The 70654-nt window shown below is 47.2% G+C and overlaps 8 protein-coding genes across 8 annotated transcripts in view; 4 read left to right on the top strand and 4 right to left on the bottom strand.

Moving 5' to 3' along the window:
* Positions 1-1489, bottom strand: part of PtA15_2A95 (uncharacterized protein) — a gene marked incomplete at both ends in the record, with an annotated part of 1729 nt that extends 240 nt beyond the window's left edge. The window contains 5 exons of the mRNA XM_053167029.1: positions 14-55; positions 132-353; positions 443-1081; positions 1162-1332; positions 1405-1489. Of these exons, the coding sequence (XP_053017338.1) occupies positions 14-55; positions 132-353; positions 443-1081; positions 1162-1332; positions 1405-1489 (1159 nt within the window). The remainder of the gene's footprint in view (positions 1-13; positions 56-131; positions 354-442; positions 1082-1161; positions 1333-1404) is intronic.
* Positions 1490-3884: 2395 nt separating this feature from the next.
* PtA15_2A94 (uncharacterized protein) lies at positions 3885-6082 on the top strand (the record flags this gene model as incomplete). The annotated part of the gene is made up of 13 exons (XM_053167023.1): positions 3885-3977; positions 4041-4107; positions 4178-4204; positions 4279-4307; positions 4377-4437; positions 4505-4632; positions 5035-5160; positions 5223-5299; positions 5360-5445; positions 5524-5544; positions 5652-5764; positions 5835-5861; positions 5957-6082. The coding sequence occupies 13 exons, from the start codon at positions 3885-3887 to the stop codon at positions 6080-6082; spliced, it is 981 nt and encodes a 326-aa protein (XP_053017337.1).
* Positions 6083-29073: 22991 nt separating this feature from the next.
* On the bottom strand, positions 29074-30547 carry PtA15_2A93 (uncharacterized protein; the record flags this gene model as incomplete). The annotated part of the gene is made up of 2 exons (XM_053167012.1): positions 29074-29087; positions 30169-30547. 2 exons carry the CDS (start codon positions 30545-30547, stop codon positions 29074-29076), a joined length of 393 nt encoding a protein of 130 aa, XP_053017336.1.
* An 8225-nt stretch (positions 30548-38772) lies between these two features.
* On the top strand, positions 38773-39369 carry PtA15_2A92 (uncharacterized protein; the record flags this gene model as incomplete). The annotated part of the gene is made up of 1 exon (XM_053167001.1): positions 38773-39369. One exon carries the CDS (start codon positions 38773-38775, stop codon positions 39367-39369), a length of 597 nt encoding a protein of 198 aa, XP_053017335.1.
* A 1515-nt stretch (positions 39370-40884) lies between these two features.
* On the bottom strand, positions 40885-41947 carry PtA15_2A91 (uncharacterized protein; the record flags this gene model as incomplete). Its single annotated transcript, XM_053166990.1, has 4 exons — positions 40885-41122; positions 41196-41296; positions 41355-41507; positions 41591-41947. The coding sequence occupies 4 exons, from the start codon at positions 41945-41947 to the stop codon at positions 40885-40887; spliced, it is 849 nt and encodes a 282-aa protein (XP_053017334.1).
* A 4061-nt stretch (positions 41948-46008) lies between these two features.
* On the top strand, positions 46009-48410 carry PtA15_2A90 (uncharacterized protein; the record flags this gene model as incomplete). The annotated part of the gene is made up of 16 exons (XM_053166979.1): positions 46009-46069; positions 46143-46276; positions 46383-46449; positions 46531-46557; positions 46628-46656; positions 46729-46789; positions 46864-46991; positions 47096-47111; positions 47181-47323; positions 47412-47537; positions 47613-47689; positions 47766-47851; positions 47934-47954; positions 48034-48146; positions 48225-48251; positions 48315-48410. 16 exons carry the CDS (start codon positions 46009-46011, stop codon positions 48408-48410), a joined length of 1212 nt encoding a protein of 403 aa, XP_053017333.1.
* Positions 48411-53744: 5334 nt separating this feature from the next.
* On the bottom strand, positions 53745-55820 carry PtA15_2A89 (uncharacterized protein; the record flags this gene model as incomplete). The annotated part of the gene is made up of 4 exons (XM_053166967.1): positions 53745-53752; positions 53907-54168; positions 54231-54281; positions 55539-55820. 4 exons carry the CDS (start codon positions 55818-55820, stop codon positions 53745-53747), a joined length of 603 nt encoding a protein of 200 aa, XP_053017332.1.
* A 6714-nt stretch (positions 55821-62534) lies between these two features.
* On the top strand, positions 62535-63520 carry PtA15_2A88 (uncharacterized protein; the record flags this gene model as incomplete). Its single annotated transcript, XM_053166956.1, has 3 exons — positions 62535-62714; positions 62813-63381; positions 63481-63520. The coding sequence occupies 3 exons, from the start codon at positions 62535-62537 to the stop codon at positions 63518-63520; spliced, it is 789 nt and encodes a 262-aa protein (XP_053017331.1).
* Between the last annotated feature and the right edge of the window lie 7134 nt (positions 63521-70654).

The raw sequence follows: 70654 nt of genomic DNA, 5'->3' as shown, positions 1-70654 counted from the left end.
CTCGAATGAGTACTTAAGGCTTGTTCGAATTTGGTGATGTCACCGACTCGTACAGCTAGAAAACATAAAAATGGTTAACGATTTTCCCCGCAAACACTAACGCCTGATTTTGAAAATAAAGGGGTGCACACCTTGAACGATTTCAAAATACGGTTGCAGACATTTCTTCAACACTGGCCCTCTAAACAAAGCGCGGTCGGGTATATCGCCCATCAAAAGTTCAACAACGACAAACAACTTGTGAGTGGTTTGCCAAAACCCAGGGGCAATCTGTGCCGGTGGAGCTCTGCGGATAGCTTGCTGAAGATGGGTATGGGCCTCGGTGTAGTTCAACTGGATCGTGCGAATGCGACCTGAAAATGAAGATAATGAAAGATGTGATCTATCAGAACGCTGTAATGGTAATGGCACCGAGGAGACATCAAATCAGTAGCATATTTACCTAGATAGTAAAGCCAACGGGCCACTTGTCCAGTAGGTACCATCCCACCAGCACCCACACTTGCTTCGGTCTTTCCAAAGTCGGGGAACTCGGTCTTGCTGACCAATCGATCGGCCTGTTCCCATAGCTCGTGTGCCAATAGATTGCGAACGATGAGGTTCAAGAGCGTAGCCTCACTATCCTCATCACGTCTCAAGCGGGCGGTACGATGGGCGGACATCAAGCTGGATCTAAGGTTCGCCCAAAGACCGGGATGGCTGCCATCCTGCTGGAGTAGCTCAGCAAAACGAGCATGGTAGAACCATATCTTGGCCGCCAATGGGTCGAGTGATCGTCGGTTATGGTGCGGTAAGAAATCAGTCACCAAACGATGGGTCAACTCGAATCCAGATCGATTTGGTGCACCACGCGAGATCAAGAAGATCAGGACCAGTAGGGATAAGTAGGTTTCATGCTCGGCTTGTGAGGAAGGATCGGGAAGAGGTGGAGAATCTTTTGAAGGCTTGGTGGCTCCATTAGCAGCACTTGACGGCTTGGCGTTGGCGTTGGAGGATGGAATAGGATCAATTTGCATCTCACTAGATTCGGCTTGAGTGACAGATTGAAGATGGGGTAACAACAAAGGCTTGATTTTGGAGTCTGATGGAAGATTTAGGCAGCGGCTCAAGGTTAATTCATATTAGAAGCGCTTGATGACGCAGATTGGCGGAATGGCTTACTAGAAGGCAATCCTATGTCGATGATTAGCTTGAGGGTCGCTTCGGCTGCATTAGAATCAGGGGCCTGAAATTTCTTTTTCGTGGCTGTCAAGCACCTGAGGACTCTATACGTGAATCTCGGTTCAGACAACTCGACGGCTTTGGATAACAAGCCAAGATGGGTACGCAGATCTACAACAAAATGAGAAAGTCAGCTGGTATCCGAGCGAGCGATACTGGTCGAATAGGATGGTGTTCACTCACTCGATTCGAATGACTTCGTCAGTCCATTGTTCTGGGGTTCTGTCCGGCTGGACTTGGAGTCTTCTTCCTTGGTGACGAGAGACATCTTTGGTGCGTCAACTGGCTGGGCTGTTCGCTGGTTCGCTGTAGATGGGCTTGCAAGTTTTGGCGGGTAAAGTCTGGTAAAGTCCGTCTGCCATGGCTGGGCCTATATTACGTAATCAGTTTTGTCTGCGATCGCCGATTACGCGGTCATTGTCGTCATCAGCCCTTGCGCTTTTCACAGTGCGGCGCGCAACATCGGCACCAAATTTCCAAAGCTCCGGCCCCGGTCCGTCGGCATGATAAAAGATCAAGTCAGGTGTTCCTCTTGATTTTCGGGCATGTCGTGGGGCCCTGGAGATTACCAGCTTGGAATCCCGTTGGGTGAATTCTTAATTGCTGCAATCCTTCACCTATCAAAGTTCATAGGTGACTCTACTCACTCTAGAGTCTACATATTTATGGACCCCATCGCCAGGAAGTGGAGGCAAGCTGGATTACATCGGGAGCCACGTGGGAATACCTCCTAATGCTATAAGAGGCTCCTGGTGTTGGGCACATGGCGAAAAAGGAGATGATCACGCTCGGTAGTTGCGGGTCGCATGTCCCCATTCTATTGGCCGTCTACTTCCACCGACGCGCTTGAAGTCGCAATCGACGAGCATGAGAAAGATGCGTATGCTTGAACTGTAACAGTCTTGCTTAATCGTCAGTTTTGAATAAAGCCCCGTGCTTCGCCTTCATTTGCTTTAGTCTGTTCGTCGTTTATTCGGTATGGAGGTGATCATCGGGAAACCGCTGACAACTGTGGACCGAGGAGCGCGGCTTGAAATGCCTACTGGGGGCTCGATGAGACTGATATAGCCCCGTCAGTGCTATGAAATTGATAAACTTTTTTGTGTTTATTTATCTCGAAGTTCTCACTCACGCGCCGAAAATCTGAAGCTCGTGGAGCCCTAAACTGGTCAATCCCCAAACTTGAATACATAACATGCCATAGTGACGGTAGTCTCATATAATTGGAACAACTGAAGTCAAGTCCTAAACACAATGGGCAATAAGTTTTATCATTTGTTGTGCGGCCCACAATAGCTTACAACAGGTGGTTCCTTGCTCTTCTTTTGTTCCAAAGACATGACATGTATTGTTGCCATTTACCCTATCAGGACATACCAAAGACTTAGGGCCTGTACCATGGGGCATGAAAATTGAAATTTTCCAAGTTTATTTGCCTCAAAATTTCTTGGGACAAAGACTGAGCCTGGCCAAAATGTAGGCTTGAGCCTAAATGTGAAGAATTTCAACATTTGAACCCTCCGCTAGTTTTCAATTTTTGTGTACAGGGCAAAAAAATTGAAATTTTTCAAAATTGAGGCCCATGGTACAGGCCCTTAGACTTATATCGGGGAGTATTTACCTGGCTGCAGTAAAAATGCTCTCCTGTTGCTGTATCCATGGGAGCAACCACAAACGCATCAGATCATCTTTCGTCTGAGTACCCCATGTGATCGATATTTTGCTCCAGACAAACAGAGCTCCCGGAGAAGGAATGTTCTTGTAGCAAACCAAAGCTGTACACATTCAGTTTTCCATTTGATTGAGATATTGCTGAGTGCCGTCCATTTCTGCCCGACATTTCAATTTTTAACAATACAACGCCGAGCACTGTGATTATCAATTTGTATCACGAGTTAACGATTGACAGCCTACCGTGACTAAGAAGTCATCCTTGTTTTGCTGCTCAATCTCCTATCAACACTACGCATGCTGGGCCTCCACAGCCATGTGCAAAACTAAAATTAATCGGCTGTGGATGATTTCTAACGATGTGTACTCTCCCTATGAATGGAAGGCGAACCTCCAGAACAAATTATTTTTTGAGTTTTGCAAGAGCAAAATCCCGGCGGCTTATTCGCCAAAAAAAGGGTAAATTCAGAAATGATTGCTCAGAGGATCATCACCATGTAAATCTCAGTGTTATACTTTAGCCAAGCGTTGCTTTTGTCATTCACTCATGATCATTCAAACCAGCTTGAAAAAACTTTGAATTCCAGTCTGGTAGGGGGCACTCGCGAGTCGCGATGCTCTTCGCTCCTCTGAAGGTAGCTTGTTGAACATAAAAAGGTCGGGGAGTCACCGAATTGATGCTCATCGATTTATCCTGAGAATCAGTATTTTGAAATAGAGAAATTATCTGGTCTTCAACTTTTAGAAATAACAATTGCTCACAAAAGATGATGCTTCAAAACCTTCCTTCCGCCGCAATTTTTTTTGCCATTTTAATCCTTTCAGTTTTCATCTCACTAGTTTCCTCAAGTGAGTTGAAGCTTTCAGAGCCATGGATCATGAGCGATGTCCTTGCACATATTGATCGATGAATTTTATTTGTATATTTTGCCATCCGAGTAGGGGACATTGGGAATGATCGTCCAACTTTCCTAGCGAAACGACAGAGCCAAATGGGAATTGTATCAGGCAAGGATCAGTATTACAATGCGAGGGCCAAGCCAGTCGGCTCTTTACCGGGACGAACTTCGGGCGATGCACCATGGGTAAGTGACCGCGGGAAGAGCTCTTCCGTAAGATTTCTGACTACCAAGGTAATTTCTGAACAGAGTCAAGGAGAAGCGTCTTATCAGAAAAGCATTGGATGCCCTTTGGGACTAAAAAACAGAGCAAGAGGTCAGTGACTGTATTCTAGATATAATTTGTGAAGTTGATTTGTTTAACGGCACGTCGATGGTTTATCTAGGAATTGTGCTGCTAGTCCCCGGCACAGGTATGGAAAATCACGCTGCTTTGACATCCTTCAAGTATGAATTTGTGTTGGAAAATCTGACAGCTTCATCACAGGTGGCGACGCCAGTGAGGCTTATAAGTCTGTGCGCAAAGCTTGGTAACTTTTCCTAGATATGCGAATCTGAACTGTCTCTCTTGTCTTACGGACGCAGTCGCCATATTACCAAGGTCTGCCGTCACAAGGTTTCGATTTGTGCTGGGTCAATATTCCAAGTACGTCCAAGTTGTTAGGCTGGCTTCCAAAACAGTTTTGTTGAGCGCGGGTTGATCAATCTGTCAGACTATTCTCTTGGTGACATGCAACTGGCTGCCGAGTTTGTTGCCTATGCAATCAAGTTCCTCGCACCCAAGTCAACCGCAAGCGGGGGTAAAATCAACATCGTCAGCTTTAGTCAAGGTGGTCCAAACGTAAGCAATCAGTTGATTATGAGCTTACCCAGCTACGCCATGGTGAATCAGGCATCTTGACTGCTTGGGTAAATGTCTTCGTTAGGTTCAATGGGCATCGAGTGGGTGTTTCGACTCTGCTTTCAACTCGAATAGTTTTGAATGTTGGAGCTTATACAAGTCAAACAATCAGCATTTTGGCCATCTACACGAAAGCTTGTCACAGGACATGTGGCCCTGGCTCCACCTATGAAAGGCACTGCCTCGACCATACTCCTTTGCCCGCTTTCCAATCTTAGTGGTGGATGCCAGCCTTCAATTATACAACAGACCATGGCAAATCTCCCTCATTTACATCATCTTGGGTGTTCGTCTAACTTAACAAATTCCATATCCTCGTTTTTTGATGCTGAATCATTTTAGGGCTCGAATTACATGAAAGCTGCAAACAGTCTCAAGGATAAGCAAAGCCCAGCATACGCGCACATTCCTACTACTATCATCTATACCACTACTGACGAAATAGTCACCCCACAAGTTGGTCCTAATGTCAGTTGCAATCTCGGATGCTTCACATCTAAATTTGGATGGACTGACTATTCCTCCAACAGGCATCCTCACAATTGATCGGAGCATCGCGTATCTCGATCCAGGAAATTTGTGGCATTCTCAACAACCCTGGCCACTTGTAAGTAAATGCTAGCTGTCAGTTCATGATCAACCTAGTGCTCACGCCCGTGTGATGCAGTTTTATTTTGGGAGACGTTGGAGTCTACGGTATTGCACTTGATGCCTTGCTTAAAGGCCACCCTGCCCAAGCGTCAACGGTAGATCGTAAGCCAAACTACCCAAGAATTGCTACTGATTTTTGATTCTGAGATTGATCCCCCTATTTCTGTTACTTCTTTTCAGGCTCCTATTGCACAAAGACGGGTGAGTAATTCAAATCAATTAATCACAATCCATGAGGTCCATTAATTTGACAAAAAAGAAGCTCAAAAACGGAATCTGTGGCTGAAAATTGACAATGAACAATTCAGTCCAAAGTCTGGGATTCCAAATAGGCAATCTCGGAAACGACTTGAAATTCGCTTTCCGCGTTGCTATTGGTGAGGAGAGAGGACAGATGATTGCGAGCCAATTGAGAACTCTGGTAAGCTTTTTCGACGATCTCAACAGATCAACCTCAATGATTGACTCGATATTTTTACCTTGGATTATAGCGGGTCCCGGCAGAGCCTCTGCTTCAGGTATTTGATTTGTCTTGATTCAGTCATATTTGAACGAGAAAAGATGCGCAAGGCTCCCTAGGTTTCAATCCCGCTGATGGTATGTTTCTTTTCAGCAATACGTGTGTGACCGTGGATATACCACTTCAAAATGTACTACCAATGGCTTCAAAGGAAATTCAACTGGATCATTTGTTGAGGTCGAAAAGGCGGCCTTCGGTAATTCATGGGCTGATGAATAAAACAACTACTAATACAAATAAGACTAATATCGTATAAGTCTGCTTTTGGACTCCTTTCTAGCTAAAGGTTGTGGAGTAATTTTTGGCTTCGTGTCAGATCTTTCTTGATATATGTGCTTATTGTTAGCATTCATTCGTTACATATATGTATATGGTGGGTATAAAAAGTCAAACTACTTTGGATCTTTCATGTTTGCAAGTGATCATTAGCGGATGTGGGTGGGGATTGACATGCTAGTATTGATGAGATAGGGTATAGAAGGGCGATTCGATTGCCAGTATGGTGTAATTGTTACGTTTCTAATGGACACGCTGGGGTTTCGGAGGTGTTATCTTCCAGTTGGTTAGCGAGCGTCGTGGCACGTCCGGAAAGAGCTGAATTCCTCCGAAGAGATGCCGGTTTGTCTGATGACGAATTCGAGGAGCTCCGCAATTCCCTCTGGCGAATTATCGGACGCATCTATGAGGTTGAGCATCTGGATTTGAGGTCGGGTGCAGTCGATGGGATCGATTGGAGGGGGATTGACAGAGATCGAAGATTGCTGATCGGATGGTTCAGCAATGTACTTAGCCATTACTTGAGCTATTTGACTTTTTATCACCTCTACGAAGTGTTCTTCCTCCGCTCTTTGGGGTAGGAACATATAAGGTTGAATTTTTAACTTGGGGACTTGGCGAAGGGCTTGATAATATGAGGCAAGCGACAATTGGGACTGATCGAGCGATTGGAGCAGTGAACGGTTGGGCTGAACGATGTAACCCCACGAGCCATTGTCGAGATTGCCAATGCAGATACTTGGTCGAAGCGGCCAGCCTTCTGTGACTGCCATTGAGTTCCTGAAATTGCGTGAAGCCTGAACAGACATGCGCTCAAGGGCCCTAATTGCTGTTTGTCGGGATGAGGTCAAACCAATGAGGTGCAAGTATGCATTGATCCGCTCAGACACGCCACCGGCCATGAAACGAATGCTGTTGAACAGCTGCAAACCATTGCTTGATGGATTCCTGCCAAAAGCAATCATGGAACAAATTGTTGAGGCTATCTGGAGATGCGAAAAAAGTGATCAGCGGTTTCTTCCTGACGCTGCAATTGAAGCGAATGATGTATGGATTGCTTGGATAGTACCTTGCGCTTCCGGATGTTAACTGCAGAGATGCCTTCGAGGAAAAACTCTTCGAAGTGCAAGCCTTTCTCTTCATCGGGGTTCAAAGTGTGGCCGTAGTCTTCTTCCTCTGGCTCGAGAGTCTCATCGGCCGGATGCTCTGACACTAAATCAGTGGCTTGAAGCGTGGCAAGGAGTATGTTGAAAAGAAAAGGCATGTGGTCCTGGCTTATTGACTGCTCGCGAGTCCGGGCTGCATCTTCATCAAGAAACGAGGGTTCGACGGTGAGGCTGCTTTGAAAGGACCCCTGAGGATAATCACCCCTCGGAGGAATTTGGTTCTTCGTAATTTCAATCGCCTGATAGCCATTATCAATATGAACCCATGAGTCTGTGCTGCCGTTTCAAAGCAGAAGTGTTTGAAGAGTTAATAACCTCCTGTTGAATCCACTCCCGCCATCGAGAAGTTCCATCTGGAGTATTGTTGCATTCTATCTTGATTGCTTGAAGGCTCCTCTGGGCAGAAGGCCAGTCCGTAGCGGTGTTCATCGGGATCTCTGCTTCGGTGAGTGGGTGAGCACCGTTTGCTGCATGGATTCCGAGTCCAATCGGCTGTTCGCCCACAACTCGCACCTCCCCAACAACGTCCATTGGCTGTGCTCCTTCCGCTTCGAACTCCATGTTCAGGGCTGTGGTGGGTGGCGCTTGAATAGATGGACCACCTGATGGATTTGCTGTGAAATTGCAATATGTATTGGCTTCTCAGTCATGCATTTTGTGTTCCATGGTTGAGGAAAGGAAATGAAAAACTTCAAAAATTGCTCGGCTCCAAGGAGTCTAACCACGGACGCAAAAGTTTATCCAAGGTTGCTTCGAGAGATTTCCGAAGTGCCCGCTAGCAGGAACGTACAGTTGCGCAAGGCATCCTACACAGCGGGACTACCCCGCGTGAATTGGAACCGTAAGGAGGACGCGACAGTAGCCGTGGCGTTGTACGACGCAATAGGACGCACCTATGACTACAAGCCCCCATGTCGCACCTATTCCACCGACTGGGACGAGCCCAGTCACTAGCCCGGCTTCCCCACGCACCTGTGACCCGGAAAGGACTTGGGCGTCCTGCCCGCGTCACCAGGGGCGTCACAAGAACAGTAGGGCTCCGTCATTAGACGGTTGACCCAGGCTGTACTGTCACCGCCTGTTATGTCAAAATATGGTTTTATTTCTATTTGTATACTTTCTCATGCTGTCACATTCCTACATTAGCATATTTTCTATATTTATAGTTTCTCATGGTTTTACCTTTGCTCATCAACCCAAGTATGTATTTACATTTCACTATATATACCTTCACTCATTCAAAATATTATGTCCCTTGGGGGAGTTTTTCTATCATCCACTCAGACTCTAGGATCCACAGCTCTACAGGTTATGAGCCCGCGCTGTGACCAGCGGGGTTTTTCCTTTCGATCCAATCATATCTTCATCCTTTCGTGAGGATATTCAAGTCATCTAGGTTTCATCCTTCCGTGAAACTTAAATCCCCACACATATCCTTATAAAAACTTTAGTTTTTGACTCCGCCAAATCACCATTCCGTGTTTGCCGGATTTTCAAGTTTATGGTTAACACACGTTCCGATCGTCCAGACCTTGTTACTCCAGACTTCACTGCTCGAGTAACACCCCCCCGACGCCCTCTACCTTCCATCCCCGAAGAGTCATTTGACTCTAATCCCTTCATATCCGCTGACTCCTCACTATCTTCCGATACAATGTCTCAAGAGAACTCCAATATTCCTTTTCCTTCTTCCTCAGTCAACCCCATTCAATCCGATCATCCCCAGACAGGAGAACAGTCCGACAACAAGCAGAAAGCACCTGAATCTCTTGATACGATACTTGCTCGTGAACTTGAGAAGTCTGGACTAGGCGGCATCGATGATAACCTGCTCAAGGTGCTCCTGATCCGGAATCTCACCACCACCAACCAGACCACCGCGACGGCTTCATCTACTCAGGTCGCGAGTCAACTTTGTTGGCATCAACTCGGCAAGTCGGTCGAACCTCAGCTATCACTGGATGGGACCAACTTTCCTCTGTGGTCGGCTGCAATCATCAACACTGTCAAAGGCGTCACTCAGAATGCAAATTTTTTTGAGACAGACACTTCAGCGACAGACCCGGCAACTTCGGACGGTATTCTGACGCTTCTTCAACATTCAATTGATCCGGCGCTGCGCTCTTCCCTCAACGGGTTGACGGCGTATGGGGCCTACAAGTCTTTGAAAGGGCGATTCGCTGGCACCTCCTGGTCTCTCCTCCTAAGGCGTTGGTCTGACATTGCACAGGCCCCAGATGCATCAGACTCGCTATCGTCCAGCTATGAGGCTTCAAAGCGGAGCTGGTACGATCTGGATGAGAGGCTGGGGGGATTGACTAAAGATAAGTTATTATCTTTGTCTTTCCACTCCACCACCCACCGCTATCAGCAAACCATCGCTGATTCCATGGATGCCCGAATTGCAATCAAACCGGATTTCGAGATCAAGCCGGAAGAGATTCTACAAATGGCAACTCGGCTTCATCAGTCGGCATCGGCTTTGGGGATGGCCTCGGCGATGGCACTGTTGTCTCAGGGGTACCGTGGCGGACATTCCGGCTCATTCCGAGGTACTCGCGGGCGAGGTGGTTTTTGAAGATCGCGCGGTATGCCCAGACATTCGGGTCAAGGAAGCCAGTCAACGTCGACTTCTTCGGTCCCTCCTCCGGACAAATGGGCCAAACAACACCTTACGGCCGATTTTCCCTGCAATGTTTGCTGGGAGTGGGGACACTGGGCGCCGGACTGCCCACGTGTGAAGAGCAACCTACCGCCGCTGGAGGATCCTTGCAGGAAGAATCCGTCCTGGAGGCCAAAGAAATCTAATGTCATCTCCGGATGTCTTATCACCCAGTCAGGCGAGCTCGCGTCTATTTCGGCACCACCTGAAAACCCGGAGGACCCTCTGTGTGACACTGGCGCTACCCACCATGTAACGTCACACCCGTCATTTTTTGTCACTCTGCGTCCGGCTAATTTACGGCTGTGTGTCGCTTCTCAAGAACGCATTCCCGTAGATGGCATTGGGGATGCCGTGATTCCAACAAGTTTTGGAGATCTGCATTTGAAAAATGTACTTCTTGTTCCAAAGATCTCCGGGACCGTTATTTCCATCGGCTTTTTTGACAAGTGGGACGGAAAAGTGGATTTTTTCAACGGTCGTTTTATACTCACCCAGCACAATCGGCAATTTTCGACATATATCAACCAGTACCGGTGGTTCATTCCGTCTCCTTCATCGTCTGCTTCCCTAAAGTCTTGTTATCTATCCCCCCATCTTTCCTCTATCTCCGCTTCCAGTCTGTGGCATGCTCGACTCGGTCACATCGCCGTTTGGTTCTTCAATCAAACTATCAACCGCCAGTGTGTTTCCGGTATTCCCATGAAGAAGTTATCCCTCCCAAAAACCAAATGTCATTCATGTTCACTTTTGAAAAGCACACATACTCCTGTCCAATCTCCTTCACGTGAGCTAGCAGATGCACCTGGTGACATTGTTGCCATAGATTTAGTTGGCCCTTTCCCTGAGGCCCTCGATGGCAGCACCTACGGTTTGGTGATACATGATATCTTCTCGCGGATGACTTCTGTGGTTGGTTTAAAGAGCAAGGCCTCGGCTGGCAAGGCGGTATCGGACTGGATTCTCGACTTCAATCGACTCACCCCGCACCGAGTAAAGATCATCCGCTCGGACAATGCCGGCGAGCTAACATCAAATAAGTTTAACAAGTTTCTCAAAGACAACGATGTTGGCCATGAGTTGAGCGTTCCCTATGAACACCATCAAAATGGAAATGTCGAGCGGACAAATCGGACTCTTCTGGATATGGCGAGGACTTTTTTAATACACGCTAAGTTACCTAATTCCCTTTGGTTTTTGGCTTTCAAGCAAGCAGCGTATATCTTCAACCGCATTGTCCACACCGGGGCTGAAAAATCCCCTTATGAACTTTTGCTGAAGAAAAAGCCGTCTCTCGATATGGTTCGGGTGTTTGGTTGCCGTGTGTATCTCCATGACATCAATTACCCAAAGCAATTTGTCCCGCGGTCGACGGCTCTCATTCACGTCGGTGTTCTTGATGACTCGCATGGATGGCTCTTATGGAACCCAAATTCGAAGAAGCTAGAACGTGGCGCCTCAGTGATCTTTCATGAAGATGATCTCCCATCCCAGATGACTAATTCAGGGTCAGTCAACGCGGTTCTCAACTCAATCCGTGTTGATCGCCTAGGGGATTTCAGTGAGCTACGTGAATTGGAGTTTCAGGATGCGATTTTGGAGTCTGCAATTTCAGAGTCATCTTTCACGTCAGATGCTCCGTTTACCTATCAACAAGCAATCAACTCGACGCTCCGGGCCGAATGGAAGGCCGCAATCGATGCGGAGGTCGGAATGATGGTTGATCTCCGAGTTTGGGAGGAGGTCCCCGAGGCGGACGCCAGAGACATCCTCACATGCCGATGGGTCTTTGCACTTAAGCGGACTCAGGAAGGACAAATCTCGAAGTTCAAGGCACGGATCGTGGCCCAAGGTTTCAGGCAAATTCACGGCAGGAATTTTGGCGACACTTTTGCGCCAACCCCGACGTTTCCTGCGCTGCGGATCCTACTGGCAATGGCGTCGCGACTCCGTTGGCCTGTGGCTTCTTTCGACGTCAAAAGCGCTTTTTTGCACAGCGATATTGACCATGAAGTTTTTATTCGCCCTCCGCCAGGTGTAAAGACCAAACCAGGTTGTGTCCTCAAGCTCCAAAAAGCATTGTATGGAACGCGCCAGGCGGCTCGGTGTTGGTGGCTACATCTGAAGTCACAATTGGAGAAAATTGGGTTTTTCCCGGCCCTCGAGGACCAGTCGACATACATCTATCGATCCGGTGCTGACATGGCGTATCTATGGGTGCATGTAGATGATGGCTTTTTCACGGCTAGTTCACATGCACTATTGGACTCTCTAAAGGAACGTCTATCTTCGGTGCTTGATCTGAAATGGGATTCATCCTTATCTAGCATTGTTGGCCTCCGGGTGCGAGAGGTGAAAGGCGGTTTCACCATTGATCAACCAATGTTGATCGAAAAAATCATATCTATGCAGCAATCCTCCATCAAGACTCGCACCCCTATCGCCTCGACAGACCTTCAATCAAATCCTTCGGACGGTTCAATGGATATTGAATATCTCTCTCGTGTTGGTTGTCTGCTTTATCTAGCCGCGGGTTCACGACCAGACATCACTTTTGCAGTGAATTTCCTTGCTAGGTTCTCCATGGTACCGGATGCATCGCACTGGGCGGCTCTTGATCACCTTATCTCACATATCCGTTATAGTGCTAACCTCGCACTGCCAATTGTCGCTTCCCGTCCCCTCAACGATGGCATTAACACTTACGTCGACGCCAACTGGGGTGGCGAGGCATCTTGCTCAGTACACGGGTTCATCTCGACAGTATGGGGGGCGCCAGTTTCATGGTCCTCCAAAAGACAGACATGTGTGGCGCGATCCACGTGTCAGGCGGAATATATGGCGCTGTCTTTTGCTTCAAAGGACGCCTGTGTCTTATCGTCAATCATCTCTCATTTTTTCGACCTGCCTCCTCCGTTGATGCTTTGCGACAATAAGGCCGCCGTTCAAATCAGCTCGGATTGTCGCACTCAAAAGGAACACCGCCATGTGGATCGGGAGTTCCATGTCATCAATGAACTTCTTTATCTGAAGAAGGTCCGCCTCGAATGGATCTCCACCAACAATCAACTGGCCAATATCTTCACCAAGGCTCTCGGGTGGCGGAAAGTTTCGGAGTTTTTAGCGGCAGTCGGATTGCGTTTGCAATCCTCCACATTGGCAAGTAAAGGGGGGGAAGTATGCGCTGGCTGCGATGAACATGCACCCCCCGCATCTGTTTGTCTCCTTTCAGGACCCCAAACCGGCGTCGGCGACTGATTGGTTCTTCGGATGCTAACCATATACATCTTATATTGTGCAGATCTCGGCGGGGCGTTGTCATCGACTGGAATTTTTTACTGTCTTTCTTTCCAATAAGCCTTCATATCTTCTCTTACTTTTCTTATACTTCAATTTCTTCACCTATTTATTGTTTCTTTGTTTTGTCTCTTTTGATTTTCGTACTCATTTCTTTCTGATTATTTTGTATTTCTTCCATTTTTGTGTCTTTTCTGTTTTTCCGTGGTTGATGAGGGGGGGAGTGTTATGTCAAAATATGGTTTTATTTCTATTTGTATACTTTCTCATGCTGTCACATTCCTACATTAGCATATTTTCTATATTTATAGTTTCTCATGGTTTTACCTTTGCTCATCAACCCAAGTATGTATTTACATTGCACTATATATACCTTCACTCATTCGAAATATTATGTCCCTTGGGGGAGTTTTTCTATCATCCACTCAGACTCTAGGATCCACAGCTCTACACCGCCGACACCCAGTGGTAGTGTAGCCCCTTCCCTGGGGGCCCAGCCCCGGCTCGCACCCACAGGTTTGCCTTTGATGGTCGTTTTCAAGCAGCGGAGCCCTTTCCGGAGGGGCTCCAGGATTTTTTGAGTTTTAAATACACCAAGAGAGCGATTTGAGCTCCCTCGGACCGACAACCCGACGACAAAGGGGCCCACGTCGGGCTACCGTGTGAAAACAGGGCAGCCCGTTGTCGGGGTGTCGAGACAGTCAGTCCGCCGTACCTCTTGACGTCAAGAGGTACGGCGGACTGACTTCGGTCAATCCGCCGCCTGTCTGCCCGGGTGTTGCCGGCAGGACCCACGGTGGCTTGACCAAGGTTGATCCACCGCCGGTCTGCCGGTCTGTGTAAGCTCGTGACCGAGCTTCACTGATCTGAGCGTCTTGGGAGGTCTCAACGGGGCACGGTACAAGGTCAAACCTTGGAGGGAAACACTTCTGGAACCTAACTAGGGATGCATTTCAACTAGTCCAGGGGAAGTGTCAGTACTTCCCTCCTATTTACAATTTTAAAGATGAAGAAGAGGAAATGCTCACCTAGTCCAGGGGAAGTGTCAGTACTTCCCTGCTGGACTAGGAGGGCGCGGGTCGACGGGGTCTAAGAACTCGGTTCGAGGTGATTTGGTGACATCCTCGTGACTCCTTTGGTGAGGTCGCGGGGCGTGAGCTCACATCCTCCCCTCCTATAAGACTGGTGGAGGGGCTCAACAGGGTGGGTAGTGGACTGGTAGGCGGGAGAGGTGGTTCGTTGTCGGGACTGGCTGAGGTGGTCGTGGGATTCTTTGGCGGGGTTTCAAGCGGTGACGGAGGTGAAGGTTGGCGTTCGACAAATTCTTTGACTTTTGAGATGTGGAAGACCGGGTGTCGTCGATCGCCCGGTGGCAGCTGTAATTCGATGTTTTTGCCATGGTTGGAAACATTAATTATACGGTATGGTCCCTCGAACCGCGGCTTCAGCTTGTCCGTTCCCGGTTGGTGTCTGTCGCGCCAGTCGGCCGAGTTGAGCCACGCCTTACATCCTTGTACGAGTGGCTCGCGGTCTTTGCGTCTTTTATTGTGGTGTGTTGCCTGTCTGATACGGCTAACCCACAGGGCGTCTCGGGCGTCGGCCCAGCTGCTCTCGCGCAATTTCAGCCAGTTGTCTAGAGCGGGGATTGGGTTGTCGTCTGGCGGTAAGGACGGAAAAAGACGTGGTCGTCGTCCGAAGACGAGTGCGAATGGGCTCATACCCGTTGCCCCATTCGTCGCGCTGTTTATTGCGAACTCAACCGCAGGTATGGCTTCTAACCACTTGCTGTGTTTTTTGATTGTTGTCGAGCGTAGGATTTGTCCGACCGTTTTGTTTGTGCGTTCGCTTCGACCGTCCGCCTGCGGGTGGAAAGATGAGGTCATGTGGAAGTTAATGTTCATCCTTGCCATCAGAGCCTTCCAGAACTTGGATGTCCAAGACTTGTCGCGGTCACTAATGATCGAACGCGGGGCACCGAAGGTGGCAGTCCAACCACTGAAGAACCGGGAGGCTACTTTCTCCGCTGAGTCCGTTTGTAGACAGGGGATGATTTTCGTGAATCCTGACAGGCGGCAGGTGACCGTCAGGATCATATCGTAATGGCTGGATTGTTTCAGCGGGCCTACGAAGTCGATGGCGAGGTCGGATAGTGGTTTTCTGGGAATCGGTGGGGTCAGCATTTTTCCTGTCGGTGCTGTAGTTGGTGCTTTCGTGCGTTGGCATACTTCGCACGAGGAGGTGAACTCTAGTACGTCTTTTGATAGTCGGGGCCAGAAAAAATCGGAGCGTAATTCATCCAGCGTTTTCTGGTGACCCAAGTGACCAAGGCGGTCGTGGGCTTCTTTGATCAACATTTGTCGTACGTTCCCTATCGAGGGAATTATCAAACGACCTTCCAGGAAGAGCAGTCCATCCACGTCCACGCAGTCGTCTCGAAGCGGCAGGGCATTGCGTGCATCCACGCAGAACTTGTCGGTGTCATAGCCTTCGATGATTTTGGCGCGCAGGTCTGCCAAGAGGGCGGTTCCTCCCTCTGTCAATGCTGCTACGCGCGCCACTTCCGCTGACGAAGGTCCTTCCTTGACGTCGGCCTGATCTTTCCTTGATAGGGCGTCCGCTACAGTGTTATCTTCGCCTTTTATGTAATTGAAGTTTAGGTCAAAGTCCGCCAGAAATTCGGTCCATCGAGCTTGTCGGCGGCTGAGATTACGTTGTCGGGGAAGGTGTGTTAGCGAGTGATGGTCGGTCATGACGTTGACTTTCATTCCTAGAAGTAGCATTTTCCACTTTTGCAGTGCGTGTACGACCGCAAGCAATTCTTGCTCATGGACCGGGTAGTTTTGCTCGGCCGATGTCATTTGTCGGGATTCGTAAGCTATAGGCGAGGCCAGTTTCCATTCGGCGCCTTGGAATAGCGCTGCTCCGAGGCCGGAACCACTTGCGTCCGTGAATAACCAGAGTGGATGTTCTGAGTCGAAATCGACGTTCTTCAGGGCGGGTAGGTTTGTCATGATGCGTTTGATGTTTTGAAAGGCTTTCTCTTCAGCCTCCCCCCAATTGAAGGACTCTTTGTCGATTTTTGAGCTTGTTAGAGGGGTGAGCGTGCCGACGTACTTTTCGAGGCCCCAAATGAACTTCTTCATCCATTGGACTGTCCCCAAGAAACGTTTCACACCCTTTGCGGAATGTGGAGACGGCCATTTCTGGATAGCTTCGACCTTGTCATTGTCCGGACGGATGCCTTCTTTCGAGATCCAGTGTCCCAAGAATTTGATCCTTCCTCGGAAGAGCTGGGTCTTCTTGGGGCTACAATACAGGTGCGCCTGCCTGAGGCGTTCGAGGACCGATCGCACATGTTGTTCGTGCTCTTGATGCGAGTTCGAGAAGACTACGATGTCGTCCAGATAGACAACGCAGACGTTGTTTATAAGATCGCCCAGTGCCTCTTCTAACCGGGCTTGGTGTGTCGCTGGTGCGTTCGTCAGTCCCATTGGCATCACGACCCACTCCATTAACCCCCAAGGTGTCTTCACCGCTGTCAGAGGGATGTCCTCCTCTCGCATTCGCGTTTGAAAGAAGGCATTGGTTTGGTCGAGAATGGAAAAGATTGTTCCCCCGGCGACCATGCGGACCAGCTCGTCTACATTGGGTAACGGTGAGCGATCACGAACCGTGAAACTGTTAAGCCGTCTATAATCGCACACCCACCTAGGCAGAGCTGTAGGGTCCTTTTTTGGAATGATCATGCTTGGCGAGGCGTACTGGCTGGTTGAGCGTCGTATTCGTCCGGCTTCGAGGTGCTGTTTGAGCAATGTCTGCCACGCCGCGAGGTGTTTCTTGGGATACGGGTACTGTTTTTCGTTCACTACTGCGTTTGGGTCAGTCAGAATGATTTTGTGTCGGGTTCTTGACGCTTCAGACTGGATCTGTGTTGGGAAGAAATTTTCCGGGAATTGTCCCGCCTCTTCCGTTTCGTCCGAGACCGCCGGAATGTCTAGGGGAAAAAGGTCTTTGAACTCGAGGAGAACCCGGCGTTCTGAAGACTCGCGGTCGGGTTCCTCCACTGCCGCGGTCACGTAGCTATTCTCTGACGTTCGGGGCGCGTTTCCATGAATCTTGATACCCGATGGTTCGTGTATCAGTGATGATCCGCGAATAGAAACTATGAGGTCGAAGTGAAATAGGAACGGTGTTCCCAGGATAGCGTCGTAGGATCCTAACACCGGGCCGATCCGAAATGAGACTGAGCGGAATTCGACCAGGGCGTCCTGGGTCGTTAGATCGCCAACGACGTATTCTTTCAATAATAGAGGTGTGGAAAGGGGTGTTTTCATTGCTAGGTGGACCCGTGTTGGCGTTGCGAGCGGTAATGAGGGTAGATTCGAGGCGTCTGCGGCCTCCCGAGAAATTAAATTGATTTCTGATCCCGTGTCAATTAGAATCCGGACGAGGGATTCCCTTAACTTCATCGTTAAGATCACGCGGGCCGGGGGTCGGGATTGATTGGATTGCGATGAGATACCAGTGTGTGATGGTGCGAGGACGAGGGGCGAGGGTGCGTGGGCGAGGGGCGAGGGTGCGTTGGCGAGGGGCGAGGGTGCGGTCATCTTGCGATGCCGTCGAAGTCAGGTTCAAGAAAAAAAAAGTGTAAGCTCGTGACCGAGCTTCACTGATCTGAGCGTCTTGGGAGGTCTCAACGGGGCACGGTACAAGGTCAAACCTTGGAGGGAAACACTTCTGGAACCTAACTAGGGATGCATTTCAACTAGTCCAGGGGAAGTGTCAGTACTTCCCTCCTATTTACAATTTTAAAGATGAAGAAGAGGAAATGCTCACCTAGTCCAGGGGAAGTGTCAGTACTTCCCTGCTGGACTAGGAGGGCGCGGGTCGACGGGGTCTAAGAACTCGGTTCGAGGTGATTTGGTGACATCCTCGTGACTCCTTTGGTGAGGTCGCGGGGCGTGAGCTCACAGTCTGTTGCCCGGCGGACAATTGCTGGCTCGACCGGACGGTCTGCTGCCCACTGGCTGACCTGGTCCGCACCCGGCAGACTGCCGCCAGGTGTTTCCCAGGCCTTTGACGGTCACCCGCCGGTTAACCAACGCCCAAGATTGTCGGCAGCCCGACAATCTCACAGGCTTTCGGTCAGCTGCCCAGCATGCAAGCTGGCAGCCCGACCGTAAGAGTCCCTAAGGACAGCCGCTCGGTCATTGACCAGTTGAACCACGAAGCCTTGCATGGTCAGCGGCTGGGAAATTGAATCAAAGCAGTCCGCAGCACCCACTTTTTTCCCCCTTTGATCGGGACTTTATAATTTATGTCCCCCTGGTTTGCTCCCACCCTTGTCTCCTCCCCTTCATCTTCCCTCATCTTCACCTCCAAAGGCTCCACTCATCTCCGAGAGAGCACTCACCCGTGCCCACGAGGCCGCACCAGCAACAAACAAGCAGCCATGGATCAACCGCCGCACGGTCAAGGTACAATCTACAATGTTGTGAATCCTAAGGATTCAAGCTCCCAACCCCTGATGAGGTTGCGGCTGAGGTCAAACCGCACACCCGCCGCTTAACTCCCTCGCCAACATATTGCTCAAGTCGTCCGAACTGGACCTGTCTGTTACCCCAACCAAATGTTGGGGTGTTGTATCTCTCTCTTTCCTTCTTGTTGTTACGCCTCTATATCACACAACTCAGGTCCCCATCCGGGGTTGTTTCTTTATCTCTTTTGTCCTGCCCTGTTATTTGACGGGGGTCGCTCACTTGTATATAGACATGGTCATAGCCTATGAAATGATTATCTGTCCGACCAAACGTTCAGCAGCAAGCAATCCGGACTGTTGAGCCGTATGGCATGCTCCGGTAGTCCGTCGGACATGAGTGAACGGTCCTCTAATCCTCAGACACCGGATCAGTCAAGCAGTTCCCCCATCCGTCCTATAATCCTCGGACAGCGGATCGGTCAAGCAGCACCCCCATCCGGTCAAGCTGTCTGGTTGGCTTGACGGCAAGCCCTGGGCGCCCCAACCGCAGGTCCCCATCTCACGGCCGTGTGAACAGGCCCCTTGGGATGGCGGCCTGACGATTGCCTGCCCATCCCATTGGGTGGGGTGACGCCATGGGCGGGGCAGCCCGACCGCGGGACGCCATCTCACGATGTCTCAGGCATCGCGAGATGGTATCTCACGAGGGTCGGGACATTGGCGGGCTGCCCCTGCTGCCGTCAGATATGCGGCAGCGCTTGTGGTCGGCCCGACACTGTGGCTGCAAACCGCAACACCACGACGGCGGCCAGCAGGAAGGTTTGGCCGGGTTGGGGAGGGTCAGGTTGCCGGCAGAAACAATCAGCAAACCGACGTCGGCGCACTCCCGTGGTGTAGAAGTGCGATTCACTCCCGCTGGTCACTTGCCCATTATCTTCCCGTCCAGAACCTGATCTCCCCACCGCTGAGGGCCAGACCTCGGCTCCTCCCAGACTGCTGTTGACATTACTCTCCAGCAGCAACAACTGACTTTGCTGCAATGATATTATAAATGACCATGCCTCCCTGCTCACCTCACAACCACCCTCCCCCATGCTATGAATGCCCATCCAGCCTCTCCTATCAATTCCGAACAGCGAGCCACCACATCCGGCCCCGCCAACGGCTTCCCGCATTGTCTACGCCCAAGGTCTCCCCTTGCTCCAGTTTCTCCTCCATCTCATCCAGTCGCAAATGCACCCGGAACTCTCACCTCTTCCACCAGCAGCCTGCCTCCTGTGCAATCTCCTATGTACCCCCCGCTCCAATGATGTCCCCTGGACCCCCATCCTTGTATTCTTCCCCCTTTGCTGTAACTTGACCCAAGAAAAATTGAAATAAATAAAAAGGAATATCTGGCGGGTTTCTCACGGGTCAGTGTCCGGACCCCATTTGAGTCATGTGGCCGGATAAAATGACCCACGTGATCTGACCGGATAATCTTTCAGTCCACAATCCGGTGGGATGAGCTCGGGTCATACATTCAGAAGTGCGTTCCGGGGACCTACTTCCCCCGTCGTGCCACCTATCCAGGACTCTCACGGGTCGCGTCCCCGCTGCGTGGGACCTGACTACCTTGACCGCAACGCACCCCAACGTCCCCTTGTTGCGGGGTCGCTGCAACCATCCAGGTGCGTCCCCTATTGGTTGCCGTGGGCCCGCTGTGTACATACCGTACAAGAGATACCCCCCGGGGACCCCCGTCCAGAATTTTAGGGCCAGTTTTTTGGTTTTCTTTGGCCAAAATGAGTTGGAAAAGGGGTTGGGACGAACGTATCTAAGCCCTCGTCCCTAAAGCGGCCGGGGGGCACCCATTTGGCCTGGGAGAGATGCATAGCATCAAGATCTCTCCCGCAGGGAGAGGACTTATGAATTATCAGACATTTTGGCCTGAGAGAATCTGGATGTTTTGGTGGTGGCCGATGTAATCACCACCTGCAAACCAGAGTTTTTGACAAGTTCATGTTTCATCTTAACAAATCAAAGCTTGTATTTTTCTGAATCCAACTGTCTCTTCAGAATTTTGGGATTCCATTGCCCTTGTCCCCAAAGAATATTCAAAGTTTGAGATACTTGGCCGCTTACTGGCAAGGGAAGTGTGTTTTGAATTAAGATTTAATTTAGGTGGGAGATAAAACTGTAAAAGTTGGACAAGTCTTCAAGAAATCACTAATTTCCAACAAAGATAGAAAATAAATGAAAACACTTGGGGGGTGGCAACCTATGTAGGATTGTAGCCAAGATGCTGGCGCTCAGCTGGGATAGAATATGGATGGGAGAAAATGGAAACCTGATTTTATAATCAAAGAGAAAGAATTCACATGCTTCATTTTGAGATTCTCTCATGCGAGAATCTCAGTGTTAGTCGTAAGCCCCGCTTGCACCTACAGCTTGGCGGTGCTGTGGGCTTTGTTACACTTGGGGTTGGGACGGGTTGGGATCACGGTGTACAGTGGGTAGACAATTGTATACACCACACCATTTTTGAACCATAGAAACTCAACCAACCAACTTCAAGTCACTAACTAGTATTGGTGAGATGGTTCAAAATAGTCTTCAAAACACAAATATGAAAAAATAAAAACAAAAATCAAAGTTATGTAATTTACAAAAATTAAAAAAAAAAAAATGCAATAATTTTCTCAAAACAATTTGAAGGTTGGGGAAGGATAGTATGAGACTGAAATCAATGATGATAAGTCAAAAATTAGAAAAAAATTAGGCTTTGTTTGGAGCCAATATAAATATAGGTGATATAATCATTGGTTAATTCAATGAAAACTACAAAATTCAACATAAAGCCTCCAAGTATTTTTTCTAGGCAACCTAAAATACTGGTCTCTTCAATTATGAAGTCAGATTCAACTGATTCAGCCATATTCAGTACTGTAGTACCATTATATTGCTTTTGACCAAAACAAAGCAATCTAATGGTATTATGGTGCTGAAGATGGCTGAATCAGTTAAATCTGACTTCATAGTTGATGAGACCAGTACTGTAGGTTTCCTACAAAAAAAATTGGATTCTTTATGTTGAGTTTTGTATTTTTTATTGAATTTACAAATGATTATGTCACCTATATTTATATTGGCTCCAAACAGGGCCTTATTTCTATGTGGTTCAAAAGATGTGTGGAGTGAGTCATTCATCAGCATACCTTAGAGATGGTCACTTTTCACCCACTGTGGGTATCTGCTATCCACTCAGGCCAGCAGGTATCCGCCAGCGGATGCGGATGTCTGAGATCCTGGGAAAATCCAGTAGATACCTGTATATATTGGTCAGCCACATCCGCCCACCCCTTCGAGCAGAAGGGAACCCCCGCCAGTCCTTGAGGTTTTTTGACCTTGAAGACAAGAAAATTTGATCCCTTCCGGCTGTTGAGGTTGTCTTACCTCTGCAACCAGAGGGGTTCCTTCCGGTCACAGAGGTTATGCAACCTTGGTGAGCAGAAGGAATCCCTCCAGTAGCCAAGGTTGTATGACCTATGCAACCTGAATGGAATTCCTTCCAGTCGCCAAGTTTATATCTAGAACCTATGCAACCGGAATTGATTCCCTCTGGTTGTTGAGGCTGTACTACCTCTGCACCCAGAGGGGATTCCTTCTGGTTGCATGTATGACCTCTGCAACTGGAAGGAAGCCCCTCCAGCATAGAGGCAATACAACCTTGACAACCCAAAGGAATTACTTCCGGTTGAAGAGTTCATACCAACTTGGCAACTGGAGGGATTCCTTCCGGTGTAAGACTCAAAAGTGGTAATGAAACCCTTTTGCTGAATGGTGAAGGGTATGATGGAGTTGCAAGCTCTGCCCTTCTGTTATCAGTCAACAAGACCCACCAAGCTCAGCTTGGCAAGTTTTATTAAGTGATAGGTCTGGTTTGTTCCAGATGAAATCTGTTTGCCTGACACTGTGTAAGTGTTTTAATTACTTTGTTATAAGGGTTGAATTGTTGTTATAAGGTTTGATTTATTGTTATAAGGGTTTTAGGATTTGAGTGTGGATGAGTGTTGGGTGACTTGTGAGTTCTGGGTGAGGAACTGGGGAGCAGGCCACTGGGGGTGGAGAGAGCTCCTTTTATAGACAAAAGTGGAGCCCCAAAGGGGCTTGTGGGTTAGGGTTTCAGCTAATCTAGACAACAGGGTGAGGGATTTTAGCTGGTGGGAGTAGATACAAATGATGTCATAACCCCTCAGGGGTGCATGAATGGTGTCATAATATACCACAGAACATTCTAAATATGCCAGGGGTGCATACATGATGTCAGAATATACAAAAGAACATTCTAACGCATGCATGAGGTGACAGTAGACTGCATGAGTATGTATATAAACAAGTGTATTTAGCTAATATGTAATGAGCGTAGCCTGACAGGTACGTATCCTGTGATATGTATAAGTGTACTACTGTGAAACTTGGGTTGAAGCAGGTGACAGCTGGGTTACTGGGGCTGGCCGTGTGATAGGTGTCCATGAGGTGTAACTTCCACACTAGAGGGGGTCCAGGGGTGCTTCCAGTGGTGACTAGAGGTGAAATTGGCCGTAGAATCCATTTCTAGGGTACATTTGATGGTATCTTTAGGCCTAGTATGAGTAATTATGTGGCATAGAAAAACTTTTTATTTTCCCACTTTTCCGTCTACCACACCGGTTGCCAAAGTTGCATAACCTCTGCAACCAGAAGCAACCCCTGATGGGATTCCTTCAGGTTGTTGAGGTTGGTTGCAGAGAGTATGTGTAAAACCCCTGCCACAAGAAGGAGGGATTCCCCCCTCTCTCAATTTCCAAGTTTTAAGGGGCAGGTATCCCCTGATACCCGCACGGGTATCCGCTCAGACATGGGGGAATCTGCCAGTGGATGTAGATGTCAAGAATTGGGGGAACAGGGCCTTGTATACCCAAACAGGCGCCAGTATCCGGATGCAAAATGGCCATCTCTAGCATACCTGGCATTCTGGCACTGTAATGTCCTCATTTTGACTGCAGATTGTCCACCCACCAAGCAAAAACTTTTTTGGGTTGCATTTTTTCATTTATTATCATTCTTTCCATGTTCTATTCTTGCTTTCTGTCTATTCACCTTTCTCTGAAAAGAAGAATAAAAATGGTGTTTTTTCAACTTTTTCAAAAATCACAACTTTGTTTTTTTCATTTTTATTTTCTCATATTCATCTTTGTAAGCCTATTTTGAACTATCTCACTGAAAGGAATGACTTGAAGTTTGTGGGGGGAGATTCTAGAGTCCAAAAAGGTGTGGTGGATACAATTGTCTACCAACTGTATGTACATACAGCCATTCTCAAAAAGCTTACGGTTCCAGAACCCTGTGAATCCAACAAACAATTTTTTTCAGCCCCCCGGCCTGTATTCTTCCAACTCCTTCTCTCCCATACCCCCGCCCTTGCCCCCTCCAAAATGTCCCCTTACCCAACCCCACCTCCCCGCCCAATTGAACCCAACCACATTCCAGCCGGACCGCCAGCCAGCCATCCCGGATCCCCAACCGCTCAAAAGGCTTCTCTCCGCTGTTGGTGAGTCCCTGTTGCAGTCCCCCCCCCCTCTGGGCCATCCAATCATGGCTGATCTACTTCTCTCTGCTGCAGTTTCAGTCCTCCTGGTCCCCCAACCACTCAAAAACAAACCTGTTATCAGTGAGTCATGTCAGTTTTTTTTAATGACTGCTATTGATCACTTCCAACCCTCCTGGATTTGCATCAACTAGAATTCCTAACCCACTGGTCCCCATGCCTCCCATGTACGCAGGTATTTTGCACCGGATCGCCAAGATAAATCTGTCCGTGTCTTTGTTCCCCATGGGCCCAGACAAATGTGGGGTGTCTCTTGGGACACACACGCAGGACACTGTGTGGGAAACTTGCGACCAACGCATGACAAGAATTCCCAAGGCACTCCGTGCAAATCAAGTCACTGTGATGCTGTGGTCTGGTCATTAGGTGGATACACACTCCACTTGATGACCCAGTCATTGGGTCATCAAATGAATGTTATACACTCCACTCAATGGCTGGACTGGGTCATCAAGTGGATACACACTCCACTCAATGGCCGGACTGGGTCATTGAGTGGATACACACTCCACTCAATGGCCGGACTGGGTCATTGAGTGGATACACACTCCACTCACTGATCAACCTGGTCATTGAGTGCACACACTCCACTCAATGACCTTTTCATCTTGTCATTGAGTGCATACACACTCCACTCAATAACTTGGTTGGGTCATTGAGTGGATAACCAGTTATCAAGAGGAGTAAACACTCAGCTCAATGACCGGAACAGAGGGTCATTGAAGGGCCCAACTAGGCTTCTTTTGATAAGCAGGTACCCGTGGGTACTTGCAACAAGTACCTGTGTACCCGCCCCTGGCTGCCCAGGCATGTTCAGGTGTCCGTTTGAGGCCAAAAAAACAGACAGTACCCGGACCCACCGCGGGTACCCGGGTCTACTTGTTACCTTCCTAAACCCAATTCTTTAACCAGATCCTGAGCTGTCTCAGATTCAAAGCTAGAACTTTCCTCATCTCACCCTTTGCAAACTCAACCACACCACCAACACATGATGAGTTAGAAGCAGTGGACACAAGATGAGGTCAAGTGGTGATGGTTGTGGAAGGATGAGGGAGAAACCTTTGCACTTCTGCTGCCTCAGGTAGACTAAAATACATGTGAAATGTGTGTGAAATGTATGTAGCATGAAAAGTAAAAACAAGATAAGAAAGCCCTGGACCCTGATAGACTATCTTAAAAACAAAGATTCAGCCTTTTTTTTACCACCAAAAAAAATCAAACCATCCTGTTCTTTGATCTGGACTGCTCAACAAAAAGCAGCACAATATCCTCTTCCAGTGCTGCCTACTGCCTGCCACTACAAACATTTATTATTTTGCCCCCCCAAAAAAATAAAAGTCAACATGAAAAAAATAATACCAAAATTTCACTCAAGGGAACAAACTGAGCATGCTGAGCCAAAAAAGTAAAATGTCCCAAACTGAGCAAAAATCATTGGACAATGTTTTGGGATGGTTTTTTTTTTCACGGGCCTGGCGGGCCTGGAGCGGGCTTGAGCAGGCCTGAGACGGGCCTGCCCCAAAAGCACATTGGGTCAGTATTCAAGGAGTCTTGCCTTGCCATGGGAGCTTCTGGGGCTTTTGATGGGCCCAAAATCTCAAGATGGGCTTTTGGTGGTCTAGAAGTATCAACCCGGGCCACTGAATAGCCCATGGGCCTTTGAATTCCCAGAAAGCCCACCATGAGCCCCCACATAGCTAATGGGCTCTTGGTGGCCCATGAAGATCCCTATGGCCCAACAGATACTTCCATCATGGGATCCCATGGTCTTTTTGCTTCCTTTTTGGGCCACAAAAAGCCCATGGGGAGCTTTTTGGACCACCAAAAGTCCATGAGGATATCTGTTGGCCCATGGAGATCTTCATGGGCCACCAAAAGCCCATGAGAGTATCTTTTGGCCCATGGAGATCATCATGGGCTACCAAGAGCCCATTAGCTATGTGGGGGCTCATAGTGGGCTTTCTGGGAATTCAAAGGCCCATGGGCTATTCAGTGGCCTGGGTTGATACTTCTGAGATTTTGGGCCCATCAAAAGCCCCAGAAGCTCCCAGGGCAAGGCAAAACTCCTTTAATACTGACCCAATGTGCTTTTGGGGCAGGCCTGTCTCAGGTCTGTTCAAGGCCCGCTCAAGCCCACTCCAGGCCCGCCAGGCCCATGAAAAAAAACCATCCCAAAACATTGTCCAATGATTTTTGCTCAGTTTTGGACATTTTATTTTTTTGGCTCAGCATGCTCAGTTTGTTCCCCTGAGTGAAATATTGGTTTTATTTTTTTCATGTTGACTTTAATTTTTTTTTGGGCAAAATAAGAATTTTTTTTAGTGTGAAGGGTAGGAGCAACACCACAACAGCTGCGCTTTGCTGACAAAAGCGCCAAAATAGCGCAGCGCAGCAGCCATCCGCTGTTCCTGGAGCCAAACAGCAATAGCGTCAGCGGTCGGGCGCTGTTTTCAGTGCCAGCGCAGCAAACTTTCCACTGAGCGTAAATTGGCCTGCACTACGTGCAGTAGGCCGCAGCCGTATTGGAAACTGAGTCACTTTTTTGCCAAGAATGGAGTCAGTCCAGAGCGCAGAAAACCCTGCGCTTTTGTGCGCTGAAGAGCGGGGATCAGCAGAAATTGCCAATTTTCAGTGCTCAGCACAGCATTTTTCTGCTGTTTCAGCGCTCAGCAATCAATTATTGCTATTTCAGCTGTCTTCCCGCTTTTTAGCACCCAGCGCAGCGGTTTTCCGCTATCTCAGCGGCCAGCACAGCAAAATACCGCTGCCTGCCACTGAAAAAAGCTTGCTGAAATCTTCACATTGTTCCTTGAAGATGAATCAGCAAAAAGCACAGCGGCTGCCCGCTGCTAAAAACATATTGTAGCGCGGCAAGAAGCGCTGCGCTTTTGCTACGCTTCCCGCTGTGCTCAGTGCAGCTGTTGTGGTGTTGGTAGGAGTGCAATACTGGGTTCCAACAAAGGCTACACGGCAGTTGCACATCGCCGCCGAAGCGCCCAAAGTTCGGCCGTCAATTTGACGGACGCGCCCCAGCCATTCATGACCGTTCACATGCTGGCCTCCGGTCAACAGTCAAGCGGACCGCCGAACTTGGCGGCACCCCCGCCAATGCGCAATCAGAGAACGCGCTGGCGAAACATAGGGCACCTTGACCCATCCGGCAACTCGCCGTCCAACCCGAGACCCTACAAAAACCGGTCAGGGCTTTTTGACCGCCCTTTGACCACAAATCGCCGGCGATTTGCCCGCTAATCACGCAGGTTTGACCCAGTTTGTTGGGTCGACTCGCATGGCACTCTCAAAAAGTTTTTATGGCCGCCAGGGCACTTTTTTTTGGTTTTTATGGTTTTTTTACATCGCTTTTGTTCTTTTTTTTGGCTCTTCTATGTTTTTTTTTCAGCTTTTTCTATGAATAAATGGCAAGAGGGAAATGGGAGAGAAAAATCAATTTGATACCGAGCTAGAGGGAGAGTGCGGCTTCTCTTTCCAGAAGCGCCAACAACTCTGCCTGCAGCGGTTCGTCCCCATACTTATTTATACGCGGAGGGCACACCTGAGAATCATCCGGCGAGTCCGGGGCAGGGCTGAGTCTGTCAAGGCCATAGACCAAGCAGGCCGTCGCTTCGTTGCCACTAAAGAGGGTCGTGTTGATGTCGAACCCGACAATCGTGCCTGAGGGAACGCCGAGCTCGATGATCACCCTTTATGGAGACGGCAACGATCGAGCTGCCCAATGCCTTGCTTGACAACTCTGCGGGGGAGAAGCAAATGAGGAGCATCAGCCTCTCGGTCTCTCAGCCACACCACCCAGTTCTCGAGGACCAACCGATAACAGAGCCGAAGTGCTGCTCAAACTCAGCCGGCGGGATGGGCTCATCATGGGCTTGGCGTGGTTGGCTGGTGCGGTGTTCCCTCAGCTTGGAGGCTGTGATGAGAAGAAAAGGCCTGGCCATCAGTGACCGCACGAATCTCGGCGGGTCCTCACAACGTTCCCTGTGGTTGGAAAGATCGACCAATAGTAAAAATAAGCTCAGAAGCGAGCAGGCGAGGAGGAGCAATAGTTGAACGTGGCTCGGAAGGAGCCAATGGAGCCGAGCGAGGTGCAGAGCTCGATGGAGGATGTGAGAGCCGAGCGAGGTGCGGAGCTTGATGGAGGATGTGATGTGGAGGTGGGCGTACTGTGGATGGGGTGTGGGCCGGGCAAGGAGGAGGCAGGGGCAGAGGGACACATCTGAGGATGTGGGTTGGTGAGGGTGGGGCAGATGGAGGGTGGCGGTGATCCAATGAGCGGACTTGGAAAAAATGAGAGGGCCGAGGGTGACGTGTCCCTCTGATGGGCGGACTTTGTCTTGGCCCTCTGCCCTTTTTTTGGGGTTAGCCTGGAGGACGGCATCTTGCCACTGTTCCCACCGGCTGTTGTCAGGTCAAGCGCGTTCGTCGGCCAACCGACCCCAGGCAAGTTATGTTAAACTTGCCTGAAGTCAAGTGCCGGCTGTTCGGCTGTTAATTTGGCTGGCAGTTTGACGGCTGACCGGAGGCCGACAGGTGGGCGGTCAATCAGGCGGGTGTTTTGTCTTTGACGGCAGTTTTGACGGGCGAAACCTTAATCCGCGCAACTGCCGTGTATCTGTTTGAACTGTTACAAAACCAGCTTGCTGGTAAATGCCAGCAAAATATGAGGAACACCTGCAGACAGAGAGCTCAAAAAAATTCATCTAAAAGGGGAAAATTATGTTCCCTGTGCAGTTATGGGGCCCCAAAAATCCATTTTTAAACGTGGAAAACCCCCTCAATCATCATTTTCAGGAAATGTACAATTAGGCCCCGTTTGGAGCCAATATAATTGCGCAATATAATCTGGAGTTTTGTGACATCTGATCAAGTTTTGGCGGACCTGATCAGCACTACCAGCACAATTGGATGGGTTGAGGCTATCCCAGTTAAACTGGGATGCACTTAACCAATTTAAACTTGGGTGATCTGAACTGATGAAATATAAATCCAAGGTACCCCCCTTGGGTTTATATTAAACTAGGGAAATCGCGGCTGCGCCGCGTAAATTAAAACACAGCCAAAGTACCACACTGAGTCCGGGCACATTACAATGGCTACTGCTCACCTCACACCGCTAATGTCCTGAATATCCACGCATCCGTGGAGCATTGGTCCAACTTTACAAAATAGTTACTTCACTAAAAAAAGACAAACAGTACAAGAGAAGCAATGTTGCCCCGTCTATGATGTACAAGTAGCCACCACTAGAACCTAATTCTTTGTCTCACACCACAGCATCTCTAATGACACTTAGGTTCACTACATTTATCGTCTCCGATACATTTTTCCCACCTACAATGCCGACAAGTAGGCCTTCACAACTTGTTGCCCGCGACAGGGCGACATATAGTTGCCCGTGAGAAAAAACCGGTTGAGGAAGATAAACTCCCACACGGCCTAGAGTCTGGCCTTGAGCTTTGTTGATTGTCATCGCGAAAGCCGGAACAACCGGAAACTGACATCTTCCAAACCTCGTAGCACACAACTGATCCGGCTCGTGGATCAGAACCATCTTTGGGAGTAACACCTCGTCTCCTGCGTTCGGGCCAGTCATGACTTCGCACTTCAGGACATGGGGCTGAACACCTTTGATCAGGAGCCGCTTTCCATTGCAGAGCCCGCTCCCAAGTGTCAGGTTCCGGATGCAAACAACTGGCATACCCTCCTTCAGTTGAAGAGAAGGCATTGAAAAGCCGGAAATGTCGATGTTAGTCAGTGATTCTGGTCCCAATGTCTCGTCACAATCGCTGAGCACTTCGTCTACCGCCCGGACCACAACCTCTCGTCCTGGCAAACGGCGCAGACAAATTGAATTCAGCAGTTTGCCGTTGACATTCAGCGGTGTCAGAATTGCGCGTGACCTATAAAACTGAGCTAGATCATCGATGTGCGTGCACTGTCGAGCCGCTTGCAAATCACCGTAAACAAACTCGATGAGCTGATTCAACACCGGGCCTTCCACCCGGCCGCTGATCACAGGTACTTGACCTAAAGAAACCACTTCGGCATTATTTACCATGGCGGCCCCCAATCCGATATTCAGTAACCAGATCGAGAAGAAATTGATGCCGACATCTGGAGAGGCGTCTCCTCCGTGAACCCGAGTACCAACCAAGCGCATGTTACCCGTCAAGCTGAAACGTTTCACCAGAGGCCATAGATACGACCCAATTAAACTGGCTGAACCTTGCGCAAATATATCACCTCCACGAACTACGGGCAACGTTTGCCGGAAGTCGCCACCGAACACGACCTGAACACCTCCAAACGGGAGGGAAGAGTCCCAGAGGTATTGTAACAACCGGTCGACCATTTCGATTGCATTCTTGTGAGTCATTGTGATTTCGTCCCAGATTAACAGTTTGAGTTCTGCTAACGTCCGCCCTAAAATTGTTCGGATGTCGTAATTTGCGTGAGACTCGGAATTGACCTGTAGCGGTATTCAGAGCTTTGAATGTGCTGTACCGCCACCATCGAGGACCATGGCTGCAACTCCCGAGGAAGCAACAGCCATCACCGAAGCTCCGCTCTTACTAAAATGTTGAATTAACGCGTTCATCAAATAAGTTTTGCCACATCCCGCAGGACCGTCGATGAACACCGGGGCTGAATTGTTGGTGTTATAATTTCCGAAAACTTGATCAAATATTACTCTTTGTCCGGGATTCAGGGTACTAACTTCGATGATTGGTCTTTCTCTGATGCTCTGATTAACCTGTCCAGGGCCCTGCCCATATTGCTGCCAATACAACTGATCCACAGGATCGAGGCCGACGTCTTCCCAGGTCCGACCTTCGACGGCCAATTGTTGATTGATAAGGAAGCAACACAGGCTGTGCGAGACTTCTATGGACACCGGAAGACTTGGAAAATCAGTTCGGAGACGGTAGGCACAATCGTTTGCGAGTTCGTCCAGGAACATGGCCAACAATCTGCTCGGATTGCTCGGTGGGCTGGAAGTTAACAACATGCAGAACATGCTTCGTAAACCATGCCCTAACATCCAACCACACGCTTCTTGTAAACACAACTCGTAGTGTGTATCAGTCATCAGGAGGCCTCTCGCTTCGCACGCTTCTCTGAAATTTTTGTGGGTAATGCCTTTGAATGTCCTCAAGTCTTCGAAACTGGTTGGGCCTCTGACATTCAGCAAAAGCAGCCTAAGATAATACCGTTCTCCATCCACCGGAGTCGCGAAATACAACCGGCCGATGGTGTCCGAAGGACGGCGTCTGGGCAGCCATTCTTTGGCAGAGGTCCAGTAGAAATGGTCAGGAAATTCACTGTAAAGGAGTTCACGTGCCGGTTTACCATAGCCATGCGCGTTGTCTTTATTCAATTGAAAAAACTGGGTCAATGTCGTCAAATCTGCAGTTCCTGTTTTCATCTGTTCTCGTGCTCCCTCCGCATCTCGGTAAAATATTGTTTGATGTCCAGGCAAGTGCAAAACAAGTCGCATTATAGCGGGATACCTGTCAGAAATTGGGTATTGCAAAAGTCTGTGGACAGCTGCGAGAAATCACATGAAGAGGAATCAATACTGGAAACCCTCAACCACTTCACAAATGGACTGATTGAGAAGGCTGCGAGCATAACATTTCCGGCACACTGATAAAAAACATGACAATAACTCGGCCCATTCCAATATCACAGGAGTTAATGAACACATTGGACGATGGGCTATAATGTGGCCTGTATCTTGCAAGAGGACAGATGGAATAGTCATAACGATTCATGTCCTGACGCTCGGCCAACTGCCTTCAATTTGTACGTACATGCAATGAAAAAACGCGATTCCGAAGCATATGAAAGAAACCGGATAGCGGAGATGGGACGACGGACAAAGAAGAGAATACTAACCCTTGCATGGACCAATGTATCGACCGTGAACGAACCTAACAGTTTCATCTCCGTCTCTTAACTGCAATGCCAAACGGTCAACACCTTTACATATGTATTTGAAAAGGTACTTTGTCGCTGTAATGCCGTACGGAACCTCCACATTAATGTGGCAGTTGTACCGGAGTAGTAAGTACTTATTATATGGCACAACATGTTGACTTGTGTACCGTTGACCTGACTTGATAACAGTTCTGCCACTGTCCCGGCGCCGATAGAGCGGATAAGCGTCATTGCTGAGCACCATATCATGTTGCCACGGTTTAGGGAACTTCTTCGAAAAACGGCCATCGACAATACAACCTTTTACTACAGAGCACGGCCCGTGGATCATCTGCGTCTTCACTAAATTATATAACGTTGGTTTGGTTTCGTGGTCTGGAATCTCGGCGCAAACCAAAGCATCGACCGCTTCCGCTGTCCGAGGTACGTCAGCTGGGTGTAACATTAGCATGATGTGACAATGGGGCAAGCCCCGCTTTTGAAATTCGACGCAATAAACAAATGCTCGAACACGTCCCAGGCGGTGGTTTCTGGTCAGGTCGTGCAAAATCGACTTCATCTTCAGGCGGAACACACGCGCAACAACGTCCGGACGATCAGTGGCAGTTTGGCCAGTTTGCAACATTGACTGAATCTCTGGCCATTGGGGATTCGCAGTTACTGTTACAAAGAGGGAAGGTTTGTCGTAGTGATCAACGATTGCCATCGAGTCTTAATACAGTTGAACCATGTGACGGGGAGAGCCGATGAAAGTTGATGGCAGTATAACTTTCCTTCCCCCTATGTCGAGCTCGTTGCGGATAGCTTCTTCCAGCCCTTTGTATAGGTCAGCCTTCAATTTTCGTTGATTTTTGCGAATAAAATCGAGTAGACTCCGCTCAACACAAATATACAGATCTACGACCAGCTCTTGGAAGAGTGACCGACTCATGTGCAGGTGATTAAACGTGTTGTTCTTAGCAAACAACATTGATGCGTACCATTCGGTCTGGGAGATTCTCATTTCTACGGGCAACAAATCAGATTTCAACACAACACCCTAACAGTCATGGCTTGTGGCACTCACTCCTATTGACTGAAGTGCTCGGAGTTTGGTAAACCCACCCCCCTTCACCCCTGGGGAAAAGGATTGGGTATCGCAGCGGCAAATACCCCGAGTACTCATCGGTAATGCGCCCTATTTGCCCATTTTTATTGTGTAGGACAACATCCCGGGGGGCAATCTGGTCTTCTTTGGGACGGTCTGTCAGCCTTAGAGTCATCACAGCTGACCTAAAAGCTGCCTGTTCTACCTTTGTTACATATAAATTACTTTATATCTTTTTCATCTTAAGAGATAACCTTGTTTTGACTTCATATTCTGTTTCCTCATGCAATTTCAACCCTATTTACAACTTATCAATTCATTGTAACTATACTCCTTCCCTGAGTTATTGAGTTGTGGCGCGCTTGCGCAGTTGTGACGTGTCAGCGCTACCAGGCGCGCCAAACCACATGTACATATGTAAATTACATAAGCAAACTGTGAAAATTTTCGTAGTCAGGATCCCCCTTGCCTGAGGTGGATCTACAGACTTCAGCACACCAGAATCACACCCCAGATAACCCCAGGATCACCACCAAAGAGTTTACAACACTCCCAGTATACCTACCGTCACAGGCGCCTAGGATATTGACAGTAAGTAACCTTTTTCACTGAACCTTGTTTATCTCAAAGGTACAACTCTGTGTCTTGCTTGATCTATTCTTTCTGCTGGCCTTTGCCTTCTCTTGATCACAGGGCTGTCCCTTCATAACTGCTGGCCTTTGCCTTATCTTGATTAAAGGGCTGTCCCTTAGGTTTCCCTTTAAGAACCTTGACTATCCAGAAGGAAGCTAAAAAATTGTGGCTGGATTAAATTTATCTAATCCATAGACCCTCCACGTTTCCTTGGTGAGAGGAGGCTGTAGCACTCTCTAGCTCAGCTTGGCAGCACTCTTCTGAAGAGGTAGCATTGCCAGTGGACGTGCATTCCCACTAGAATAACCTTGAATATCTGCTCAACTTAATCCTGCTCAGTTTCTCTCTCTCTTTTTCTCTCTCTCTCATAATTGTATTTTCTTTATCCAAAGAAATCCAATTATTCCCCCTTTCTTTCTTGTGTCCTGCTGTCACTAAAGAGACTCAGGCTCACACGGTCGATAACCATAGCTACTTCTTGGACCGTTGGTTTGTTGTAAGTTTTTGGGTTGAAATTGTGATATGTTACGTTCCGGAGAACAAGCTGAGCGGCGGGCGAAGTTTGGGTCACAGTAGCAATTTGGCGGTAGAATTGGGCGTACGGATTAAGACTATTCATCAAGTCCTGGAGCCTCAACATCAAACGTGCATTAAGTTGGACACCTGATTTAGCCACCCGATGATGCGCCTCATCGTCTCCTCCACTACCTACGACATAGATCTGAGAAAACCCGGCATCTGAAGCTCTCGAAGGGAATAATGACCTTAAGTTATGATATAGGGTCCCTTTGACTCGAAAGCTGAAGACGCCAAATACACCTTGGGTCGAACAATCGATTTCCGCGCCCAGTGATACAAAAGAGAGGGCATTGTTGTATGCGCGGATATGCCGTTGGAATTCGCGAGACACTGTAATGTAAGCAACGCGGGTCAGATTTTGAATCTTGGCACACAAACACTTGAGCTGACTTACCTGTGTCATCCTTGACGAGCAGCTGTTTCAGGAAGTCTGGATAGTGAGTAGTATAGTTAGTCGGGATCAAAGCCGATCCCATTTGGCAGCAACTCGGAAACTTGGCCCGGGGGCTTCGAAGATCAGCAACATTACGTTCCAGTTCCCAGTGCAGGGCTCCACATTTGATGCACGGGTCATTGCACGGGCCGAGCCGGTGGGGTATTTCATGGGCAAAGTGAGCAGTGATGAATTGTTCTGTATGGTGTGAAGGTAATTTTGTTACGGGAGCAGGATCGAATTGTGGTATCATTGTGATGTATGTACAATAAAAAACTGGAATGTAAAACGACTATGTGTATTGAAACGGATGTACTTCGCGCACTGCAAAAAACTCGTCGCGCACTGCAGGGGGCGTCCACTCGACGTCCCGGCCACAGTGCGCGGAAGCTCAAAATGCTTCGCGCACTGCAAATGAAAAGCTTGAAATTCTCATTTTTTTTTCTGCCAGCCGGCAGAGGGGATTTTTCTTTCCCCTCCTCCATTTTCTTGGGGTATTCGGACCCCCCAGCATGACATAAAAAAAGGATGATAAAAAAATACAAAAAATAAGCGGAGCGCCTCCCCGGGGCGCACCCCCCGGGGATTCTTAACCTGCTAAAAAGCCATGGATCGGGTACCCAGCCCCTTGAAAACAGAGTTTGAGGGGCAGAAGTACATACCCCATGACTTCGCCGTGCGGATGGCCGGCACAGGCTGGTCCCGGAGCGGAGTACATGCACACTCCCCCAATGACCGGCCAGCACGCACGTGGAGTGCAAATCACCGGTCATCAAGGGGATTACGTACTCCTCTCGATGACCGGAACGGTCCCGCTTATCGAGAGGAGTAAACTCACCTCTCGATGACCGGAACAGTCCCGGTCATTGAGAGACTAAGCATTCCGCTTGATGACCGGAATAGTCCCGGTCATCGAGAGCAATTGATCCCCTCGATGAACGGAACGGACCCGGACATTGAGAGGAGGAACACTCTCGATGACCGGGTTTTTTCCAGTCGTCAAGGGGAGTGTTTACTCCTCTCGACGACTGGAACAGACCCGGTCACGGTCATCGAGAGGAGTAAGCACTGCTCCTCTCGACGACTGGAACAGACCCGGTCACGGTCATCGAGAGGAGTAAACACTGCTCCTCTCAACGACTGAAACAGACCCGGTCATCGAGAGTGTTCCTCCTCTCGATGGCTGGGTCCGTTCCATTCATTGAGGGGATTAAGTGCTCCTCTCGATGACCGGAGCGAACCGTTCATCAATCCTCTCCTTGAACAGTTCGCTCCGGTCATTGAGGGAGTGTTTCTCTACTCGGTGACCGCAGCAGACTCGGTCATCAAGATGATTATTTTCTCAATGCCCGGGTTCGTTCCGGTCATTGAGTGGTGTATTTAATCCTCTCGATAACCGGGACCGTTCCGGTCATCGAGAGATGTGTTTACTCCTCTCGATAAGCGGGACCGTTCTGGTCATTGAGAGGAGTACGTAATCCCCTCGATGACCGGTGATTTGCACTCCACGTGCGTGCTGGCCGGTCATCGGGGGAGTGTGCATGTACTCCGCTCCGGGACCAGCCTGTGCCGGCCATCCGCACGGCGAAGTCATGGGGTATGTACTTCTGCCCCTCAAACTCTGTTTTCAAGGGGCTGGGTACCCAATCCATGGCTTTTTAGCAGGTTAAAAATCCCCGGGGGGTGCGACCCGGGGAGGCGCTCCGCTTATTTTTTGTATTTTTTTATCATCCTTTTTTTATGTCATGCTGGGGGGTCCAAATACCCCAAGAAAATGGAGGAGGGGCAAGAAAGATCCCCTCTGCCGGCTGGCAGAAAAAAAAATGAGAATTTCATGGTTTATTTTCTGCAGTGCGCGAAGCGTTTTGAGCTTCCGCGCACTGTGGCCGGGACGTCGAGTGGACGCCCCCTGCAGTGCGTGACGAGTTTTTTGCAGTGCGCGAAGTACATCCGTATTGAAATACGGACTTACTTCGCGCACTGCGAAAAACACTTCGCGCACTGCGGGTAAACTACACAACTTTTTGAAGATTTTTCTTGACAAATCAATAAACAGGCTTCTCATTGGCCTCTCTGAATTTTTTGGAAGTTTTTCAAAGCATTCTTCTATGTTTAAAAAAATCATTAAAAACCAGAAGAAATGTAGGATTTGGGCGCCTAAAAAACAAGGTTCCTATAGCTTAAAAATTTCAAATAATTTTTTGAGTAATGAGAAATGTAAGAAAAGCTACTTCAAAACTTTTCAGCCACTTTTTGCAAGCATACAGGTCTGAAAAATGAGGATAATTTAGATGCAATGTGCTAATATGTGTTGAAGTTTCTTATTTTTCAGACCTGTATGCTTTCACAAAGTGCCTGAAAGGTTTTGAAGTAGCTTTTCTTACATGTTACATTACTCAACAAATTATTTGAAATTTTTGGGTTATGGGAACCTTGTTTTTTAGGCACCCAAATCCAACATTTCTTCTGGTTTTTAATGATTTTTTTAAACATAGAAGAATGCTTTGAAAAACTTCCAAAAAATTCAGAGAGGCCAATGAGAAGCCTGTCTATTGATTTGTCAAGAAAAATCTTCGAAAAGTTGCGTAGTTTACCCGCAGTGCGCGAAGTGTTTGGGAATCCGCGCACTGTGCAGTGCGCGAAGTGTTTTTTGCAGTGCGCGAAGTAAGTCCGTTGAAATATGATTTTGTGCAGGAATATATTTTGCGAAGGGACAGGGTTCTTGCGACTGGGAGTTTGCTCCAGCGAAATGCTTGCCTCATTTATAGCTAAATCCACGACGCCCACTTCGGACAAGTTCTCTTTGTTCCCGGAATTCCAAAGCGAGTCAGTTACCAACGAATTATTTGTGTTGTGGCCCCTCAGCCCGTGTTCCTCTTGTCATTCATTGTTCTCCGGATGAGGAGCCGTGACAATAAGTTCCTGATTGTGTTTAAAGTGAGAACAAATCCTAAGTGGTAACCATCTCCCGGATCAAGGAAAAATTCACAAGATCAAATAAATAGTGCCATTTTCCAAAGCAAGGTCGTGTTGCCAAATCACCAATTCCAAATGTGATACCACATTGAGTATGTGCACAAAGAACGGCTTTCTGCCATGTTGAGGAATCATGTTTTCCGGATTCAGGGCCAAAGGGATACTGGGTTCTTGGATATATTCCCTCAAGGGACCATTAGTGCAACTGTACAACGGATTCCCGGAACCGGATTGCGGAATCGTAATGGACATAGCTGGAGCACTGTGAGTTCATTCAAGGAATGTCTCATGAACGCCTGCTGTGTAAGGTCAAGAGAGTTTGCCATCATTACAAATAAAGCAACAGGTAACAGTGCCCTGAGTTAACGTTTTAAACACTTGTAAAGCATATACAGCAATTCCAACCACATAATTATCCTGCAACAGTGCGCATTAGTGAACACCGTGATCCGTTGTCAACACGAAAACGAGGACCCAAGTCCAAACAGGAATATTCGGTGAGATCGTAATCTCAAAGATTGTGCAACCAGTTCAAATTTGCTATAATTGAGTGTCACAACGTCAGCAGACTCATGCGTTATCATTTGCCACTGCCGGAACAACAGATGTGTGACGACCAGATGCGTTAACATTACTGGGTTGTGGACAGAGGATATTGTTCCTGCTACCTCAGGGTTTGTGCATTTATAAAGAACTTGTGCTTCGGGAGAAAAATCTGAACCAAAGCCAATCTAACATGCCGTTCACCAAACTTACCCTCAAGTCCGTTGTATACGTTGCAGACCGACCCCGCCTGGGAGTGAACAACCTTTACAAAATTCCCTCAGTGCTTCCATGGACAACGGCAGGAACTGAAGTTCAGCCTCAGCACGGTCTGTTGTTGAATGTTTTTACTCCTGCACCAATGCCATCTGGCTCGGATCCCGCATCCTGGTTAATCTTTGACGGGCAGTTCACAGCTACCTCGTGGAAACCTGTCGCTGACGTCTATACACACGCCGCGAGTTTCTACTCTACCGTCGGGCACAGGCCTACAGAATTACAGCACGTACAATTAGAAGGAGTTCTTGAGGTCGCAATGACAGGGAGCAAGGTTGTTGCCATTGATCCAGACACAGAGGAAGTAAGTGTCTCCTTTATACATATAACTTGCATTCCGTTTTCTGACTACTGCCCGCAGTCCTGCTTGTTCCATTTGTCAACGAGTTCGCGCCCTGTCATGGAGATTTTCCGGTACAGTGATATTGGTGACTGGATATGGATTACCGGCAATATAGACCGTCGGGTTGGTTCTGTTCTTGACATCGATGTAAGTCATGTTGGTAAAGTCTAGCCCCTTTCATTGTTCACTGACAGGTAACAAAATAGGTCAACGATGCATTTATCGCAGATTAGATATCGGCTAGGAGCCATTACCCAAACAAAGACATTAAAGGGTTGTCCAACACGGTCATCAGATCATTGAATGTTGTATTTGAAAACTTAGAAATATGTAAATCCAGGTAGTAGTGGTATATTATAGTGGGAGCGCAGGGATTGCCAGGAGTATGATCTCCTGTTAACTGGCGGTAATTGAATTGTCAACAACAAGTGGAAGGCTTTATTAGTGTTCTGCCGAAACAGGCAATTTGGTAGCGGTTTAGGCCCTGGTCCACTCATCGTAAAAGCCCGAGTTACCTCAAATGTAGTATTGACCATCAGTAACATCGGGGATGGCTCATTTTTGTTGGCTCAGACTTAGAACAGGGTTATATTTTTGCCGCAGGGTGTTTGCAAACCGTCAGGCGGGTTGGGGAAAAGCCCCCGGCTTATTGTGCTTTCATGCCCAATGGCAGATCGTATATAATACCCTGTGCCTACTGAGCAAAGTAATCTTCTGGCGGCAGTGTATGGATTCAATTGAATCCCCTAGAATGAAGATTAAAGGTTGTGAAGTTATATCCAGCATTCGCGAAATTCGCGACAGCAATTCATATTCTTTTACAGTACCACAACAAACAAGGACCCCAAACACCAGTCATGAGGCCGCTTATACATCACCCAAATACTACTTACTCTTCCGCAAAGTTGACCCTATGTCACCGGCACCGCGAAATGGCCAATGGATCTCTTTTACCGGGAACCTGCTTACACGTACCATTGGGAAACGCATTGTTGTAATAGCAGAGGTCACGAATGTATCGGATACACCACCACCGGATTTTTTGCCAATGTCGAACATGGGCCCGGTCATCAAGGGGCAAGTCAAGTATCTCTGTAATGGAGATGCACCATTCAGAGCCATAGTTGAGAGTACAACCGTGCGTTCATGTTGTGTTTATCGCATTGCAAAATTGATCTCGACGTTTCGAACTAAATATGTGACGATTCTAGGGCGCAGTTCTGTTCCTAGTGGTATTGGACGATGTTTGGCAGTTTCACATTGGATCAATTACGGGAAACTCTTTTGTCCACGTCCAGGGAAGGCTGATAACTGAAGCTCAAGGACCTGACACGATTCCTGTCCTAGTCAGTGGCGACACCCATTTGTGTCTCTTAGCCTATATGCTGACGACTATATACAGTGCTCAAACTTTTTGCCCGCCAACATTTAGGGCCATATTTACATTTGTCGCCTCATCAGTGCACAAGGACGATGAGTGGTCGGGCTATTTTTGGTTCAGCCCAGTTTACTTTGGTTGTAACATTGCACAGTCACAGCTATGTATCATTTTACACAAGATGTAAGCGTCCGAGGATGTGTCAATTGTCAAACAGCAAAATCCCATTTACAAAAGTAAGAACTGGATTTGTACAACACGTTTACAATACTGGATAACTGGAATATGTCTAGTTAAAGACTAATTTGCTACACGATAGAGGAATCTGTCACGAGCGCGGGTACTCTTTCCGGAGTGGGCTGAGTGTTTTGCTTGGTGTATTTGCGCTTCTTTTGTGGAGCCTGAGGTGTCTCTCGGGTAGAAGCGAGGTCTGTTTGGAGGGCCGCGGGATTGTCTTCCTGAGGAGTCTGTTGAACAAATTTGCTTGTTCCTACAGGGACTTGGGGGGCATTGTCTCCATTTTCTTCATCGCTGCCGAAATCAATTCTGTTGAACGAGTTTTGAATCAAATGGTCAATGAGTGCGGGTCCAGCGATTCTACTCAGGGAGTATGACTTACTGAATGGGTCGGCGACGATTGCCTGCAACAGGACTTGGCTCCGCAGCGTTCACCGCGGCGGATGAAGAGGAGTAGCCAGAAGACAAAGACACAGACAATGCCTGCCGCAAAAGGTTAGTGTTGAAATTAAACACCATGTGCAATGATGAACGGACCTACATTGACTTGGAGCATATGCTGCTCAATGTTGTATCCAGCGATGTAGCCGGAAATGAGAACTTCACGGCCAACCTGGAACAGACCAAATGTTTTTGCCAGGTTACGGTTACCAGCAACTTTATACTGGACAATAAAGCTGACCAAGTTGCGCGTCTGCAAAGTTTAGCAATGGAAAATAAATGTTTAGTGTGACTTGGATAGCCGCCCAGCAGTCGAAGTTAGAAGCAAAAACTTACCTGGACGTCATAGTCGGTGTGTCGGATCTTTACCAGTAAGTTATTAAAGGTAGAGGTTGCTGAACTGTCATCCTTCTCCTCAGCCTTTGAGATAACTACACCGAAGCCGTAACATCCTGCCTTGTTAGCGAGGGAAATCAAATAGCCCTCGGAATCAGCAATAGGGAATGTAAGTTCTTGTTCAAAATAGAACACAGGTGGTGTTTTTGCATTTAAAGCTATAACGCGGCCCAACAAAAAATAAATTTTGTCCTCGAGGAGCGAAGTCGCAGTCGAGCCGTAACCTTGAAGCTTGACCTTCATATTGACATCTTCACCAGTTTTGGTATCGAGGAAAGCAAGAGTAGATTCAAACATGAGTTGGCCGTAGCTCGAACCCAGGGTAATTACTGGTGGGAGCTAGCAGACAATTATTAGAATTGCGCAAAGGCACAATATAAATGGTACTCACTGTTTTAGTTATGTCAAACGGAGCACGACTGAAAAAAGGGTGGCTTTGACGCCGGAGAGTGGATACTACGGGTGCCATTGGGGAGAACTGATGTGGAATGTTGATATGACAAAATATCTTGAGTTGGGGTCCAGAGGAGGAGGAAATGGGCTAGATGGTGATGCATCGAATGTGGAGAGCAGCTGATTAAATATTGTCAAACCCATTGACTGTTGTCGGTATTTTCAACATTATAACGTCGGAGCAATGTACAGTTCTGGAAATTGGATGTTGCGTTAGCGCCGAGATGAGCAACCAATTTGTAGCCACGGCTTCAGGGTGTCACTTGAGAACAGTGCACAGCGACCGAAACAACGGACGCGACTTCCCAATGTGTCATAATATTCACCAGTTATGGTATTGTTGGTATTGCAATATACGGGATATGGGGGTGGTTTTTGGTTACAATAACAGGATTACTGACGGGATTGGGAGGAACTCAAATTGATAAGCGGGATAGATACTCACAAGCAACCAAAAAAAGTAGTTATTGCGGTTGCTGATCTGCCTTTAACATTGTTGGGTGCGATTTTGAAAAGCGAGTTGATAAAACCGGGACCATTTCCAACGAGGAGTTGACACGATTTTATTGTGCTGCTTTAGCAATTGTGCATTTGGACTGTTGAGTAGTCTTTTATAGAAAAGCACAACATGTGTCGGAGCCGATTATGGCAGATACAGCAATGATGGTGTTTTGATCTGTAGAATTGTGGCGTTTATCAATCTGATGCATTGGGCGGAATTGAATGCGTTTCCAAAGGAACAAAGAACCGTGCAAGGTGGGATGGAATGTCGGGGACCAAATGCTGTGTGAGGAAATGTCGTTGGCCCGCGGCTCTTGTGACAGTGGAGAATATAAATAGGGCTTTGGCGCTGGCTTTGGGTTGGTCATTTGCATCACCGGGCCAGTGGAGGCGGCACATCTAACTAATCATATTCAGAGCTCTTATATTTCATGATATTCACAGGACCCTGAGAGGTATTGACTGGCTCTGCCATAATAGTCGTCCTCTCAGGTTGTTCCTTCTATTAAAAATCATTGATTACGCCAACAGGCACTTTTTCCGCAACCCTGCATGGGGAAATGCTGCGCGGAAAAAGTGCTTGTCGACGTAATTAATGATTTTTAATTGGTTGAGATCAACCAAGTTTAAATTGGTTGAGTGCATCCCAGTTAAACTGGGATGACTTCAACCCAGCCAAATATGCTGGCAGTGCAGATGTCACATAGGATATCAATTTTCAGGCAAAAAAATCATATATTGCCCAGATTATATTGGCTCCAAACAGGGCCTTAATATTTGTGTTGTTATGTTTTTTGCTGATCACCCTTTTGACAATTATTATCTATATGCAAAATATAATTGCATTCAAGAATTAGAAAAGCACCACATATTCCATGATTTTCTTGTTGTTTGCTCCCTTGTACTGGGCTCCATGGTGGCAAGAGGCTCTGCCCAGGAGACTTTTTTTACATCAGGATCTAGATCTGCATACAAAACATAAATCAAACCACCACTTTGTACCCTTATGATCAAAGTTTTTAGTGAATGCTTACCAGGAATTTCAAGTGGGTCAACTCCAGTTGAGATTGGTTTGTTTTTATTTTTTGGAAAAATGCTTTTTAGGCCTTCTAGTTTTAGAGCTGGGGTTGGGGGAAAAATTGAAAAATTGTTCCATCAATTCAACTTATCCATGTTACCCATGGGTTTGCAAGCTATCTGACTAACCAGGCTTCAAGTAACCTCCACCGCATACATTAGCTTTGCCCATCAACAATTTCCAAGTTGAATATGAGCTTCGCATTCCAAAATGAAATTATTAGATTGGAATGGGGAACTTACAGCGCCTCTGTTGAAGAATTGATGAACCTTCCTCTTTGCTTCTGTTTTCATGGATATCTGATTCTTTGAAGGAAAGTTCATGTCTCAAATTCAGTGCTTGTACATATTCTCGCAATAGTAAGAGATTTGAGCATCACTAACGAGTCCATTGAGCAACAGATTTCAGAGCTATATTATGTGATTTATTTTATTATCAAGATTTGTTTATGTTTGAATACATCGAAGTTCAGTGCCCGTTTTATCCGTGGAAAAAAACGTTTTCAAATGAGATGGAAAGCACACACGTTTCTCTGAAGCTGATGTTGGTTCTTGAAAGTGAAAAATAAGCAATTGACTTGGTCAATGAGTAGACACCAAAATAAACATACCTCGGAAGATAAATTTTCTTTCATGCAGAGGTCTTGCGAGTAAAACCCGATAGTGTTCGAACAGGTGAAAGGCAACCAAGATCCATGTTAGTAACATCAATAAGTGCGAATCGCTTGTGTTGATGACAGTTTGATAAGTGGAATCAGGAGACGTTCTTCTGGAGAGGGAACATGATTCGAAACATCAAGCAGTTAGACCCGAACCACCCTTTATCACTGGTGCCAGTGGCCACTATTGCTGTGCATGAAGGTTCTCGCTACAAAACACACCCCAACACAAGTCCAGGCTCCACTATCAAACAGTTGGCGCAGCTGCCTAGACGCCAGTTATCTAAATACTACACTGAGTCTGGCGAGCATATTGCTGGAGCTTACTGCTGTTTCTACCAGGGTAGTTTGAATTTCTATGCCTGGGGCAGTGGAGCGGCATTTGAGAAAGCTTGATAGTTAGTGCTGTTCTTTACCAAATGGCAGAGGTGCGGACATGTTTGCCGATGTGCCCTGCCAGACACCGCAGCGATATGATTGTTTAGCCCGGCATCCTTCGAGTCAGACCTCCGTTGGATCAACCCTTCGGGCCCGATGGGCAACATAACGCCCAGCGATGCCCTGACTGTCACCTCAATTTTTGTTCTTTCAGTGTTCGTAACTCACAACCACTAGACCCTCGAAGCTGGAAGCTAGTGATGGAAAAGTTCACAGATAAAACGCTGTTCCGTTATTAAGGCCGACTCCTGTTTAGACTCTTTACACCAATGGTATGTAGGCAAAGATTGCTGAGCTCAGTTAACGCATCCAGCGCATGCTAGTGCTCCTTGGGCCCACGCCACAAACTGTGAGTTGCTATCCTGATTCACTGGATCCGAGCGAGAAAAACCGTCGAGATAACGTGCTTTAGGTTGACCGAGAACGGGGAACAAGAAAACATGTAACGCCGACGTAGGCATGATGGGAGGTGAATCGAGATGCCACAGAGTTGTCTCCTGGAGAGTCTCTTCTGAGCAGTTGCTTGCCAGAGAGCCTGATTGTAGCTGATTGTTGTCCGCTTGTTCATTTATCGACCTTGAACCACGCATCACTGTCAGCGCCCCATGGGCCTTCATGACCAGGACCAAGAGTATCTGCAGGCTTAGTTCTACCTAGCCGAGTTTCCATGCCAAATCGGACCGCTCTTCCGGGGGAACGCAAGCATGAATACTTTTCGAATGCCAAGGTTTCGACTCTAGTGCGACAAGAACAGGGGCTACACAGACGGAAGGGAATACATGGTCATCCAGATTCTATCTGCTCTTGGACATGCCGTAAGCATTGGCAGTAGATGACTCTCCACTCTTTCGAGAAATGTCACACTTTGATTGATCTATTTATGTATTCCACATTTCCAGTTTCTGCTGCTCGAAGCGCGAAGGATAGGAGTTAGGGCCTACGCTATCCTCCCCATATTGCTTTCGGCATAACACATGGATAATCGCCCGATTATCACACAGCGAGCGTTCGACCGTCGAACGCCAAGATTCAATAACACTGGTGATACTGCAGATGGAGGACGATTGTCCCAAAAAGTTATGTATCACATGAATGCCATGACATTCCTCCCAAAATCATCCGGATTCCATTGTCGACAACCACCATCACCATCAGTTAGTTTTTTTTTCCTTCAAAAAAATATACTATTCAGACAGAGGACACCCACAGGCAAAGAGGATTAGTCACACAATGGGTGTTCTTCTTTTGATTGTCGTTTATCTTTCAATCGTAACCATCAACGTTTCTTCAAGTTAGTTATAATATTCTCAAAATTTCACGCACCCTTCATTCTTCTAATGAAAGTTACTCATTTTATTCCACAGGATCTGTGCTCTCTCTGCCTTTAGTAAAAAGACAAGAACCAGTGGGCATCTTATCAGACCATGACCACTATTACGATGTGACAGCAGGGCCGGCGGGCCCTTTGCCCGCGCGAATCTCTGGTGACGCGCCATGGGTGAGTCTTGGCAAAAATTTAATGAGTTTAACATTCCACTGGAATAGGACATTAACATCATTTCACCTTTCGTTCTCCTGACTTTATCCACGCACCCGATCGATAGACTCAAGCAGAAAGATCGTACAAAAAGATGATCGCTTGCCCATTTGGTATTGATAACAAAGAGAGGGGTTTGCTTGATCCTGAAATCAAAACATTCCTCATGACTTCACTATTGACAGATTCTTGCTTTTATTCTTCTTCCAATCTAGGAATTGTGCTACTGGTTCCCGGCACGGGTAAGTCAAAAACAGAGTAGAAATCTATCACCAAAATTCTATGAGGCTGATGAAAAGAATGTCACGACAGCGGGAAATGCCAGTGAGGTTTATAAATCTGTGCGCTTATCCTTGAAAGTAATGTTTCATCCAGACTGCTGATATCTTCGTTTCTCATTCAAATGTAATCAGTCAGCTTATTACCAAGTTTTACCATCGCAAGGATTTGATGTATGCTGGGTAGATACACCCAGTGAGTCCCAGACCCCGATACCGATCCTGACTCTCTTCAAAACTGATCCGGTGGCGGAAATTAATTTATCAAAGATTATTCGATCAGCGATATGCAATTGTCGGCCGAATTTGTCGCGTACGCCATCAAGAGTCTCGCACCCCGATCTACACAAAGTGGGGGTAAGATCAACATTGTTAGCTTTAGTCAAGGAGGTCCGAATGTGAGTCAAGCATTTCTTAAACCGGTAATTTTGAGCTTGTTTGTGGTAATGGGAAGATGAGTCCTATAAAAACTTATCAATCCCTCGATTCGCCATCTGATAAGGTCCAGTGGGCTTCGAGTTAGTTTATTTTATTTTTTCTACCTTGTGGACTGAAGAGATGGGAACTAACGGAAGTTATCAAAACAGCTTTTTGGCCTTCAATTCACAAACTTGTCAGAGGGCACATTTCACTTGCCCCCTCTATGAAGGGCACGGCATCCAACCTGCTCCTTTGCCCTGGATCTACTATCGCCGGAGGGTGTTTGCCTTCCATTTTACAGCAGTCAATGGCGAGTCTGGTACACTATAAAATGTTCTCCCCCGTGCTACTTCACCATGATCTGATAATTCGATGCTACGGGGTATCTGAGCATGTAGGGCTCAACGTACATGAATGCAGCTAACAGCAACAAGGACACCCGTAGTGCGGCCTATGCGCTTATCCCCACAACGATCATCTACACGACCAGCGATGAAATTGTGACACCTCAGTTGGGTAGTTTGGTGAGCTTGCAATTCTAGTTTTCAGAATGTAGACTAGCTTTAAAAATATATTTCCTTTTTTTTAAATTGTTACAGGCATCCTCCCGACTGATCGGGGCTTCCAACATAGCTCTTCAGCAGATATGTCCGTTGTCTGTCAACGTTGATCATTTGTGAGCTTTCCTTATAAATTCATTTCTCTACTCCTTTTGCTTAACACTGAACAGGAATAATATCTTCATGGCCTAGCGGCATGCCAGGGGATGTTGGAGCCTACGGCATTGCACTTGATGCATTGTTAAAAGGACGCCCGGCACAGCCATCCACGGTGGATGGTGAGTAAAACCATTTCCTTAAATTCATGTCTGCTTCAACTGAAGCTTTTCTTCCCCGATATATTATCCCACTTCTGTGCAGTCTCATATTGTACGAAAACGGGTGAGTAACTCAGCCAGTTGTGTCTCCTCTCCCTGAGGCTGATCGAAAGCCTTTTCAACGGCGACGACTCGCCCTAAAGCCTCGAGCTTGGGATATCAAGTCGGTAACTCGGAAAACAATCTCCGGTTTGCCTTCCGTACCGCAGTTGGCAACCAGAGAGACCAAATGATCTCTTCACAATATCAGACCCTGGTATATTCAAAATTTATGTCAAATTACCTGATTATTGACTCAGGAGGCTGATTTCAGCTAGTGATGGTTCATGCGTAGCGAGTACCGGCCGAACCACCGCTTCAGGTAACTCATCTCACTTCACATTTCTAACGATGTTTTCTCACATAAAACCTTTGTTTTTGTCAGAAATACGTGTGCGACCGTGGATACGCCTCTTCCGGATGTACCCATAATGGATTCAGAGACAAGCCGACGAAGTCAGTGTTTCCCGGATTCCCTTGAGGGAAGCCAAAGAATCAAAGAATCACAATGAAAAATAACATTTCCATCAGCTAAGCCTAAACACATAATTCAATGTTTATTTTTTGGTTACAAGCACTCAAAAGGGTGGATTGGAAGGCCCTACATGAGAAAATTGAGGTTCACACTCCTGTCTGATTCTTAATCTAAGTATATTAAATCCACACTTTTGTGCAAATTGAGATCATGGGTTTCCCCTGTATCCTTCTCAAAGACACCAGAAATTCAGCCTAGTTCTAGCAAGGCCTAATTACTCATCCCCCCCATTGGATTTTCTTCAGGTAAAATTATGTTTGACCTATTACCACCAAGATAATATTTAAAGTCCCTGAAAGTTAATTCCTTTGACTGGCCCCTCAATCCATGAAGCATGAATTAAAATGGGCTGGGTTCTCCCCCCTTGGGCCTATTGCAAGTGCAAGGGGATGGAGGGGGGCAAAAAGTTTATGTCTGGGCTTCTGCTCCAGGAAAAATATTGGGAATTCCCAAAGGTGTTTAAGCTGCACAAATCCTGTCAAGAGTAATTCTAGACTAGTACATATTAAATATGCATTGTGGTGTTGTGTGCGGGAGAAGGAATTTCAAATTTCAAGTTTCACTGGTGAAAATTTTCACTCACTTTGTTTCCAGTCCTGAGTCACCTGGTTTGCTGCTGGTCAATCCCTCAACACATTGAGATATACATAAGAAGAATTTGTACAAGGTCCATTCATACCTGGACTCCGGTGTGGTGATTTATATAGGCGAGCGCGGTAGAATGTCCACGCGGGGATAGCGCGGGCGGGGAATGCACAAAGCCGCTCAGGCAGGGTGCATTCCGGTGACATAAGCACTGAGGATGAGGTCAGGAAAGCACGCTAGGAAAGCTTACGGAAAGTCACGCGCGGATTGGAATGCACGGATCACGGATTGCGGATTGCAGATTTCGGATTGGGTATTCGGATTGGAGCAGAAAAAGACAGGGCTGGACTGTGGCGGGACTACACACGTGGACTGGTAGCAGCGGCGCGTCAGCGGGTGAGCCATGACAGCCCGAGCGGGTTCCATCAGCGGGTGGAACTGGGGTGAAGGTGGTGGCGAGAGAACGACTGACGGGGGCTAGACAGAGGACGGTGGGAGGACAGGCGTCGGAGAGGAGCGGAGTCTGGGAAAGTGACAAGCGGGATAGCGGGCGGAGTAGGCGGACTAGTGCGGGAAAGTGTCAGACGTGCGGGATCGGGTGGGAACGGCGATGTGCGCGGAGGGGAGGACGGAAGGGGGGACTCTTGTATGCTATGATCTTTATCCAATCGAATTATTACAGATTACACTCATCATCATTGTACTTACAACTACGGACGTACGAGAGTTATTGAGAGGATTATCTGTGTTCTTATCCTTATTCAAGAGTTACTTGCGGATTTTTGTGCTTACAATGTGCAGAGCTTTATTCACTTGCGGATTATTACGCTATAGATCAGGCTCAGTAGAGGAGCGCTGAAGGCTAGCGGAAAGTAGCAGTGCGGAGCCGAGTTACCGACAATCACACAGCCTGGACATCAATATTCTTGAAGGAGGCGGTTAGCGGACATTCTTCACCAGCCAACCAGCTTTCATTCTCACACCGGGGAGGTCGCCGGGCCTGGTCTCCGGGCAGTGGCCTGGGGGGTTTCCTTACCCGGCCATGCCCTAGCAGGTGCTGCAGCGGATCAACCCAATGTCTCTTAGTCTAGTAGCGCTGGCACTACTTAACTGCTTACATGTTGAGAGCCCTGGAAGTCAGGGAGTGACTTCCCAAGGCTCTTGTGTGTGGGACAGGGAAGGATGGTCCCCGATCCTTTGTGCTGCGTTCTTGCGGCGCTTCTCCAGGTGTCAAGTCTCCCGGGAGGGGGGACCGGACAGGGAGAAGTCCTTGAGGGAGGAGAGGGCAACGGATCGGATTCTTCCGGAGCAGAAAGCCCCCGGAGGGTGTGTGGGCGAAGGCGCTAGACCCATCTCTCTGGCTCGGGGGAGCACAGAGCTGGGCGCCTGATGGAATTCTGCTCCTGCCCCGCAAGGGTGGTGAGGGCTAGGTGAAATGGGATTGCGATGGAAGTGAGGTATGCATCAATTGGCCCAGAATTCCTGTGTTTCTCGGTGGATTACTTTGGTGTTTGTTGATTCCTTGTCAGAGTATTCCCTGATGTATAGCTTATAGCAGTCCAAGTTCCAACGACCTAGCCAGCGTAGTCCGTTGTGATTGACGCCGGCCGCTGTGGAACTACTCAAAGGGGAGAATAGAGCTTGGAAGGGAAATGGATAGCAAAACTAGTACTAATGTAAGCTATGCAAGGGTGCTGATGAGGCTGCCTTCCTGACTAATGCTGAGGGGATGAGAGTAACACTAAGAAAAAGAAGAAAAGGTGTGGCTGATTTCTACTTGATCTTAGGAGCTAGTACTATGAGCTGACTACTGACTACTGAGGATGAGAGGGTTGGGGCAATGGTTGAAGGGGGGAAAGCAATGGCAATGATTCACTGGCAATGGGTTGATGAGATTGGGCACTATAATTTCTGTATCTAATAATCTGCATAAGGTACAAGTGAGGGGGGAAGGACAGTTCTTATATGAAGGAAGGATGAGCACAGACAATGAGAAGTTCTGGCTATGGGAATGAAGATTGTACAAATGAGGAAAGGTTCTGGCTATGGGAATGAAAGATTGTAGAAATGGGGAAAGTGATGTGAACATAGTAACAACTTGTAATGATGAGCACTACTGAAAAGGGTAAGCACAGATCCAATGATGTAATGTGTACAATAGGCATAGTACATAATGAGTAATGTATGTAAAGGGTTTAGTATGTGAGAAAATATCTGTGAAAAGAATGTGATGTAATGATTCAACTAAGCTACTGATGAAATGAGTATTATAACTATTGAAGACTGTAAGGTTTCTGTAAGTCTTGTATCCTCTATCCAAGTATATTAAAGCTTGAGAATCATGGAAAAAAAAAATCAAGGGTTCCCCCTAAAAAATACCAAAATCACAAAAAGAAATGCCAGGGATTCCCCTTTCCAAAAAATCATAAGAAAAAGGCCAGGGTTTTCCCCCATAAAATACACGGCACAACAAAGTCACATTACAACAATTTATTCAAAAAAGCAACCTGCAACCTGCCACCTAATCCAGCAAGCTGAGATATCATAGCCCACTGTCCATCCCTGTCTAGCACAGTCAAAAAACAAGTGGGAGGATGACCCCCAGCGGTTAAGCAAAGGGGGGCCAACGAATAATCCCCGCCAGACTGCGCAAGTGCAACAGCGGACGGGGTGAGACAAAACCCCCGCTGGAAACACAGCCGGGGGAGCCGCCTGGCTTTCATCCCCCACTCCAGAGGCTCCTTATATACTCAACACCTGCACTCACACCACCACTTGTGTCTACGCCTCAATAGGCCTCGACGCGCAATACTCAGTCGCTACCTTGTTGAAAATGCCACGCCGCACCACCCTCAGTCCACCTGCACTCACACCACCACTTGTGTCTACGCCTCAATAGGCCTTGACGCGCAATACTCAGTCGCTACCTTGTTGAAAATGCCACGCCGCACCACCCTCAGTCTTTATGTTGTTGCAAGTGCCATACCACATCATTGCCGACCGTAGCCAGCCAGTTGCCAGGGGCCCACCGCACATTAAGTGCTTCTGTCACAAGCTTGCATTGATTGTCAATGCAGGCCTGGCATCTTTGTCTCTCAAGACATTACCGCCTGGAAAAGCCAAGGAGTCTGTACTTGGTTTTTTTCCAGTCCTTGGGAAGCTAGTTGAGGAAGACAACAACGTTGGTGCCGAAACACCTGTCATTCAATCAATTTTGAAGAACCCAAAGGCCTTCACGCATACCTGTGCCGACAATGAGGGATCGGAAAGTGATTACGGTAACGCGGATGATGAGCTGTCCAATCATGATCATGATTTGTCTAGAGGAAATGTCAAACCTAATGTCACAAAGAAATCTTTGACGCATACAAAGACCAGCCGGCTCCAAGATCTCACCCAAAAACTTGATAATGTAATTAAGTAAATCACTCAATCAGCAGCGCAGCGGGCCAGCTTTGATCGCGCGGCAAAGAAGTTGAACCTCAAAGTTTCCCCACTTATTGCCGGATAGGGGATCCGGTGGAATATTAAATACCAAAGCCACCGGAAAGCCATCAAGGCTCAAGAAGTCATTGACTTTCTATTAAAGGAGGATCAACAGCACAATGAAAGCCGAGTTTTTGATGATGTCTTGTTTACTCCGAAAGACTGGAAAGAAATAGACAGCTTGAATAGAGAGCTTGAGGTGAGTGTTTGTTTCCCACATGGTCTTGAAAAATTATGTAGCCAATCCAATCTAACCCAATATTGAAAATTGCAAACAGGTGTTTGTCGATCTCACTGCACACATGGAAGGCAACCAGCCCACTGGTGCACACGTTATTCCAAAGTATCTTGCGCTCAAAGAACAGATCACCGGAAAGTTGGAGGTCTCCAAAGAGACGGACTCCTTGTATCCGATGTACCATGCGATGCTCAAAAGTGTTGGAAAATATCTAGATGAAGCTATGGGATGTGAGACCCTCATTCTTGCTACAATCATGCACCCCTGTTACCGAATGGACATCTTCGAGCTAGGTTTTGGAGAAACCAGAAGCGAAGTCTGCGACTGCATGGCTTTGCTCAACCAAAAATATCTGGACTACAAGGCACAATCAAACACAAAAAAGACAACGCTGGACGTAAATGACTCTGAAATCACCGTCATTGATAAACCATCAACCAATAAGCCCATGTCTATCATGGCCTGCCTTGCGTCTAAGACCACTCAGCAGCAAACTACACATGCAAACAAGGTTGAAGCTTTCTTGAAGGCGGAGCTTCTCTTTGAGGATGGGGCTATTGATCACAAATCAACCCCTTTAAAATGGTGGATGGCGAACTCAAAAACTTATCCAAACCTTTCTCGGATGGCTTGTGCATACCTTGGCTGTTTGGGGAGTTCATGCGCAGCGGAGAGATTATTCTCCGCTGCCTCTGATGTGTGTAGCAGTAACCGGGGTAGATTGCTCCCTTCCACCATGTCTCGCTGTGTCAGCAGCCTCATGTTTACGTGAAGGAGTGCCTCTCACAGGTGAATTCGAGGTTTCCGGAAAAAATTTGGCAGCCTTGGTACCGTCAGAAGCCAAAAAATAGTACCTTGTTTCTGTAGTTTTCATTTTATAAATTTTAGCGACAAGTTTTGTTATTAGTACCGTAACGGCTTCGAAATCACGTTTTTTCCTGCGTAAATAACGTAACAAGCCGTTTTTCCCTCTAAAAACCTGCAATGATACCGTACCGGAGCTACCGTTACTGGTAACGGTACCGATAACAATCAAAAATCGTTATGTTTCCGTTACGGTATCCGTTACTGGTACCGTAACCACCCACCGTTGGTCTGAGTGCTCAAGGATGGAGAGTTGAAGTTTGGGAGACCCGCTGGGGCGTCTTCTATGGCATCCTCAGCCGCAATCTCCTGCTCCGTTTTTGACTGATTCGCCTTGATCTTTGCCCGCCTTTGGGCGTGACATTGCGCCTCAATCTCGCTCCAGTCAAATGACTCAATCGACTGCTTGAAGTCCCACAGTCGGATGTCCCGGTCTGTCGAGCCGGACACCAAAAGACCCAGATTAGGGATGATATGGATTGACTTGACGAAGTCGATATGGCCGGTAGAGGTTGATAATAAGACTTGGGTCTTTCAGGAAACAAATACAAATCAGCTGTTATCAACAAAAAAAAAGCATGTACAATGCTCACCTCGACGTCCCATGATTTGATGGTCTTGTCCCACAAGCCCGTGAATAAGATCTTGTGTTTTCATTGCGCTGTGATGGGATGAGTGAAGAGGCTGGGAGGGAAGGATGGTTGGAGGTTTGGGCGTGTTAGCTTTGGGTTAGTGGCTATAGTATCTGGATTCCAAGAGTCGGAAGTATAGTCATCCTTGAGCAATGAATACATTTCCCTTGCCATTGTATTATTGTTTGATCCAGAGTCGGTAGTTTGCGCAAGCATCTTGGAATAAAGGTTGTGTTTCTTAAGGAGCGTAGCAATGGGGCGTGCTAAGAGATGACCAAGATGTTTCCAGGGGATCATCTTCAAGGTCAGGTGGCGCACAGTATATTCCCACTTAGAATTGATGTAAGCCGCGGCGGCACCGATAAAAGCAAAGCGGTTGCCTTTTGTTGTCCATACATCATGGATAAGTGTGAATTTGGTGTCGAGATTCTAGAAGGTAAAAATGTGAGATAGGATAATGTTCAGAAACCGCTTTGCAAATGATTGATTCCACTCAACAAGAAAAGGAAATAAAAATGAAGAGCAATACCTTTAACTCGTTGAAGACGTTAGTCTTAAGCATTGAGTACAGTTTTTTGGATTCGTCGGCTACCCACCTTCAACCATACAGAAAAGCCTTGGCATTTGAATATTGAAAAGCCGCTCAAAGAATAGTGTCTTCAATGCGTGACCATGGCAGCGCCTGTCGAATTTGCCACATCATAACAAGTTGATTGAGTACTTGGTTATAAAAAAAAAGTCTTGACCTGCAGAAATCCATTTATAGTGGTTTGCTTGGAGTCTCCACCACCCTGAGATTGCTGAAGATTGCGCTCGCTAACTGTAGGCGGTAGTTTTGCCCCCGCCTGCTTTGCTTCATCTCGCTTTGGGCAACCACAGCTCTTCTTTTCTGATTGAGCAGATCCATCTCGGTGGCTCTTCAGATTTCCAAGTGATGATGTATGGCTCCGAGTGTTCTGGCCACACCACTTGCATTTGTAATTTAAGGTTGTATTTGGCGGGTCCCCCTGCTTCCACGCTGGATCGTGAAAATAATCAACAACCTTGTCGTACACATTCTCCTTGGGCTTCTTGTTTTCTCTTGGCTGGATTTCAATTGATCCATCTGAATTCTGGTCGTAATCAAACCCATCTGCACTTGTCTGCAGTACCAGTACCAAAAAAAAGGGATTGATCATTTGATTAATTACCCTATTCCTTTAAACTTTTTACATGCAAATTTTCAAATACCTGGGCTTGTGTAACGGCAAAACTTCCTTTAGACTTCACTTGTTTTTGAGTGACTTTCTCCGTGGCGGGCTGAGGCAAGGGCTGTCCGCGTGATCTCTTCTGCTTGCGCTTCGGCTTTTTCGACACCGCAGTTGACTGAGCTGAATCGGACGAAGGTGCGCCTGGTCTTTTTGATGCAGTATTTGATGCTGCAAGGACGGATGAGGCCCGTCTTGATCGGCGTGGCTGCACAGTGGACTGGTCAAAGGTGTTACCGGTTGGTGCCGCATTGTTGTCCTGGTTTCCAGAGAGCGGTTCGGCTGGTTGGCTTGGTGAATTCATTCTTTATGGTTTGGATTGTTTATGATTTAAAAATCAAGACAGATGATACAGTTTTGGCTGTTGGCTATAGTATTGCAGAATAGAGCGGGAAAAATATCAAGCTCCGGTGTTTCAACTTCAGTCCAATCAGCACTGCTTTTTCCAATTTAGCCCAATCAATTTTCTCAGGCAGTGCAACTGCAAGTAGTATACGCAGGGGCAGTCCCTGGCCATCTAAAATGGAACTGCACGGTCTTCAGAGCACCGCTTGTTATGCGTTACAGCGCGGTACCAGCCGTTATCTCAAAAAAGGCAACGTTACGGTATTCAAATGTAAATTTTAGGATGATACGAAGTGCACCTGAGATGACAATGTTTGAATCCTGTAAGAACAATGACGACGACTTCTCCGACAAGACAGCAACACACCTGAGATGACAATGTTTGAATCCTGTAAGAACAATGACGACGACTTCTCCGACAAGACAGCAACACACCTGCGATGACGCAGGGATTATTTGATTTGAGTTTTGTTTTTGGTGATTATGAGGGACGCGCGCAAGAGGTTTTTATGTTAGTCTCTTCCTCACGAGTATGATGATGTAAACGCGTGATTTTATTGTAAAGCATGAAATAAAGAAAAGAATAAAACAATCATAAACTATAACAAAAATAGCGAACCTGAGATGACAATGTTTGAATCCTGTAAGAACAATGACGACGACTTCTCCGACAAGACAGCAACACACCTAGAAAAACAATAATGTAGGAAAAAGAACAAAGATAGACGAAAATAAGTGATTGATTAGATTGGTATTATATATACATTCATAAGATAGAAAAGATGTGAAATAGCATACCTGCGATGACGCAGGGATTATTTGATTTGAGTTTTGTTTTTGGTGATTATGAGGGACGCGCGCAAGAGGTTTTTATGTCTAGATTTAACGGAAAGGATAGGAGGATAAACAAAGGATGGGAGAAAGAAAAAGGGGTGGATAAAGTTTGGATTAGTTTTGATTTGTTTGATGTGCGGATAACGTTAGTGATTGTTGATGTGCTTACTAGTCTATTCCTCACAAGTATGATGATGTAAACGCGTGAGGAAAAGACCAGCAAGGTTGTGTGCGCATGAGTCGTTTTTGATGTGGAGTGAAAATTGAGGTTAGGTTTGCGACCGGTACTTTTTCTTGGATGCTAGTGAGAATTGGATGACTCGCTTTGATAGTTGCTGCGTATTCATAATGAGGTGTGGGGCTTATTCATAATCTAACAGTCCCCCTCAATTTGAACGGCATCTTTCAATCCAATCATGTTACGGAACTTGATGAATGGGGTTTTTCCAAGATTCTTGGTGAGGATATCAGCTATCATATTTGAGGCGTATACGTGCTTCATTTTGAATGTGCCCGCTTGAACATGTTCGCGTATCCAGTGGTGTTCTATGGCGACGTGTTTGACGCGTCCGTGATGCACTGGGTTTTGCGCTAGATGTATCGCACTTAGGTTGTCACAAATCATTTCGAGGGGAGTTTGAATCGGAATTTTCAGTTGCCGCATCAGTTTTGCAAGCCACAGGGCCTCTTGACCAGCCTCAGTTATAGCTCTGTATTCCGCTTCTGTTGAAGAGAGAGCAACGGTTGGTTGTAAACGGCTTCGCCAGCTAATGGCCCTGTTCATGAATTTGAATACGTAACCGGTGGTGGAACGCAGAGTAGACTTGTCACCGGCCCAATCCGCATCGCTTGCGATTTCGGGAAATGACCATCCGGGATTTGAAGAAAGTTCTCCTTGACGATTTGATTGATAGACAATCCTGAAGCTCATAGTACCTTTTAAATATCGGAGAACATGAATGAAAGAATCCCAATGTTTTTGGTTTGGCTTTTTGAGGAAACACGATAAAACCCCGACCGCGAAACTAATGTCAGGCCTAGTACAAATGGCAATGTACATCAACGAGCCAATGGCCTTCCGGTATCGTTGATTTCGCTTGGTGAACTCCAGGGATTCTTCCTCCGTAGACTTGATGAGCTTGACGTTGTATCCGAAAGGGGTACTTACGGGTTTGCAATTTGACATGTCAAACTTCTCCAATACATGTTTAATCATGCCTTCTTGATGAAGTGCATAATTACCATGAGAGTCGCGTTCAATTTTGATTCCGACCGCGAATTTCGCAATCCCAAGGTCTTCCATGGCCCACTTCTTTTTGATCTCTTCTTTGACAGCCGAAATCTTGTCTCCAGTAATAATCATGTTGTCGACGTGAAGATAGATGATGCTCTCTTTTCCGTTTCTTGACCGGTAGAAGACGCAGGAATCAGCTTCGGTCTTCTGGAACCCAATAGTTTTCAGATACTTTTCCACTTCAATATGCCATAGACAAGCAGATTGTTTCAGCCCATATATGGATTTGTGGAGCCTCCAAACTTTCTCTTTACCGCCTTGCTCGAAACCCTCTGGTTGTTCTAGGTATATCTCCTCGTCTAGATCGCTGTTGAGGAATGCTGCCACTGCGTCCATCTGTTCAATATTCCAGTTGTTCCGTGATGCAAGAGCCACGATCAATCGGAGAGAGGAGGGTTTACCGGTGGGTGAGAAGGTTTGGTCGTAATCAAACGCCTTCTTCCCGAGTATATCCTTTAGCGACAAAGCGAGCTTTATATTTCGAAATGCTCCCATCAGGTAGAGTTTTAACCTTGAAGACCCATCGTCCCTTAATGACTTTTTGGTTCCGGGGCCGGATTGTGAGATTGAAGACGCCCTTGGATCTCATACCATCAATTTCTTTCGCGCAAGCCTCCATCCATTGGGCTTTAAATTTCGAATCCTGAATGTCCTTAAAGCGTTTGGGTTCGGCCTTGGGATCGTCAGAGGAGGCTGCGTGTGCTTGCGGTTTATTCAAAGATAGATAAGCGCGACTTGGGAGCTGACTTATTCTTGTGGATCGCCGTACATAGTTGGGGTGATCAGGATGATTGATGGGAGGGCCAGGGGGGATGACTTTGATTCTAGGAATTTCAGTGGTCGATTGATCGGCGCTTGGATTACTTTTGAACAGTTCTTTGTCAGATTCGTCAGAAATAGATTTGCTCTCATGACTTGTGGTGTTTGGCGATATTGCTTGGTCGTCTTCATCCTTGTCCTCGATGATGAATTGATCGGGGTCCTCATCACCACGCTCCGGAAATTTTTCTTCATCAAAGGTGACATCATGGGTGTTAATGATCTTGTGATTTTCATAGTCAAAAATGAGATAATTCCGGTTAAATTCATCAAATCCAACAAGGAATCCTTTTCTCGAGGTGGGACTGAATTTATTGTCTCTGAGTTCTTTGCGGTTGTGGATATAGGCCATGCACCCAAAAGTTCGTATGTATCAAAGATTTGGTTTGTGTCCAAACCATAGCTCATAAGCACACTCGGGGAGACCGTTGCGTGAGCGATTGAAGACACGATTTTGAATGTAAACCGCCGCATCACATGCCAAGCTCCAATAGCGAGTAGGGATTCCGCTCTGGAGCATTAGAGCTCTTGCCTTCGTGGATATGGTCCGCATGAAACGCTCGACAAGTCCATTTTGTTGTGGAGTGTACGGAGCCGTGGTGTTCTTCACGATACCGAGTGAATCGCAGAAAGGAATTAGAAGGGAGTTGATGAATTCACTGCCACCGTCGGTGGTAATCATTTTTATTTTCTTCTCACAATGGCGCTCGGCTTGAAGAATGAATGAATTGATTGCGTTAAACACTTCTTCCTTTGTTTTTGTTTTCAAGAAATATATAAACACCATTCTACTGTATTCATCTACAATTAACATGAAATATGAGTGGTTAAATATACAAGGCGCTCGAATGATTCCGCTGAGATCTATATGGATATTATCTAGCAGATTTTGAGAACATGGCTTGGTACCTGAGAATGGGAGCCTTGTCGATTTACTTAATTCACATGTTTCACATTTAGTGCTGGGAATCGATTCAGACAGTAGAGTTTTCTTGAGGTATGTTGGATTTATATGTCCTAGTCTGTTGTGATCTGTGTTACAAGCGGTTGAGTTAGTTTCAATGTCAGTTAAAGATTGAGTTGAAATTTTGCTGACCGGCTCAATTTTGACTATCATTAGGTTATTAACGTATCTTCCGCGGAGGAAGGTTTGATCGTCGAATGCAATAATGAACTTCTTGGGGTCGCTGGGGTCGGTGACTTCAATTGCGCCCTTTTGCTTCAGAGCTCCGGCGGCGATGAGATTATTTCGGAGAGACGGAATGTACAGAGAGTTTCGAAGTGTGAATTTCTCAATAGTAACCCCTTTGATTACGACATCGCCACTAGCCTCCACTTTCAGCTCTTCCGTACCGGCAGTCATAATTGCCTCTGGTTGAATCGATGTGTTCTTCACGTTCTTGAAGAAGGAGTATTCGTTGAACATATGGCTAGATGCGCCGGTGTCCCAGATTGCTTCGAATTTAGGGTGGACTAGGTTGACTTCTTGGCCGTAGGCCATGAACACGTATTCCTTCTTGATAGTGGTCGGGACACTCGTGTGACTAGCAACGTTGACTTGAGGACTTGCGGTTTCTTGATCTACATTGTCATTTGATCTGGCTAGGTTCCCGTGATTCTTTGGAGGGTTGAGTCCTCAAGATTCAAACCATTCTCGTTGCGCTTTCGCGTTTTCCGGCCTCTTGAAGCACTTGGCTGCTGGATGCGGGCCTATGCACTTTGTCAGAGTGCATTTTGGTTTATCGGAGTCTTGTCTAAAGGCGTTATTCGCTAGCTTAAGGTTGCTGATCCCTTCGCTGAGTTTTCCACTTGATGTGAAATCAAATTCACTGTTTTCGTCTTCATATTGTTTGAGGGCTGCAATGACGGCTCGGCTGGTAATGGGTTTGACTGTTCTCAGAATGTTGCTTACTTCTGGCATGTGAGTGCTGTGTAAGGAGTGGAGTAAGCGTCGTCCAAGGTATGATTCATCAAAATTGCCTCCTTGATTTAAGAACTCGTTCTTGAGCTTGAGGAAATTGTCTATATGATTTGAGATTGAAGTCTTGTAGTCTTGCTTGAACTTCTCGATTTTGGCTTGTATGAGATATATATTGGCTTTGTTATCGGCTTGGTGGAAATCTCTGACAATAGTCCATAGGTGTGCGGGTCCGTGTTCCATTTCTGCAACCATCTTCCCGGGGCGTGCTTGTGCGTCTGGGTCGGCCTCAAGTTCTTCTTCAGTCGGTTTGATCATTTCTTGGATTTTGGCGATCTCAACGTCAAGGATTCCGGATCAAAAGCGATTGGAGTTGTCCTCGTCCATTCTGGAAAATAGAAATTCGAGGATGCATCTGTGATTTATCTCATTGATTTCGGGACCAACGGCGTAATCTTCATAGTATTTATCTTGAAGATACGGATCAAAATAAATGATCTTGAGCGCTCCGGTAATTTGTTTTGACCATGAAGAATAGTTATCGTCCGTTAGATCTTTGATTCCTTTTATCTTGTTCAGAGTTGAAGACATTGCAAAAGCATGAGCCTGGTCGGTTCCAAGTACGAGACCTCCTTGACTTATCGCATTCTTGGCGGCGGCCTTTTGGAGATTTGCAATTCGTGTTTGTTCAGATTGGGGTCAATTGGCCATTTTGATCTCTCGCTACCATGTAAATTTTAGGATGATACGAAGTGCACCTGAGATGACAATGTTTGAATCCTGTAAGAACAATGACGACGACTTCTCCGACAAGACAGCAACACACCTGAGATGACAATGTTTGAATCCTGTAAGAACAATGACGACGACTTCTCCGACAAGACAGCAACACACCTGCGATGACGCAGGGATTATTTGATTTGAGTTTTGTTTTTGGTGATTATGAGGGACGCGCGCAAGAGGTTTTTATGTTAGTCTCTTCCTCACGAGTATGATGATGTAAACGCGTGATTTTATTGTAAAGCATGAAATAAAGAAAAGAATAAAACAATCATAAACTATAACAAAAATAGCGAACCTGAGATGACAATGTTTGAATCCTGTAAGAACAATGACGACGACTTCTCCGACAAGACAGCAACACACCTAGAAAAACAATAATGTAGGAAAAAGAACAAAGATAGACGAAAATAAGTGATTGATTAGATTGGTATTATATATACATTCATAAGATAGAAAAGATGTGAAATAGCATACCTGCGATGACGCAGGGATTATTTGATTTGAGTTTTGTTTTTGGTGATTATGAGGGACGCGCGCAAGAGGTTTTTATGTCTAGATTTAACGGAAAGGATAGGAGGATAAACAAAGGATGGGAGAAAGAAAAAGGGGTGGATAAAGTTTGGATTAGTTTTGATTTGTTTGATGTGCGGATAACGTTAGTGATTGTTGATGTGCTTACTAGTCTATTCCTCACAAGTATGATGATGTAAACGCGTGAGGAAAAGACCAGCAAGGTTGTGTGCGCATGAGTCGTTTTTGATGTGGAGTGAAAATCGAGGTTAGGTTTGCGACCGGTACTTTTTCTTGGATGCTAGTGAGAATTGGATGACTTGCTTTGATAGTTGCTGCGTATTCATAATGAGGTGTGGGGCTTATTCATAATCTAACATCAAAGCGCTCTTTGCTTGCCGTTACTGGGTACAGTAACAAAAAACGTTACGTTACAAAAAATGCTTGAGTAACGTAGCGTAACGTAACTACCTCCTGTTGCTCAGACCACGTGGCCGGACGCCCTCTATCCTCCGATGGCGTGTTGCGGGACTCTCAAATCACACACCCGGCCGATTGACTCTCTGAACTCATACCCGACCGTCTGTCCGACAGAGGTAGAGACGTACTCCAGCAGGAAGAGCGGCACCTTGCCCCATCTGCTTGTGTCTGCCAATTTGATGGGCGCCCTCAAAGTCTGGCTCATCCCCTCAATTGTACAGACCACCAAAGCCACCCTTGACTCCACCTTCTGTCCCCACAAGACAAGCATCAATGACATCACTGTGATCTGCGGCACGACATCGACCACCAGACCAGTGCGCAACTCTGGACGGCCTCTGCCAACAACGCCGTCCTCCATTCTGCCCTCGACTTCCTGCCCTCGTCCACCCAGCGGATCGTCAACATCCTTCGCATTGAGCAGCCTTACTTCGTCCGCTGCGTCCTCAACCTCCCCCTGTTCTTCGCCCAGACAGTCCACGCTGAGACGGCCGTTCCGAAATGGTTGATCACTGGCAGCACGGACAAAGATATCCGGATCTACGACGCCAAAGCTATCAAGCATCAGGAACAGGCCATCTCGTCCAGCCGTCCGCTGCACAAACCAGCGCCTTCGGCCACATTGAAGACAGTCTCTAATGGCTGGTTCGGCGCCCTCAAAGCTCATTGGCACGAGGTCAACTGCTTGAGAATCTGGATTGACTCCCAGACACACAAGCCCTGGCTCGTCAGCTCGGGCTTAGACGGGACCCTGCGCAAATGGGAACTGACAACTCTCCAGCGACGCTTCGCCCCTCACATTGGCACCCACTCTATCCCAAGTCATGCCGAGCCTGCATCTCACACAAAAAAAGAACCCCAGTTCAAGCTGACTGCCAAAGAGTAAGTGATTTCTTCTTAATAGTGTGTATGCGTGTGTTGAAAATTAATGACCTAATTCTCCGTTCCTTGTACTCTTACGCTGGTTGAAAACTTTGGTAGGGAAGCCGAACTAGCTGAAATCATGGACGAGATGAACTGACCCCGACGCCCAGTCTAAAACTTCTGTTTACATACAGAGCTCCTAAAGAGGACACAACGTCGCACCAATATTTTTTGTTCTTGTGCCCAGAAAGTCTGCGGTGTTTTTCTCACCGGTTCCTGAGTACGCCCATCTAGAACAGCGTATGTGTAGTGGTAACTGTAAGTGTGGCAGATAAGCGGCTCGAGAAGGTTTGCGCAGGCATCCAAATTCTTTCCATGATCTATGGTATGATTCTCCCCCGGCCGTGGCCCCATTACTACCCAAAGCCAATGGTCACGAGGCCATCCGATCCACAGACATGAGATGGCCTACCCGTCGCGCTCAGAAACCAAGCTCACAGCAACTAGCGCATAATTCTGCGGCAGAGCTGGACCAATCTGATGTCAGAGATGCGGAGGTGATCATTGGTCTGCAAGGATGTATGTGTCTGCAGGCCCCGATCTTGAGGGGAAGAATCCAGATGTTGGGATGTTCAGTGGAGAGAAACCTAGAGAAACCATAAGTTGAAAGAAGTGTGCCCAAAGGATCTACAGGCAATCCTCGTGGACTACGCTGTTTTATCTTGTTGTACCAGGCACACAGGTATGCATGATCAGCATTGATACCTGCAGATTGGAAAACAAGATGTTGCTCAAACACTCTAATTGGTCCATCTTGTAACAAAATCTTGTAAGAGCTCTCACCTCTCTAGACTCTGAGGCTGCATTTCTTCGCAAAAATTTAGGTTTTGCGGCTGTAAAACAGCATCTGCAGGGGCTGCAGATTGGAGGGAAGTGTTCCAGCATTGTATAGGACGAGTCTCAAAACTAGGCAGTTTTGTCAACCTTAAAAGATTCATGAAGGAAGGGGAGGGATGCAGAGGGGAATGAAAGCCCAACAGGCAGCTAGAAAAGATCTAGCCAGTCCTGAGGGATATAACCCACGTTCTGAGTGCAAGGAGTCAGGGGGGATGTCCGTTTGCAAAAAGTACACACAGGTGCCCACAAAACACAAAATACAGTCAACCTCCTCCACTGGTAAGGGAGGTAATTATTTATGTACATAATGAAGTCAGGGCAATCCTTAAAATAAACATGGATTACAACCAAGCCCCATGGTCCGGCGAAACGAGTCTTCCTCCTGCCCAATTTCTACTGACGCACGGCCAAGTCAGTTTAGGGATATGCTGGAGATTAGACAAGATAGTCTTAGTATAAGCATCACTACATACAAGCATGTCTAATCTCAAATGCAGAGAGATTAGCTCAATCATATTTAATTAAAGCATAATGAACTAGGCATGAAGGCTAATTTGAAGAATATGCATTTGGTCAAGGTGGAACTTATGGTAAAGTGATTATCCATCACAACCTAAATAGAGTGATTTATATGCAGCACTCAGCTATGAGGTTGGACCATAAAACTGCAGCGGCGAAGCCGCCTTGTCCTCTAGTAACTACTGAACCATTGGAGATAAGGGGGTACTATGTATGAGTGACTATAGGTGAAATTTGGCGTAGAATCTGAATATGCAATAATAATGAGGTATTTGTGAAGGTTTATAAGGAGATGGGCAATGTAATGATGAATAAAGCAATAAAATACTACTTATGGTTTGGAATGGAGCACCACATCCTCCCCCAACTTATTGTCTGTCCCCAGGCAATGCACCAAAGAGAAGAGTGATCCAGAAAGAGTTGAAGAATTTTGAGTCCAAGAATCCAAAGTCCAGTGTTCCTCCTCCAAAGGTGAAGTCCAAAGTCCAGAGTCCAGTGTCCAAAGCCAAGGAGAAAGAGTCCAGTGTCCAAAGCCAAATAGAATCCAAGTATAATCCAAGTCCAGTATATCTGAGTCCAAGGTATCCAAGTCCAATCCAAAGTCCAATAGTCCTATGTATCCAGAGTATCCATAGTTCAGTATCCAATCCAAAGAGTCCAGTATCCAAAAGAAGGTCCAATTATCAATGAGGGGTGAATGTTTAAGAAGATCTAACTCTGCTGAAGGCAATATCCTTGAGACAGACACATATTAGACTAAATTCCATTCTGAAGAATACAATAATTTTCCTGCCTAACTGAGGCCAATGGAAGAATGCAATGATTGATGATGATTGATGGGGTTGATAATTGTAATTTCTGAAGGTTGTGAATGATTTGAATTTTTGAGTATCTGAGTATATAATGTAGAGTTCTGTGAATGAAATTTGAAGTCCAAAGAGGTTGATAAGCTGTCCAAAGAGTGTTACTGATCCAATTGGGTGGTTTCTGAAAGCGTCCCAGCAGCTACTAGAAGTTCAACTAAGCTTTTCACAGACCTAGAAAAATCTAAAGGGATGTAGGAATTATCTGAAAGCCATATGCCTGCTTTACCAATATGTCTAACTAAACCTTTCTGTTTATCATAAGTAACTAAATGGCACCTAGTGATGGTGTGACCCTTCTGAAAGCAATATAAACACTGATAATTCTTCTGTTTGGGAGTGATTGAAGAGGTTTGATTTCCAGGAGTTGGATCCACAGGGAAACTAACCATAATGATTGAGAAGGATGGTTGGAAAGAATGATTGATTGATTGATTGATGATGATGATGATGGAAAAGAAATGATTGGTGTTCAGGAATAAATGAATGATGATTTCCATAAAAGAATGATTTTTTTTTTTTTTTGGGATCATGAAGGATGAATGAGTGGATGGATGATGATGCAGGAAAATGAAGGATTGATGGTTAATGTTCAGTGCACCATGTAACATGTTCCCGCACCCTGTAACATGTTCCTGAACTGTTTAACATGTTCCTGAACTGTTTAACATGTTCCTGAACTGTTTAACATGTTCCTGAACTGTTTAAAATGTTCCTAGAGATGGGTGCACGTAACCCGTTGCGGTATCCGCTATCCGCTGGAGGCCCTTGGGTACCTGCCAGCGGATGCAGATTCGGATGCAGATGTCTGAGCTTCTGGCAGAATCCAGCGGGTACCCGTGTATTCCGGTGGGTATCCGCTCTCCATTGGGTATGGGAGCTGCAGCGGTTGGCAGCCATAAAGCCGTTCCATGTTGCTGTTGATTGGGGGGAGTCCCTCCTGGTCAACAGCAACATACAATAGTTGACCGGGATGATTCCTTCCCGGTTGACTGGCATATCAACCAGTCAACCGGGAGGAGTCCCTCCCGGTTGACAACTAGACATACCAGTTGACCAGGAGGGACAACTATACACACCAGTTAACCGGGAGGAATGCCTACCGGTCAACAACTATACACACCAGTCAACCGGGAGGAATCCCTCCCTGTTGAAAAGTAGACATACCAGCCGACCAGGAGGGATTCCTTCCGGTTGACGACTACACACACCAGTCAACTGGGAGGAATCCCTCCCGGTCAACAGTCATAATGAGCAGTCAACTGGGAGGAGTCCCTCCCCATATCAATGAGTCTACCGGGAGGAGTCCCTCCCCATATTGAGCAGTCGACCGGGAGGAGTCCCTCCCAGTCAACAGCCATATCAAGTAGTTGACCGGGAGGCGTCCCTTCTGGACGACAACATTATGCAGCAGTTGACCAAGAGAAGTCCCCCTTGGTCAACAGCCAGGAGAAGTGCCTCCCGGTTGACTGACATATGCAGCAGTCAACCAGTAAGCACGTTTTGAGGGGGGGGTATCCGAAGATACCCGCGCTGTGGTGTTCAGGCGCGTACTCCGGATCAAGACACCAGAAAAAGGGCCAGAGGATCATCAAGACGCTTTAAATCCAACGGCGCGGCGCACGCAACCCCCTCAAGACCTTTCAAGCAGCTGTTATCATTCTTCCCCCTTCCTCTCTTTTCCTTTTTTTTTCTTTTTCTTCTTTTCTCTTTTTGTTTTGTTTGGTTTTGTTTCAGTTTCCACTTTTTACATTTCTTTTACACATGTCTTTCTTTTTTTTCTTCTGTTTCTACCTGGCGCGCGTTTGAGAGTTTGAGTTGGAGGAGGGTTGGTTTATGGTTTGTTTGTTTTCTTGGTCTTTGTTTGTTGTTTTGTTGTCTCTTTTTTGGTTGTTCTCTCTTCCATGCTCATCTTAGTTGTACGGGCGCGGCGGGCACGAGGGCTCGTCGCGCGGCATGTTGCGGGCCTGAATCCAAGTTCAGCCGAACTTGGAGGAAGGATCCGCATGGTATCCACCTCTGGGCAACAAGGAATATCATCATATTTTTGAGTTCTGAGTTTATTGATCCGGATCGTGAAGATCCCGAGTCTCTGAGTTTTTCTTCATCTGATCACCCTCTGATAGTCCAACAAACGCGCCGGCCTTCCCTCCATTTTCTTTCTTTCTTCTTCTTCTGAGCTTCTTACCCAACCAAACCGCCGAGGGTATTCCACCCCCCTCGTTCCCTCTCATACAAATCCCTTCCCCCCCCCAACCGCTATCACTTTTCTGTTTGACTATTCTCAATACTTTTCGCAGGACCACCAACAAGGGCAGCACTCGAGCACTTTCCCCTTACCCGACTGCCTCCGCCTGGCACGGCTGGAGTCCATATTTGGTCCCCCGAGCCGGGATTGAACCAGCGACCTCAAGATTTACAGTCTTGCCTCAGGATTTTGAGACGGACTGGCGGGCTTAGGCTGGATTCTTTTGAGCTTTTCTTTCGGGGCAATTTGAGAATCATCTGAAACCGGTCCAGTTTCCTCGTTTCAGGATCAAGACCGGAATAATTTTATTTCATTGTTGTTGTAGGACGTCAGCCGCGGGGCATAGGAGAGACAAAAGTAAGTCCCCTCCATAGTAGCACCTCCGGGCATCTCTACACACGTCGAAAGCATTACCTGCCACGCTGTGAGCCGCACCCTATTCGCCGTTTTTGTTTTTCAGTCTGAAGATCCACCGAAGCATCATGGCCGAACCCAGTGTCGTCGAATCCATCAAGATCAAGCCGCCGCATGGCAAGAGTCTGAAGTTCGATGGCACCAACGTGGTGCGGTTTCTCAGTCAATATCAGGTTGTCGCACGCTTGGATAAAGCGTCCGGCCAGGACATGGTGTAGAGACTGTAAAATGAAGATGTGTCTGGTGAGAGTCGAACTCACGACCTCAGCTATGCTGAGACACATACTAGAGTGCTGCCTTTACCAACTAGGCTACAGACGCTTGTGGCTGCCAGCTGGGTGGTTGGTTGGTAGTGCTCATGGGTCAATCCGACAGCCCTCCATACTGTGGTGATACATCATGGTAGCAGACTAACAGACAACTCAACACATGGCCGAGCAGTTATTCTTTTTTGTGGACGACAGTTTGCTCGACGTACTGGAGACTTTGGAAGGCTACGACCCACCGGATTGGCCTAAGCTAAAGGCATCTATGTTGTCATACTGGGAGGATGTCGATGCAGCAAAGTTCACTACCAGCAACATCAAATCATTAAAGGACGGCTGGTTAGCTAGAGGTGGGCCATCGTCGGTCGCGGATTATCAAGCTCTTCGGAAAGAATGGGAGCCTATACAGTCACATCTGGTCGCCAAAGGACATATCGAATCTGCGGAAGAAATCCGCAACAAATTCTACCAGACATTCTCGGTTGGCTTTCAGGAAAGAATAAGAGATCAACTGTTCAAAGACAACACTATGATCACTACCGCCGACAGACGTTTTAAGCTGCCAAAATTTGAGGTCCTCAAGAAGGTGATTAACGGAGTAATGCAGCGCCAGACCGCTTTGATTTTCGAGGATTCAAAAGCCACCAAGCCAGCACCATCGTCAACAATCCAAGAAGCGAACGAAGTGATGAAAAAGATGGGAACCGATTGACGGACCAAGGACGTACCTCAGGCGGACAAGCCCGTCCCTACCATGGACGACCTTACCAGAATGTTTGAGGCTTTCGAACAGAAGTTGGATCAGAAGTTAGCGGCTGTTTTGTCTAAATCTCAGGGGCCGCGAGGGCCTATGGTGTGCTTTTATTGTCAGAGGGAGGGCCATGGGACCGCTCGCTGTTTTGAGCTGCAAAAGGATATCGACGCCAACCTCGTGGAGCACCAAGGGACAAATTTCTTCCTCCCAAACGGAGCTATGATCCCTTGGGATTCTAGCAGGCCCATACAACACGTGGTAGCATCTTTTCAACCAGGCAAACCATCTACCGGACAGGTAGCGACGGAACCAACCCCTGGATTCAAGGCAGGATGCGGGTCTCTCCAGCCTTGGCGTCCCCCTGAAACTTCTTTGCAGTCTTTCGCAGGAGTCTATGAGGCTGATCCCGTGGTAAGAAAGAGGCACAAGGACCCAAAGCCCTACAAAGCCCCTCTCGCCCCGTCAAGTGCAGCTAAGCGTCCCGCAAGGCGTCCGTCGGTCGTCCCGGTTCCAGAGGAAGTGTCTGTCATGGATGAGGAGCCGGTGTTATTCGAGCGTGGTGCTGAGGATTCCGATACTCAAGAGACACCAAAAGACTTGAGCCCCAAGCGGGCTCCAACCCAGAAAACCACGGGTCCTAAGGTTCGTTTTGAGAGGGAGGTTTCCCGGGAGCATCCTAATGCAGTGGATGGCGTGTTACGGAAAATTTTGGTCTTGCCGGTACCCGATATCACAGTCTCTGAACTCATGGCCATCTCACTGTCAATAGCAGAAGGCATGAAGAAATGGGTTTCAAGACAAAGAGTGGAAGTGGGGAATGACGAACTGAAAGTGAACTCCGAAACGTTGGCGGAAGTATCCGACAGGGATTTGGGATTTGAACCCAACCTCTACTCATGTCCACTGGGTTATCTTCCATGTCTCATCGGCGACGATGAAACTGCGGCCACCCCGTTAGTCGACTCGGGCTCTCAGCTGAATTTAATCTCCAACACAATGGCCAATCAATTTAATCTAAGCCCCAGAGTGAATTTCACATCAGCGGTCTAAGGTATTAATAATCAGGCTTGCAAACTGATGGGCGTCGCTGAGGACGTGCAAATCCGAATTGGAAAGTCACTGGTCAAGACCTGTCATTTTTGGATTACGAAGATGGATGGTCCGTTGATCTTAGGCCGGCCCTTCTTGATGGATGTGGCGGCGACGCTGGCGTTCTCTTCTCAGACTGGCGAGAGGCTCATCATTCCGGATGCGACAGGAAGAAACATTGAGGTTTCTCTGTGTGCGACAGGAACGGGACGCTGGGAGCGTGATTTCCCGGGGCACGGTC

Source organism: Puccinia triticina, chromosome 2A, assembly GCF_026914185.1.
Source record: "Puccinia triticina chromosome 2A, complete sequence".
NCBI classification, from domain to species: Eukaryota; Fungi; Basidiomycota; class Pucciniomycetes; order Pucciniales; family Pucciniaceae; genus Puccinia; species Puccinia triticina.
Note: the sequence above shows the minus strand (reverse complement) of the source record. Positions and strands in the feature narration are given on the sequence as shown.